This window comes from Protopterus annectens, chromosome 10.part0 (genome assembly GCF_019279795.1).
Source record: "Protopterus annectens isolate FY-2018-M chromosome 10.part0, PAN1.0, whole genome shotgun sequence".
Lineage (NCBI taxonomy): Eukaryota > Metazoa > Chordata > Ceratodontiformes > Protopteridae > Protopterus > Protopterus annectens.
Window position 1 is genome coordinate 1,839,768,022 of NC_056744.1, and position 72,089 is coordinate 1,839,840,110.

At 41.7% G+C, this 72,089-nt stretch overlaps 1 non-coding gene across 1 annotated transcript; it reads left to right on the plus strand.

Annotated features, from left to right (window-relative positions):
* Nucleotides 1-29,045: 29,045 nt before the first annotated feature.
* On the plus strand, nt 29,046-29,118 carry TRNAR-CCU. The gene has a single exon. It is a non-coding gene; the product is annotated as a tRNA-Arg (tRNA).
* The last annotated feature ends 42,971 nt before the right edge of the window (nt 29,119-72,089 follow it).

Sequence of the window (72,089 nt, forward strand, 5' to 3'; positions counted from 1 at the left end):
CCTATACATTTTTAAGCATTATTTTATCCATGAATGTGGGATACTATCAAATGCTTTTTTGTAGTCAGTCCATGCCATACTTAGATTCTTCACCATTTTACAGTTATCCACTATGAGTTTATTTATAGGTTCATAGGTTCATAGGTAGATACTAGGCTATCTGCCCTAGGGCATTTACAAGCCTAGCCCGAGTGTATTTGGCTTTCGCCTCCCTATTAGATTAGCCTACTGTGCCTCTGTATAGTAGGTCACAGAAGGTAGCCCTTTAAGATTAGTTTACTGTTCCTCTGTCAAGCAGGGACACAGAAGAGATCCCAGGGGTGAATTTGCGATTTCCCATCCACGCATCCAGATTTCGCTTGAAGAGGGTCAGCGAGGGGCTATGTCTAACATGAATTGGTATACTATTCCAGAGTGAGGGGAGCTTCTGGGAAATGAATCTGTCCCTCCAGCATGTCCTAGTTACTTTTGTGCTGAGGTTTAAGTCCCTGGAGCATGTAGCTCTAAGGGATTTGGATTTTTTGAGGTGGAGCATGTCCATTAATTCTGGGTTAGACATGGCTTTGTGCGTCAGGCATAGATCGCCTCTGAGTAGGCGGTAAGAAACTAAGTAGAGCTGGAGTTTCTTTAGTCGAGCTGCATAGGACATCTGTTTGTAGCCCATGATCCTCTTGGTGAGGTACTTTTGGGGTCTCTCCAGTTGCTGCAGGTGTTGGGTAAGGTACATCCCAAAAGGGGCATTGTATTCAATTATGGGCCTGATGAGTGACGAGTAGAGGAGCACAATGACCTTTCTTGATCTAGATGCGAACCCTTTCATGATAAGATGGGCTATATAGAAGGTCTTTCTAACCACTTTGGCAACGTGATTATCAAAGGAGAGATTACTATCTATGTTGGTCCCCAAATCTCTAATTACTTCTTCCGGACTTAATGGATTACCACCTATGTGGTAATTTGTGGGCACTTTGTTTTTCCCAAAGGGGATGACTATGCACTTTTTAGTATTTAGCTTGAGGCCGTGGTTCTGGCACCAAGCATACGTCTCCGTGAGACCCTTTTGGAGGATGCTTGTGTCAGCTGGAGAGTCGATTATGGCTCCCAGTTTGCAGTCATCTGCGAACTTTGTCAGCCATAGTCCCCCTGTGTTAGCCTGAACCTCTGAGAAGTATATACCGAATAAGAGAGGTCCCAGAACTGAGACTTGTGGGATGCCACTTGTAACTGGTTTGGATTCAGACGTGGCACCTGCAATTCTGACCATGTGGGTTCTATCCCTGAGCCAGTTTGCAACCCATCTTGTGATATAGGGGTTGATATTTAAGCTGGTAAGCTTATTTATGATGCCCGAGTGGGGTATTGTGTCGAAGGCTTTTGTGAGGTCCAGGTAGGCTGTGTGGACTACCTTGCCCTCATGTATGGCTTTGGTAACTGTTTCAAAGAAATCAACTAGGTTTAAGAGGACATATCTGCCCTTAACAAAGCCAAATTCGGTAGGGTCCAATGTCTGGAGGCTCCCAATGTCTTTGTTTATGAGTTCCATGATAATATGCTCCATAGCTTTACAGACCAGACTAGTCAGGCTTATGGGGTGATAGTTTCCAGGGTCCATTGTGGCGCCACCTTTGTGGAGTGGGACCACTGTAGCTGTACGCCATTCTTTGGGTACATATCCTGTAGTAAGGCTAAGTTTGAACAGTGACTTAATGTGAGGGTTCAGTTCTTCTTGGAGCTCGTGTAAGACACAGCCTGGGACACCGTCTGGTCCCATAGATGCTGTGTTTTTTGCTTTGGAGAGGGCAGCTTTCACCTGTGCATCTGTGATGTCCGGGAGGTTACATTCAGTTGGGATAGGCATTTTGCTCCTTTGAGCGGGAAGGGGGTGGAGAAGTTAGCACCGAATCTGTCTGCCAGGATGTTGGCTATGTCTGTAGGTTTGGTATATTTTGTACCATTATGCAACAATTCAGAGCATATCTGGGAGTTTCCACCCATATTCCTGACATAACTAAAGAACTTGTGATTATCTTTAGTGTTTAGGGCAATTTTTATTTCGAAACTGGCCTTTGATAATTTTATGCGGGATCGTAGTTTCTTGCTAATACTGATCAGAGATGCCTTCCCTTTTTGGGATTTTGCTCCGTCATGTAGTAGCTTCCTCCTTCTGTTGTATAGCTTATTTATGGCTGGGGTCCACCAGACAGGTCTCCTGTTTTTGGAGGAGTGAGTCTTGGTTTTATTTGAGATAGCACGATCCATGCATTCCTGCAGGTGCTCATAGAATGCAATTGTAAAGGATTCTGCAGATTGGGCTGTATTATCCTCTGGCCTGCTGGCTTTGAAGGATTCCACCTCAGTCTTGAGAAGTGTGAAGTTAGCTTTTGAGAAATTCTTTACAGTGATTTCCTTGGCTGGGGGTGGGGATGCGATATGAATGTCCAGGGAAATTAGTTTATGGTCTGATCTTACCAATGAGGGGGTTTACCTCTGGTGTGGAGCATAGAGTCCCCATGTTGGTGATGACCAGGTCCAATATGTTGTTCCCTCTTGTGGGAGTGGTGACCAGTTGTTCCATCGCGTTAGAGTTTATAAATTCAAGGAATCCTTGGGTGAGGGTGTTTGGGCTTGAGTAGTTTTCCCAGTCAATGTTTGGGTAGTTGAAGTCACCCAAAAACATAGTGTCTGGAGAGACCTTCATATTCTCCAGTGTTCTCAGGAATGCCAAGTGGGGTTACTGTGAAAGGGAGGGTGATCTGTAGCAGGCTACAAACTGAAAGGCAGTTTTGCCCATTGTTAGTTGCACATGGATGGTTTCCAATGCTTTGTGCAGTGCCACTAACCTGAAGGTGTAGGTATCTTTGATGAATATAGATACTCCCCCTCCTTTGGTGCTTCGGTCCAAGTTTTGGGGCCGAAAAGCATGGTATGAGTTATAACCTGATAGTGCTGGGGTGCTCTCAGGAGCCTTGAACCAGGTTTCTGTTACTGCACAGACATCGATTTACTCCATACTGAGGAGAGCCTCGAGTGCGTGCATCTTGAGATTTAGACTTCTGGCATTGAGTAGCATTACCTTTAGTTTTTTTATCCTTGGGTTGTCTATGGAGGTGGGTTTGTCCTTTGAGCCTTGCCTAAAAAAGGCACTATGGGGGTAGCAAGAGCCTTGGCCAGTATATGAAAGCCTAAGGGTGACAGGTGCAAGCTGTCCCTAGTGAAGCAACATGGCTTGTCGAGCATGTCATCCCAGGCTGACAGACACTGGATCCCCTTTGAATGACACCAATACCTTAGCCAATTGTTGAAACTGATCATTTTGTCTTTATACTGTGGCATCATTCTTGGTGAGGGTAAGATGCTACTCAAGGTCAGGGTCATACCAGCCTGGGCTACATGATCAGAGAGCTCCTCTATGTCTCTTTTCATGTAGTCCAGGGAGGTACGTCTCAGGTCATTCACACCAGCATGGACAATGACGGAGTCATATTTGTACTTGCTTTGGAGTGACTTGAGTGCTTGCGTTATGTGGCAGATCCTGGCACCCGACAGGCAGCTTACAGGAACCTTCTCCTTGTTCAGTCTGGTGAGCGGGAGGTCAGTGTGCCGGACAATAGAGACCCCCTATAACGAGTGTATTTGGTGTGTTGTTTAGCCTTAAGGGCTGTGACTGTGAGGCACACTGACTTTGTGAGATATGTGATTCGTGGGTATTGTTGAGGGGTGGCTGTTGCTTGGATATCTGCTTTGGAGGTCTTTGCTGCTTAGGCAGATTTTTTATTTAGAGCCTCCGAGTATGTTTTTGTGTGTTTACGTGTTGGGTATGCAGATGCAATTAGGTCTGTGTAAGACTGGATTTATGGTGTGGGTGGTTACCTTTTCCTCCTGACTGACTGCCAGTCCTGAGTTGAGAGAGCTCTGCCTCCAGTTTGGCTGTGTAACTGCATTTCTCACATGCATTAGAGTTTGTTGGAAGGAGGAGAGGGTTGTCTGTGTACATAAGGCAATTGTAACATTGCCTCAAAATTCCCAGATTCACCAGCTGGACTGGAGAGTAACCTTGAAACTGACCCTTGGACATACCAGATTAGTATAGGGAACTTTTTTTTTACTGATCAGATTAGTAAAGGGAACTGATTTTACACTTGATCAGGAAGGACCAGTCGGGAGTCTAATACTTATGAGAAGTCAAGGAGCATGTAGTGCTTTAGTTAGTTAGTGTTTCCTTATAAGAACTGAGCAAGTGCAGGGCTTTAGAAAGAGAATAGAGTGATTACTTTGAGAGTTTGAACAGTTCTAGGGGAAAAAGTGAAGAGCAGACTTTGTGGAGCCGGAATAGTTTAAACCTGTTTAGGCGGCGCTGCCCGACGCTGCTCAGTGCGCAAAACCGCGCAAAAAGAGAGTTGTAGGGTTTTAAGAAAGAGAGATCAAGGAGTTTAGAATTGACCCAAAATGGCCAGTAAAACTATAGCTTCTAGGCAGTAACCACTCCTACAGGGACAGGCAGGCTGTTAAAAACAAATGATCTTTTGTTCCATATGACTTTCTTTTATTACGCTTTTTTCTGTTGTCATAATTGAGTTTTCTTCTAAATGACTATGAACTCTGTTGGCATAAATTCCAGTGTATAGTTTATACATCATTGGAAGGTAAGTTATTGGACTATAGTTTTTTTTCGGATTGCTTGCAGGGTCACTCTTAAGGAGGAGTATAATTTTTCCTGTTGTTAACCAGGTTGGCATCTGTTTGGGATGCGCATATAAATAGTTCTTACTCATGGCTAAATCTTCATGTAAAGATGTTAATACTTTTAGCCAGAATTTCGGCACTGCATCTGGGCCTGGGGTTTTCCATTTAGAAGCTTTTCTTAACTTTGTTTCAATCTCTCTGGCTGTTACTTCATACCATTTCTTATCCCGTACCTTTAAATTTCTTATTCTTTCTTTTACTTCTGTCCATTCAGCATCTTTGTTATGTTCCATGGGATCTTCATAGAGATTTTTCCAAAATGTGTCTATTTCTTCTTTTTGGTGGTGCTTCTATTCCTTTGCCTTCTTTCCCAGTTTTCTATAAAACCTTTTTTGGGTCATCAGTAAATTGCTTATTTTGTACTTTTCCTTTATATTTATTTGCAGATCTTCTATTTTTTTCTGCCTGTGCTAATATCTTTAACTTATTATTTGTAATAGTGTAGGTAGATCCTCAGCTGGTCTGATACTGGGCATTGCTTTTATCATGTCTCTCTTTCTGAGTATTTTTGTCGATCTGTTCCCTCTTATGTACTCTTCAGCAGTGACACTTCTTGTCTTAACTGCTTTATAGTTTTCTCTATTCGATACTTCCATGATGGTATTTGATTTCTCCCCTTCCTTTCCCTTACTGGCCTGTTTTTTGATAAGATATATTCTATTTACTTCTGTTATATCACATGAATTTCTATTAACAGTCCTAATGACTGTGTTCATTTGTTTTGTCACACTTCTAACATTTTGTGCCTTATTGACTTTTGTAGTCTATTTTTTTCATTGATCTTAATATGTCTGTCTATCTCTATTAAATCAAGCACCTCTTCCCTCAGGTCATTTTCTTCTAAACTGAGGGAACATTTTTTTTTTGCTTTCCATTTCCTGTGGGCATTCTATGGAAACTTCCAGAAAACCTTCCTGTGTTGTATTCTCTTCAACTTCACCCTATATCATCCTTTGCTGTTTCATATGGGAACTCACTGGCCTATCATGCCACAACATTGACTGCGTCAGAGTTGCCACAGTTTCCTGTTCCTTCCCTTGTGCAACTCCAACTGAACGTTTGCCCTGGTTTCCTATTGAAAGCTCCAAAGTATCTTCATATGGCAACTGATCTGATGTTTCCTGCTCTACTGGTTTGTCCTTAATTTGGGGATCCATTGCTCTATCCTACTGTGATGTTATCAGGGTTAGACTTTCAGCACTAAAACCTTCAGTTTGCAGGTAGTCCATAACCTCAGCTTCGATTTCTTTAACTTTTCCATTGCTAATCCTGGTTTCTGCTTTCCTTCTTTGTTTTCTTATTTTTGTTTTGTAAAATTTCCATATCCAGATGCCTTTGCCTCTATTTCTCTTCAAATACCTTTGGTGCTGCTCTTTTTGTATTGATTAGTTTTGCTTTCTCCTTTGGCTAAATATTACACCATATTAAATCTCTTTTTCTTTCCCATGTCCATATTTCTTCTTCAGATGTTTCCTGCTCCTCCTGTTTCTCCTTACTTGTGGGACTCATTGCTCCATCGTGCTGTGACATAATCTGTGTTAGACTTTCTACACTATATCCTTCACTTTGCAGGTATTCCATAACTTCAGCGTCTATTTTTTAACTTCTGCTTTACTAATATTCTGTTCTGTGTTCCGGCTTTGTGATCTTATTTTTTGTATTGAGAAATGTTCCATATCTGGGTGTCTTTGCTTGTATCTCTCTTCTAATATCTTTGGGCTGCTTTTTTGTGTTGATTAATTTGGCTTTCTCCTTTGCATAAATATTGCACCACATCAGATATCTCTTTCTTTCCCATGTCCATGTTTCTTTTTTATACCTCTCACAAATCTCTGGATTTTGTTCTTTACATGTTTGCATTTCCTCAGTTGCTTCTTTTTCCAAATGGCCCAAGGCTTCTTGGTCTATACAATGTTTTTCATGAAGCTGTTGTATTAATGAACACAAATTTGCATTTGAAGCTTTTGACAGTCTTTTTTTTGTCCAAGTATTTTTCTTTTCTGTAATTTCTCTCTTAATCTTTTTGTATATAGTTTTTCTGGAAATTCTGGGGTTTTGCATAATAGTAACAATAAATAATCTCTTTCTTATCCTAAATAATCCCGTCTATCATATTTATGGCTCTTTTGTGGTCTATCAGTATTTGTGATTTTTGAGGACTACTACTTCCTTCTGCAACATGGGGGCCATCCTCCCCCTGAGCCTGGCCTAACCCCATTGTAGGTATATTTCTGTGTCTTGAGGATTCCACACTGTCATTTTTTCCAGTTCTGACACCAGTGTGCCTACCATGATTGGATACATTTTTATTCTGGGACTTGTACACTCAACTGTCTTTTTATTTTTAACCTGCTTCATTACATGTCCTCACAGATCTCTCCTGGTCTTAAATAAACCTCTGCTTTTGTCAGTGATTCTACTATGATTCCTCAAAGTGTAAAAAAGTCTTAAGCATAAGATATAGATTTCAGCATGAATCCCATTGCCTTCACTATGTATAGGTCATGCTCAAGGAAATCAGAAATTTGTGGAAAAATATAACAGGAAAAAACAGGCATTTTTTAAGGAAGGCAGCACATCATCCTACACTCTTCACATCCCCTTATGTAAGTATCTTCACTCTGTGATCACAGCAAACTTGGAGAAAGAGTAATCGTTATTCAATCAAGTAAACAATGAAGATATGTCACATGTACAGAAGACAAACTTACTTGTCTAATAGATTTAACACACCACTGCAATGGTTACTGAGTAAATAACTGCAGAGGAAGCAACAATGTGAACAAACAGAGCTCCAGCAAGTCAAGATCGAGCAAGCAGAGCTGGAAGAAGTCATAGTAAGTATTCAGGCAGGCCTTACATTTTATAGCCAGACATGTTATGTGTCATGATGATGAATACTTTACCGGCATGGAGTAGACATCATCTCAGCTTTCACCATAGCTTAAAGGATGTGGCCCTTGGGGGGGTGCTGCACATCACCCAGCTAGCTAGCTTCATAACCTTCAGACTGTATCTGGAGTACCTCCTAATTTAGTCTCATAACCAGTTTGTCATTGTCAAACTAAAAAACTTCAAAGACCAATTCATGTTAGGTTCAAGCAAGGCACCCTTTATTACTTGCAGCAAGGAGAAAAAGCATGTAGGCACAAGGTTTGTCTGAATGATTAATGATTAGTAGGTTATACTTATACAGTTCTCTTCCTGTCACATAGAAAATGTTACATTCTATTGCTGACGTAGTTAGACACAGCTTTCTGTATGTTCTACAGAAAATATTGTTAGACTTATTGCTGACCAAGTTAAAATATTTGTCATTCTGCAAAACATTTTGAGAAAAACAACCTTGCCTTGGGTTTATGTCAGTCCATTTCAGCATTTCAATTCTTCTATTGTACTGTTCTAATACATGTGTTACATTTTACCTAGATTCAAGGTACGTTTCTAGCTTTAGTACAAGTAATGCTGACTATGGTTTAAACTTTCAAGCATGTATTGTTTTCTTTATCAATAGCCTCTAACAGCTGCATGTTTTCTCATGGCACAAGCAGAAATGAATATCCCTTTCTTAATTTTCATGACACTAGCAGAAATGAATTACTTCTTATTATATTCATGACATTAGCAGAAATAGAATGCTTCTTGTTAAGTTTTTAATGGCTGTGCAGATTCATGCAGTGTGAACAGAATAAATGTATTAACCCTTTTAGATCGCGAATGCACTAAGCATGCATATTACTATTACCTATTACATATTTTTCTAACAGTCATGTGGTATCTAAACAACCAACAGGGCACATGGCCATGCCCTCCTATGCAGAGAAGTGATGTGTATGTAGCAGTGGACTATGGACACAGGGGTATCACGGTCTCAGCAGTTCACATCCCAAGTGAGATGACTAAGTTGCCAGACTCATTGACTCCTCTAATCCTATCCTGAAGGTGTAGAACCATGGGCTGAGTCTATTTTTTTGTGATTTTTGCTTCCCCCCACCTGCTGACCATCAGGCCCCATCTCTGTGTATTAGCACACTAATTCATTTCACAGGATGAAAGTCAACCAAAAGAGGTCTTCATGAAAGCAGCGATTGGAGGTGGCGGGTGCATTCAAGATATTTTTGTTTTTCTCTTCAGACCTATTGTGCATATAACTGACAAAGGAGTGGGAAGTGGTGTGCAATAGGCTGTCTGCAGAAGATGGCTTCTCAATTCTCCATGGGCCATGTCCTCTAAGCAGCTCTGCTCCTCCCTTCATGGCTTGAGCAATAGTCTTCTCTGTCTCCGTCGCTGAAATGTCACCACAGTGAGTTCCTCTAAGAGCAGAGAGGGGAGTGAGCCACACCCCTTCACTACCCCCATCCTTGCTTGAGTCTGTCAGTGCCAGGGCAGCTGACTGAACATGGCCATCTGGGACATAGTCAAGGCTCTATTCTACTGTGTCATCAGCAGACCGTCATACCCCAGCTCTGATCCCAATACACTTTTCATCAGGAGTCTCATAGGTGACTCAGGCTGACAGGGAACGCTCCACCAAGCAGATACACTTTTGTCATCATCATCATCATCACCATCATCATCATCATCATCACCATCATCATCATCACCATCATCACCATCATCATCACCACCATCATCACCATCATCATCATCACCATCATCGCTATCATCATCACCATCATCACCACCATCACCATCACCATCATCATCATCACCATCATCACCATCATCATCACCATCATCATCATCACCATCATCACCATCACCATCATCGCTATCATCTCCGTCAACCTCCTTTTTCCCATTTTCTGCATGGATTTGGGGTGTAGTATCAACTGTCGCCATCTCTCTCAGTTCAATGCCACTCTCCTACTTTCTTTGACAGTCATGCCTGATTGTTGCCCATCTTCTCTCACACAATCCATCCACCTCTTTGTGTACTTCCTCATTTCCTCTTACCTTCTTCCTGTCTGTCTCAAATCTTCTTCACCAGATTGTCTTCTACTTTTCTGCACATGTGCCTGAACCACTGTAGTCTGTTCTTTTTGACCTTCTGTATAATTGGAGCTACTTTGGCTTCTGCTCTTATGTCCTCCTTTCGTCATCTGTCCCACAGTGTGCATCCTGCCACCTTTCTCAGGCACCTTATCTCCATCACCTCTAGCTTCCTCATCTCCTCTGCCTTTACTGTCCAGGTTTCTGTACCATACAGGAGTACTGGTTTCTTCACTGTCTTGTACACCTTACTTTTCAGCTTCTTTGGCATTCTTTTGCCATACACTACACCTGACACTCTAAACCAATTGGCTGTAGCCCCTCTGAATCGATCTTTGACCTCTTCATTTAGACTTCCTTCTCCTCAACTACTTCTCCCAGATACTTGGAGTTATTAACCTGTTCCACTACTTTACCTTCTATCTCATGTTTTAGCTTCTTCTGATTTCCTCAGGTTTGCAGCTATTACAACTGTCTTATCTGTACACTGGAACGGCATGTTGGCAGTCAGATAAATGTCAAACCAGGATATACATTTTAGTAAGCACTTTCATCCACATTTTTCCCAGACTTCTTTAGAATGATACACTCAACTACGCATTTCTTATTATACATGTTTCCCTGGTCAGATGCCAATGTGAAAATTAATCACTGACGTTTTACAAATGGTTTTGCCCATCCTTTAAAATACATTTAATAGAGACTGACTCATTTAGACCAGATATTTTATCAGAATTAAAATACATTTGCCAATATAATTTTCTTTTCAACAGCAAATTACTCCCTTAACATAATTTTTCGCTATTTAAACAATAACAAATATAAATTTATTAAAATTTTGAGAGACCACAGATTGCCTTGCCAGCACATTTTTTTGTATCCTTTCTCCAAATAAGTAAAGTTGCCTTTGCTTCTTTGGGTGATTTTAAAGTATTTAGCTATGCAGATATAATTATTACTGACTATTACTATGACTATTAGTGACTATAACTCACTATTACTATGACTATTACTGACTATTACTATGACTATTAGTGACTATTACTATGACTGTTACTATTACTGACTATTACCATGACTTACTATTACTATGACTATTAGTGACTATTACTATGACTATTACTGACTATTACTATTACTATGACTATTAGTGACTATTACTATTACTATGACTATTAGTGACTATTACTATGACTGTTACTATTACTGACTATTACCATGACTTACTATTACTATGACTATTAGTGACTATTACTATGACTATTACTGACTATTACTATTACTATGACTATTAGTGACTATTACTATTACTATGACTAATAGTGACTATTACTATGACTGTTACTATTACTGACTATTACCATGACTTACTATTACTATGACTATTAGTGACTATTACTATGACTATTACTGACTATTACTATTACTATGACTATTAGTGACTATTACTATGACTGTTACTATTACTGACTATTACCATGACTTACTATTACTATGACTATTACTGACTGTTACTATGACTAATACTGACTATTACTATGACTATTATTGAACCACTAATGTTTAATTTAGTATTTTTGTTGACATCTAGCTTTGGAGCGCAATTCTGACACAATTTTCTGGATAACTATCTTATCTGTACTCAGTTTGATCCCATGTACCTTCAGTTTTGCACTTCATTCACTTACTCTTTGCTGAAGATCTTGTTCAGAGTCTGCCTCTAATGCCACATCATCTGCATATGGCAGCTTTGTTGATCTCTTCCCTCCTATCTGTTTCCTTATGTCACCAGTATGAACAGCAGTGGGCTCAGATGTGACTCCTGAGACACACCCACTCCCACTGAGAACCCATCAGGGAGTCCAAACACTGTTCATACTTGTGTCATTGGGTCCTTTTACATAGCCTACATGAATTCTACCTATGTTTGCAGGACTTTGAACCACGACAGGACCATTCAAATCAGCTTTCTTGGCACCCTTTAATATGCTTTCTCCAGGTCTTGGAATTCCCATTTGGAATCTTTCCTCATCTTATCTTCTTCCCAAGTAGCTTTTTCACTGTGAACATCAGGTCTGCTGTGTTGCATCCTCATCTGACTCTGAACTGCTCATCTCCCATCTTGTTTCTTCTACTTTGTATATTTGCTTATTGGTCACTGTTTCCAGAACTTTCATGCAGTGTGACAAGACTGTAATACCTCTATACTGCCAACAGCTGTGAATGTCCCTTTTTTCATGTTCTCTAGTATTCAAATGCTTATTCTCCATTCATCTGAGATAAGCCTTTCTCTTCATACTGATATGAGTTCCCTCAGGAGCCATTTCTTCCTTAACTCAGCCAACATCTTGATCATATCTGTTGTCACCTCATGTCAACCTGCTGCTTTCCCTCACTTCATTTTCCTTAACACTGTTTTAACTTCGTCTACGGTGGATTCGTTCAGTTCTTCTTTTTTTCCTGTAGGATGTGTCTGCGACGGTACAACATCTGTGGGTTTTCTTCATTCAGAAGCTGATGGGCATAATCCTTCCATAGGTTCATACATTCATAGAGTAGTACTAGGCTAACTGCCTTTGCAAGCCATTTTAAGCATAGCCAGTTATCCCTTGTGAGACTCAAACACTGCACTTTGTGTTTGTAAGGCAAACACCTTAACCATTAGGCCCTCCCATTTGCCTTTGATGTCTTATGGACTCTTGAAGTTGTTGCTGGTATCACTTGTAAAAGGTGATATCACCAAAAAAAAAGCAGCCACACCAGACCGGTATCACCAGGGCAATAACAGGCTCACGATAAGGCACTGAGTATGGTTTATTAACGTGCAAAAACTTCAGCAACAAGCACAACACACATTTTCATCTTAGAGAGCGACTTCATCAGATAAAACACATCGCAAGTTTACACAGTTTAAATACCCACCCTAAATGAATTCAATCAAACAATTATGTTGTCACATATAAATTGATAACTTAAATACCATCCTTAAAATTTTTAAACACATAAAATTATTTAAAATATTTATAAATACATGTATACATATATTTCAACACCCATAATCAAATATGAATAAAAACAATAATTTTCCATAATAATTAATTTTTACTAAGCCCTTGATTAAATAAGTCGGGCTTTTAGCTTAAGATAGGGCACTATAGAAATGGATTCATTTAACCCGGGCACTTTGGTAGCTTCCAATAGGATCTGACAGTATGTTTCCCTATGGGCTAACCTCGCCTCCCAAGGTCCACCCCTAATATCCCTTGGAACAGTCTCAATTACAAAAAACAAAAATTTTGCACCTTCACATACAGTGGTGTGTTTATACAGTGCATTAGTAATTTTAAATTTGGCAATGTCATAAATATGCTCGTATATACGCCTTTTAAATTGTCGTTCAGTTTTTCCGACGTAAAACGCCGGACAATTTTGACATATAGCCAAATATACTAATCCACTGGACATACAATTATAATAACCCATAGCCTTGATGTCCCTACATCGACTCTCCAAATATAAATGACTGTCCTGTATTACATATTTACAGGAGGAACAACACCCACACTTGTATGTACCTATTTTTGTTCTTGATGTCTGCAAAGGGCACTCCTGTTGTTCCAATCCACATTTTCAGAAAAGAGGAATTCTTAAGGGGCAGTATGTCCATGTTTCTCGAATGACATCAGGATTTTAGTTTAGAATGTGATATGTTAAGATCTTTATTTTTGGAAAGGGGATATCTTATACAAATGGTAATGGCTGTACAAGAAGAGGTTATTGCAGCCCGTGATACTAGGTTTTGCCCAATTTTAGGAAAAAAGTTCACAGGAAATTAAGGAGGTTCCCCTACGGGTAAAGTAGAAAAGTTTTTTGGTAATTTTACCTTTATTACAGATTTCAGTGGTAATGCAACCCACCTTAGAAATATTGTTGAGAAGGAGTGGTACATGTTTCAGGAGTTAACTGATCTGGATACCTTTAAAGATAGGCAGATAAAAACTATATTTAGGAGGGGACAAAACATGAAAAGATTGTTGGAACAACAGGAGTGCCCTTTGCAGACATCAAGAACAAAAATAGGTACATACAAGTGTGGGTGTTGTTCCTCCTGTAAATATGTAATACAGGACAGTCATTTATATTTGGAGAGTCGATGTAGGGACATCAAGGCTATGGGTTATTATAATTGTATGTCCAGTGGATTAGTATATTTGGCTATATGTCAAAATTGTCCGGTGTTTTACGTCGGAAAAACTGAACGACAATTTAAAAGGCATATATACGAGCATATTTATGACATTGCCAAATTTAAAATTACTAATGTACTGTATAAACACACCACTGTATGTGAAGGTGCAAAATTTTTGTTTTTTGTAATTGAGACTGTTCCAAGGGATATTAGGGGTGGACCTTGGGAGGCGAGGTTAGCCCATAGGGAAACATACTGGCAGATCCTATTGGAAGCTACCAAAGCACCCGGGTTAAATGAATCCATTTCTATAGTGCCCTATCTTAAGCTAAAAGCCCGACTTATTTAATCAAGGGCTTAGTAAAAATTAATTATTATGGAAAATTATTGTTTTTATTCATATTTGATTATGGGTGTTGAAATATATGTATACATGTATTTATAAATATTTTAAATAATTTTATGTGTTTAAAAATTTTAAGGATGGTATTTAAGTTATCAATTTATATGTGACAACATAATTGTTTGATTGAATTCATTTAGGGTGGGTATTTAAACTGTGTAAACTTGCGATGTGTTTTATCTGATGAAGTCGCTCTCTAAGATGAAAACGTGTGTTGTGCTTGTTGCTGAAGTTTTTGCACGTTAATAAACCATACTCAGTGCCTTATCATGAGCCTGTTATTGCCCTGGTGATACCGGTCTGGTGTGGCTGCTTTTTTTTGGTGATATCAGTTTATTTGCAGCATTTATTGTGAGACTTGTAAAAGGTGCCTGACAATCTTGTTTATCGTTCTGCTTTTAACTTAGAACTTGATAGACTTTCTTTATGCCATCTGCTGAATCATTTTCCAGAAGCTAATAGAATGCCTCTGATGCCTTGCTCTTTGCTATTGCAACTGTTATCTTAACTTTTTTGTTAGGAAACCAATATTTCTTCTTAGCCTGGTGTGCCTTTTCTATCTCCTACCTTTTCCTGCACTCATTCTTTCTTTTGATGACTTCCTGAACTTCTGCATTGCACTACCAGCTTTCCTTGTGCACCTCATTTCTATACCTGCCTCAGCTGCATGTCTGTTCTAGACTCCCTTATGCACCTCATTTCTATACCTGCCTCAGGTGCATGTCTGTTCTAGACTCCCTTATGCACCTCATTTCTATACCTGCCTCAGGTGCATGTCTGTTCTAGACTCCCTTATGCACCTCATTTCTATACCTGCCTCAGGTGCATGTCTGTTCTAGACTCCCTTATGCACCTCATTTCTATACCTGCCTCAGCTGCATATCTGTTCTAGACTCCCTTATGCACCTCATTTCTATACCTGCCTCAGGTGCATATCTGTTCTAGACTCCCTTATGCACCTCATTTCTATACCTGCCTCAGGTGCATGTCTGTTCTAGACTCCCTTATGCACCTCATTTCTATACCTGCCTCAGGTGTATGCCTGTTCTAGACTCCCTTATGCACCTCATTTCTATACCTGCCTCAGGTGCATGTCTGTTCTAGACTCCCGTATGCACCTCATTTCTATACCTGCCTCAGGTGCATGTCTGTTCTAGACTCCCTTATGCGCCTCATTTCTATGCCTGCCTCAGGTGCATGTCTGTTCTAGACTCCCTTATGCACCTCATTTCTATACCTGCCTCAGGTGCATGTCTGTTCTAGACTCCCTTATGCACCTCATTTCTATACCTGCCTCAGGTGCATGTCTGTTCTAGACTCCCTTATGCACCTCATTTCTATACCTGCCTCAGCTGCATATCTGTTCTAGACTCCCTTATGCACCTCATTTCTATGCCTGCCTCAGGTGCATGTCTGTTCTAGACTCCCTTATGCACCTCATTTCTATACCTGCCTCAGGTGCATGTCTGTTCTAGACTCCCTTATGCACCTCATTTCTATACCTGCCTCAGGTGCATGTCTGTTCTAGACTCCCTTATGCACCTCATTTCTATACCTGCCTCAGGTGCATGTCTGTTCTAGACTCCTCACACTTGTGTTTTGAGCTGCTGCCATCATTCTTCACCTCCGCCTATTTCCTCTTCTTCCTCAGGTGATAGAGCCCTGAGTATTTCTGTAAACTCTTGTACTTTATCTCCAGTCAACTTCCAGGTCTTTAGCCTGGTCTTTGTACAACCTAGAACCTTCTCTGACCACTGCTTGTAGCTGATTGTGGCAATTAGTAGTTTCTGCTGTGTGCTGACTGTTTCACTGGGGATGGCTTTGCAATCACTGATTCTACCCCAATGCCATTTCCTTTCTAGGAGGAAATCTATCTGAGTTACATGTTGGTCACTTGTGTATGTTATCTTCTGAGATCTTGAGACTTTCTTGCTGAATCACATGTTGGCCACCATCAACCCATTTGCCAGACAAAAGTTTAGAATGACCTCTCATTCTCTATTCTTGTTGGCCCACCCATCTGGACCCAGGCAGTCCACATATCTTGTTTTGTCATTCCCGATATTTGCATTCAGGTCCCCCATTGTCAACACCAACTCATGCTGTCCTGTTTTATCTGGTAGGTCCTGCAACTTTTCCCAGCTGTGGGGCATAAGCTGAGATTATAAATACTGCCCTATCCTTATACTGGAGTCTGATTGCCATGAGTCTGTCACTAATTCAGATGTCACCCCTCACTGCCTTCTGAAAATTCTCTCTCAGCACAATTCCAACACCATTTCTAGCCAGTCCTCTACCTGGGTAGTAGACTCAGGATCCCAAGTCAAGTGGCTTTGCTGCACTGCCCTTCCATCTTGTCTCATGGATACAAAGAATGTCCAGCCTCCTCATTACCATCATGGCATCTACTTCCAAACTGCATCTTGACAATGAACCTATACAGAGTGTATAAATCACTAGTTAATGTTTGGCAGGTTGACTGGTGTAACACTCAGCTTTCACTCAACAGAGATTGGTTTTATGTCCAGCTTTCACTCCACAGAGCTATCCCACTAACCCAGCCTAGGTAAATGGACACCAGCCAACCAGCAGTTTATTGACCCTGGGCTGCTGAGCTTTATAGCAGGCACACACTAGCCAATAGGGCAAATAAACCCTTCACACTTTTAGCATAGTTCTCTGGCATAGGTCAGAGTAGGCTGGGTCCTCAACTCACTTTCCATCCGCAAATGCCCATGCCCATTTTTGGTGACTTCAGCCAACACAACCAAATCATCTACAGACAAGTTTTATACCTGGATGTTTGCAGCTGTAACAGCGCAGGTGATACCTGGATGTTTGCAGCTGTAACAGCGCAGGTGATACCTGGATGTATACAGATGTAACAGTACAGGTGATACCTGGATGTTTGCAGCTGTAACAGCACAGGTGATACCTGGATGTGTATAGCTGTAACAGGGCAGGTGATACCTGGATGTTTGCAGCTGTAACAGCGCAGGTGATACCTGGATGTATACAGATGTAAGCGCGCAGGTGATACCTGGATGTTTGCAACTGTAACAGCACAGGTGATACCTGGATGTGTACAGCTGTAACAGGGCAGGTGATACCTAGATGTCTGCATCTGTAACAGAGTAGGTGATACCTGGATGTATACAGATGTAACAGTGCAGGTGATACCTGGATGTTTGCAACTGTAACAATGCAGGTGATACCTGGATATATAGAAGAAAAGCAGACTGTAGGTGAACTAATGCAGTCTTTATGGCACTGGTGGTCCAGAAAGGTAAAGTAGGCAAATCCACATAAAGTCTGCATCCTGGATACTGTAACAGTACCAAGTCTGACACAGTTTGCAGGCCTTAATAGATATCTCTATTTACTTTAGATGTCCATTTCCTAAAACTCTCAGCCGAATAAATCCAATGCTTGCATGTATATATACAGACTGGAATGAAACTACTTCCTTTTTAACTGAGCCATCAGTAACGAGGTATGCTTTGTTCCATCTCATGCTGACGCATTTTGAAAACTGTGACTTAAAAGCTTAGCTACATTACTATTTAGAAAAGGTTTCATTCATCAGTGTACAGTTCAGTTAGTGAGACTGGATACAAAAATGAGTTGTAAGCTCTATCCCCCAAGCCCCCATAGAATTCCCACTTTGTTTTATTTTAAAATCTGAACCTGTCTGTGGGTTGGAGTGAGTGTGTTTTCTGTGGTGTAGCCATTTCAAAACATCCATCACACTGACTATATAGCACTTGTTTTATGATCTGTCCACACATGTCCCACAAGCCTTACCTAAGTGATTAATATGGATTTTTAACCATTAAATTATCCATAACTTCTTCTAATTATTTTAGTAGTTTTTAACACAGTTTAAAATGTACATCACTGACCCTGGCCAGGGGAGGGTTAAATGTTCCCTGTAAAATTCCATTGTCTGCCTGGTACACTGACGTAGATGTGAATTTAAACAAAAGATCTTTTCCACACCAATCAATGGTGGTAGACATTGTGTACATGGTTTTCAACACTGCACATCTCTCCATCTATTTGCCTAGTTCACGTTCTTCTTACCCTCGATAGCCTTGCACCACATACCATTTTTATGCAACTTGCATGTCTTTCCTTGTTCTTTTCAATACCATCTTTGGTTTCCTTCCACATCTTGAAAGAAATATATTGGGTGAATTTCTGATGTTCTTATTGCCATGTGGGTGGCACAGTGGAACAATGGTTAGGCTCTGTGAGGTGGAACAGTAGAACAGTGGTTAGGCTCTGTGGGGTGGTACAGTGGAACAGTGGTTAGGCTCTGTGGGGTGGCACAGTAGAACAGTGGTTAGGCTCTGTGGGGTGGCACAGTAGAACAATGGTTAGGCTCTGTGGGGTGGCACAGTGGAACAGTGGTTAGGCTCTGTGGGGTGGCACAGTGGAACAGTGGTTAGGCTCTGTGGGGTGGCATAGTGGAACAGTGGTTAGGATTCACTGTTTCAAAGCTCTTGGTTCTCTAGCTTAATTCTTGACTGGGGTGTCTTACATTTGGCTTCTGAATATCCTCCCTGCATCTGCATGGGCTTTCACCAGGTGCTCTGGTTTCCTCTCACATCTGAAAGACATGTTGATGGTGAATTGGCATTCTTCCAGATTGTCTGTAGATATGCATGTTGTGTGAGAATGAATGAGTGTCTGCATCCTGAGCCGGATGGATGCATGTTGTGTGAGAATGAATGAATGTCTGCATCCTGAGCCGGATGGATGCATGTTGTGTGAGAATGAATGAGTGTCTGCATCCTGAGCTGGATGGATGCATGTTGTGTGAGAATGAATGAGTGTCTGCATTCTGAGCTGGATGGATGCATGTTGTGTGCGAATGAATGAGTGTCTGCATCCTGAGCCGGATGGATGCATGTTGTGTGAGAATGAATGAGTGTCTGCATCCTGAGCCGGATGGATGCATGTTGTGTGAGAATGAATGAGTGTCTGCATCCTGAGCCGGATGGATGCATGTTGTGTGAGAATGAATGAGTATCTGCATCTTGAGCCGGATGGATGCATGTTGTTTGAGAATGACGAGTGTCTGCATCCTGAACTGGATGGATGCATGTTGTGTGAGAATAAATGAGTGTCTGCATCCTGAGCTGGATGGATGCATGTTGTGTGAGAATGAATGAGTGTCTGCATCCTGAGCCGGATGGCATATTGTTCAGGACTACTTTCAGATACTGGAATCAAATTAGATTATATTGAAAAAGAACTGCGCAGACTGGATCCAAAAAAAGCACAGGGAGGAGACGGAATTAGTAATAATGACCTGAGAACACTTCAGCAAGAACTTACAGTACTGTTATATCTATTATTTACTAGGTCATATGAATATGGACAGATTCCACAAGATTGAAGACATATGCTTATTAAACCTGTCTTTAAGGGAACGGGGAGTAGGACAAACCCAGAGTCATATAGACCCTTAAGTCTACTTTCATGTTGTGGAAAAATAATGGAGAAGGTAATATTGGATAAGTTATTGTCAGAACTGGATAGGTTGGGACTTGAAGCCATATATCAGCATGCATATGTTGAAAATAGATCTATTGCCATCTGTAACATGATGTTATGTAACAGTATAATAACAGCTATGAATGAAAAATTGTGCTGTGATGTGATTTATATGGATTTAACTTCGGCATTTGACAGGGTCATACACACAGCACTGATCAATAAATTAGTACAACTAGGTATTGATGTATTGTTGATAAGATGGATAGCCACATGGCTTACAAATAGGACATGGCAAGTATCACACACCAACTGGACAGGTGGAATCCTTGGTTAAAGTCAAGGTGTCCTACAGGGTTCTGTCCTAGGCCCTTACTTGTTTAGATCATATCTTTCAGAGCTAGCTTTTTCATTTGAGGTGTTCTACAGTCTATATGCAGATGACCTGAAACTGGGTAAACTGATTACATGTGTTACAGATCAGGCACGTCTGCAATAAATTGACCATTTTACACAGAAGAATAATATGCTGATAAATACATCAAAAACTAAACATGATATTTGTGAGACATAAATTGAAAGGTGAATATTTAATACAGCACACAGCGATTGAAACTGTAGACTCATTGAAGGATCTGGGTATATGGGTATTACCAACTTTGAGTTTTTCTAATTATGTCAACCAAATGTTTAATAATAGCTATAGAGCTATAGGTTGTATAAAAAGATTTATAAAGTCTAGGAAATCAGAAATGATAAAGTCATTGTTTGTTAGTTACGTTAGACTCAAACTTGAGTATGGAATAACAATATGGAAACCTTCTAAGAAAACAAGCATGAATAAACTGGAAAGAGTACAACAGAAATATACCAAGAGCATCCATGGATGTGAAAATTTAAGTTATTATGAAAGACTAAAATATCTGAACATGTACAGCATCTCAAAATGATTTCAGTGTTTATCGATATCATTTTTATTTGTAGGAATATGTTTACTTTCCAGTGTGGTACTCTTCCCAGCATGTTAGCTAACCAGTCAGACTGTGACTTCCTCTTCAGTTTAATCTAAAAATCTATATATTGTTTCTTTTATACCTTGTTGCATCTGGTCTGGGTTATAGCTGATAAAGGTCAATTAGTTAGTTCACTTACATAGCCAATAAACGAGTGAGTGAAGGAATTAATGAATAAACAAATGAGTGTAGATAGATTTTATAGACACACACACACACACACACACACACACACACACACACACATATATATATATATATATATATATATATACATACATACACGCACGCATGCACACACACACACACACACACACACTCACACACACACACACACACACACACACACACACACACACACACACACACACACACACACACACACACACACACACACACACACACACACACACACATACATGTACGTATATGTATATATGCATGTATTATTACCATCAAATTGACAAAACCAGTTGAAGATGACTGGTTGAAAGAAAACTTTCCACTTTCCTGCAAAGAGTGTCAAAATTCCAGAAATTGTGATTTACCACTGCAAACGTATGTCAACAGATCATGCATTCAGAAATCACAGTCACTGCCTTTTCTTAGGTATGTGACTGAGAATCTGCTGCAGTTGTAACAGCATTTATAATAATGATCTGTCTATGAGTACAGCCACATTATTTAATAACATCATCTGCGCGGTCTCCCTTCACCTCCAAAGACCAGCAGTAAGAGATACAATGCTAACTGTGTGTACTGCTAATGAAAGGTGAGGGGCGGACAGCTCTGGTAACTGAAGATCTCTTTGTAGTCATGGGAATGGGTACAATGTGAGGCAGGAACAGTGCAGGCTTCCAGGCGAAAGGTGAGAGCCGAAAGCTCAGGGTCCCAAAGTCCTCTGTCTACACTCAGAGACAGGTACAATGCAGGTCAGGCACATTGCAGGCATTCCCACATTGTGATATATTTAGTGCTGATGAAATGTTAGGGATTAACATTCCTGGGGACCAAAGCTGTGAGATTACTCACAAGGCCAAGTAAATTGGGGGATAGGGACAGTACTGTGACATACCTAAGTCTTGGTGTAAGGTGATGGGATGAGAACAGTGGGATGAGTGCCAACAGTATTGTGGTAAACACACATAGTACTTACTCACCTACTACAGCTTTAATGCATATGACAAGTCATAGAATACAGACCGTAAGCCAGAAAAACTGAAGGAACCTTTCCCTTTCATAAATGTGTGTGGGACTGCTTTACTTAGTCACGGAGTTGCACTGTGGATTATCTCATGAATAACCATTCTGTTACTACTGGCAATAATCCCTGCATATAGAAATTAGATATGATCAAATTCACCTGATGTTATTGAATTGAATCCCTCTGGTATTAACACAGAGTAGAAACCCTTTCAGGCTTAATAAAGGGCTACTGTACATATTGTGCGTACTTTGCATACTTCCGCTACATTGCAATTGCATCCCTTTGTGAGTGCAGAGACATTACTTAATGCTGACTTCCACATTTGCCATATCACAGCAAAAAAAAAAATCTGTCATGTTGAAGGTTTACCCTTTGCCGCTGGATTAATTTAAATATAGCATGATGGTGATACATATTTTCAGGGAGACCTCTTTGTAATGGTGGAAAATTCCAAGGCTGCAGAAAGGAAGAGAGATGCAGAAAGGTCAGACACTAGTCTGTTCATTGGCTTCCAGAGCAAATATGTCCGGCTGCTGTGCAGAGAGATCATGTGATCTGTCAGACATCTGACTTCAACCCAGACAGGAGTGCATTATACACTTATGTGCTGATGTTCATTCTCAGTGCTATCTTTTAATTTCTTATAAATATTTTAAAGATATATTCTACTGTAAGACTTCTTAAATCAACCAGTAAAAGAAAATGTGTGAGGAACTGAAGAAAGAAATTGCATTGTATCATAGTAATAAAGAAGCAAGTTTTAAAGTTAAAATTGTTTTGACAAACTCGAGGAAAAATTGGCAGACATAACTCTTGGTGACACTCAGGCAGTTCAAAGCATGCACCCCCTTCCTCTAACATCAGACCCTTACTGCATACCTGCAGAAACTATTAACCTGCAGGCTGAGGGAAGTGTGTTAAGGTAGCTGTAGTCAGCTGCGGATCTGGATTCTGTGATGGTACTCATGAAAATGTAAAATATTTTCAAGAGTTTCTGTCTTGAGCTGAGGTATGCTGTTCCAACACAGTGCTTCCTTAATGGATTTGTAACAGGGAATCAGATGTAGATTGCAGCTATTCCAGCAGTGCACTCAGTAAAGGTAAAATGCAAATCCCTTCATTGTGCTGTTAACACTCTGAGATATTGTCCTGGGATAAAAATGACTCTGCAAAGCGTCTGTTACCCTTTTTGCTCTTAGGTATACTTTTATAATATGGGCACTTGTTACATGTATTTGATTTTTTGAATATCTTGACTAATAAGTACTCACTATGTAAATGAGGCATTAGTTTAACAAAAAAAATCTCAAAGCAGCAATAATCCAGTCAGCTGAAAATAAAGCAAAGATCAGAAACAGCAAACATAATAATACATGTAATTATTTAGAGCATTTATTGTGAGATCCAAACCTACCACACCATAAATGTATTTATTTATTGGCATATGATTACTGGGAAAGTCCGAATGGGTAGGTACAGTGGATATAAAAAGTGTACCCACCCCTGTTAAAATGCCAGGTTTTTGTGACCTAAAAATATGAGACCAGAAGAAATGATTTCAAAACGTTTCCCTCCCTTAGTGTGACCTATAACCTGTACAATTCAATTGAAAAACAAACAAATTTGTTAGGAGAAAAATATAAACAATAAAAAACGTACAATAAGCTGGTTGCATAAGTGTGCATACCCTTAAACTATTACTTTGTTGTGTGCACACCCTTAAACTAATCATTTGTTGAAGCACTTTTTGATTTAATTGCAGCATTCAGTCTTCTTGGGTACACACCTGCCTTCAATTAAAGAGACTCTGATTAACCCCAAATAAAGTTCAGCTGTCCTAGTAGGATTTTCCTGACATTTACTCAGTTGCCTGCTACAGCAAAAGCCATGGTTCACAGAAAGCTTACAAAGCATCAAATGGATCTCACTGCTGAAAGGTATAAGTTAGGATAAGTGTACAAAAGAATTTCCACAGCATTGGATATACCATGGAACACAGTGAAGACAGTCAGCAAAAAGTGGAGAAAATATGGGACAACAGTGATGTTGCAAAGAACTGGACGTCCCTCCAAAATTAATGAAAAGACAAGAAGAAAACTGGTCAGGGAGGCTGCCAGGATATCTACATCAACACTGAAGGAGCTGCAGGAATTTCTGGCAAGTACTGGTTGTGTACTACATGTGACAACAATCTTCCATATTCTCCGTATGTCTGAGCTATGGGGTAGGGTTGCAAGATGGAAGCCTTTTCTTACACAGAAAAACATCCAGACCCAGCTAAAATTTGCAAAAAATACATCAAGTCTTCCAAAAGCATATGAAAAATGTGTTATAGTCTGATGAGACCAAAGTTGAACTTTTTGGCCACAATTCCAAAAGGTACGTTTGGCGCAAAAACAACACCTCGCATCACCAAAAGAACACCATCTCCACGGTGAAGCATGGTGGTAACAGTATCATGTTTTAGGGTTGATTTTCTTCAGCTGGAACTAGGGCTTTAGTCAAGGTGGAGGGAATTATGAACACTTCCAAATACCAGTCACTTTTGGCCCAAAACCTTCAGGCATCTGCTAGAAAGCTGAAGATGAAGAGTAATTTCACTTTTCAACATGACAATGGCCTCAAGCATACATCCAAATCCACAAAAGAATGACTTCACCAGAAGAAAATTAAAGTTTTGGAATGGCCCAGCCAGAGCCCAGATCTAAATCCAATAGAAAATCTGTGGGTGACTTGAAGAGGGCTGTGCATAAGAGATGCTTTTGCATTCTGACAGATTTGGAGCACTTTTGCAAGGAATAGTGGGCAAATATTGCCAAGTCAAGATGTGCCATGCTGATAAACGCCTACCCAAGAAGACTGAATGCTGTAATTAAATCAAAAGGCGCTTCAACAAAGTATTAGTTTAAGGGTGTGCACACTTAAGCAACCAGCTTATTGTACGTTTTTTTATTTTTTATATTTTATTCCCTAACAGATTTGTTTGTTTTTCAATTGAATTCTACAGGTTACAGGTCACATTAAAGGTGGGAAAAGTTTTGAAATGATTTATTATGGTCTCATTTTCTTATATTACAAAAACGTAGCATTTTAACAGGGGTGTGTACATGTTTTATATCCAGTGTAGGTGTTTATTTTCAGTGGAGGCCTGGAGAGGAAAGCCCCAAAGTATTACAAAACCATTTTAAGAACAATGATTTTTATAATTTTCAAAAATAATAGAAAAACATCTACAGTTTAAATAATTGTAAACAAATTAGACATAATGTGAAAGCATTACTTAAAAATAGTTACAATTTAAATGACAGTTGCTTAATATTTAGAGAAATTGTTGCCATTTGAGTGAAATTAAAGGTATGTTAGTATAATATAAAGAGGAATTGTAATATGAAGTGACAGGAAAAAAACAGGGTTATGACAAATTTAGAGAGAGTCAGGAGAGAGAAATTAATTGAAGTTAGGAAGTAAGTGAAGAAGGGAAAGTAAGGAGGTGTAAGGTATGAACAGGTACTTGTTCACATTTAGGGATATGGTTTAACCTGGGGTTGAGCAAGAATTCAACCAGTTTTAGTTAGGAAATATTTCAGAATGATTTTACAGGAGTAAAGGGATGTTATTGTCTTGATGGATACAGATAAGTAGTTCTAGGCCTCAGCAATATAGCATGAGTACAGACCACACCTGGTAGATTTAATAGAGTTGTGGACAGAGATAAGTTTTGTCATTGCATCGTAATGACTGAGTTGGAACATAGTTGTGTCGAATGTTTTTTAGTGCTGGACAGGCAGACAGATGCTAGATACGTTTATAGGTGGTAAGAAGCTGTATATGTTAGTTGATGAGGCAGTTCTAACCAATTTTGGCTTTTCATTGTTATACAGTGGTGGGTTCTGAAAGGCGTATTTGTTGCAAATTTAGCCACTTTATTATAGCATTGTTCAACTTTTGCTTTTTGCGATGCCTGGAAGTTAATAAAGATGGGAACACTATAAAGTAGTGAGGGGAAGAGGTAAGTAGTGGCAAGTGTAGTTTTAATTGTATTAGTGAGAACCTTTTTGTCTCTGTAAAGAATCCCTAGGTTTTGATGATTTTTTTAATGCAATTTTGTAAATGCAGGTCAAATTTAAGGTTATCATCCACTATCACCCCTAATAATTTGCTGTAAGAAGTTACTTCAATGGTTGTATTATTACTATGAGAGAGGATTTTAAATTTAGTTTTTATGAGAATGGTATTTGGGGAAAATAAGTTTTTTTTGTTTGTTGTTTTTGGGTTGCTCATGAGTTGGGAGTTACAAAGCCATGTTTCAGTGGCTGTTAAAGCTTCCTGTGTAATTCTTTGGCAGTGTGCCAGGTTGTCTGATATGCAAATGTATTGTATTAGGGTGGCCTGTGGTGTGGATGTGTGAATAACATTGGTGGGAATGTTAAAGAGGAGGGGACCAAGGACAGAGCATTGTGGTACACCGGTGGTGACGGGGAGGTATGCAGAGGCTGCAGAGTGCCATTTTACTGATTGATACCTATTGGATAAGTAGGTTTTAAACCATGGAAATATGGGCTGAGATAGACCTAGTGAGAACATTTGAAGTAGAAGTTTGCTGTGACAATCTGTGTTGAAGGCTTTTGAGAACTCCAGAAATAAGGAGGACTAGATTGCAGTTATCTCTAGGGTTATTGGCAGTATCTATAAAGGTTAGAAGTGCAGTGTTAGTACTGTGGGAGGGGTGGAAGCTTTGTTGTATACAGGATATGAGTTCTTCCTTCAGCTGATAGTTTAGTAATTGTTTTTGAATACATTTTTAAGTACTTTGGAGAGAGGGGGGATAAGATTGCTGTAGGTATAAAGTTAGTAATGTCTTTGAATTTCCTCATTTGTGCAGAGGGATGATGTGTGACTTTTTCCAGAGAGAGAGAAGGAACCTGGGGTTCCTGGATTGACCTATTTATAAGGATTGACACAGGATAGGCAATTCTATCGGCTGCTGTGTTAAGGTACTTGCTTGAAAGGTCATTAGCTGAAGTGGAATATGGTTTGAATTTAAGAGTAGTTTTAGATAAGATGTGGGCAAATGTTTAAAAGTGAAAGTGGATGTTGGGAAATCCTTGGTCATGGATGCTATACTAGCTGTGAAATAAAAGTTGACTTCTATTGCAGTTGTAGGATATTCCAGTTAATAGATAATAAGGCAGTAATGAATATTTCTGAATTTAAGCTGGACAGGTTGTGCGTTGTTTTATAAACATGCTGTTTAAGTAGATGTGTGAAATGTCTGGGTGTATAGCTTGGGAGATGATCACTCAGAGAGTCTGACATTGTACCTGTGCTGGTGAATTTGCCAGGGTCTGATATTAGGATGCAGTCTAATAAGGAGCTTGATGTCTTGCTATAATGTGTGGAGCTATTAATTAGTTGTGTGAAATCTTATAAGTTCATGCTGGATGTGTGGGAGCTAGAGGTACAACTGCAGGACAGAACAACCCACATACTACAAAACATTAAATGTAACCCTTTAATTGACTATGGCCCTAATCAAAATTCTAAGCCTAAATATTACCCTATCCCTAAACCCATAACCCTAACCCTAACTCGAACCTTAACCTTAATCCTAACTTTATCTCTAAACCTAACCACTCTAAACCTAAACATAATCTTAAGTGTAACCAAAAGCAGATCTGTAGCCCAAGTACTAACCCCAACTGAAACTCAAGCTCTAACATGAGTCATTGACTTACACAACTACCACAGTGACTGTACTGGACCAAATTGTATTTAATTCAATATAACATTGGCACAGCTTCAGTTCTCATTCAGTGCAACATTCAGACAGATCTGGTTCTTATCTGGTGAAACATTTGGACAAATAAAATTCAACCAAAAAGACTCTGCCAAAACATTCTTAAACAGTCAGTGAATATGTAACTTCATATCTCATAAATCAAACAGTACTTCTTGAGTGCTATAATGAGACAGGGCCATTACCAGCAGTATATCTTAATTACCGCACAATTTCACTAATTTATATATTTACTTTTTTATTGGCTGTTTGTTCTTTGGGCTAATTAACTGGTCCAGAGACCCTTTCAGTCATAATCTAGGTCCAAATGTAAAGACAATACAACAAAAACATAAATTTCACAGTAACAGCCATCCCACTCCAATCATTGAAGCCACAGCAGACTTTCACACTCACTCCAGTGCCAACATCTACAATTAAAAATACGCACCTGTAAGACAACATCCGCTAGCCCCGACCAACTTACATTTGAATACTTCAAACTCACTGCAGACAGCCTTGCATATGCTGACTCATTTCTAATAATCTACCCAATCCAAGAAAAAATATGTCTTCACCTTATGGAAAAAATCCTATCTAATACCCTTCCATAAAGGTGGATCATCAACTGAGTTCACAAACTATAGACCAATCAACATTCTCTCATCCTTATCCAAAATCTTGGAAATATGTATTGACTCTCAACTTTCTACATATATTACGTCTTATAATCTCTTCCTCTCTCCCTCACAGCATGGTTTCAGACCCAGTCACTGTACAACCAGTGCACTTCTAAGGTTCATGGATATAATAAATTCCAATAGAAATTCAGGTCTTCTAACCTCATCCCTATGTCTGGATCTGTCCAATGCATTTGGCACAGTCAGTCATCAAATTCTCCATATTAAACTCTCTTCCTATGGTCTATCACCCTCATGACTTGACTGGTTTCTTAGTTACCTCATAAACAGTTTCCAAGCAATGAAATAGCAAGGTGATTTCTCCACTTTCCTTTGCATAGCTGCTCGAGTCCCATAAGGCTGCATTCTAGGACTAGTGCTGTTTAACTTATTTATCAACAAACTAAACACAGCAGACAAAGAGGCCACCGTAGTACAATACGATGATGACTCCACTCTAGTATGTGCTACTAGGACACTCACCCAGAAATTCTTCTCCAGAAAAGCCAGAAAAGACAGAAACCTATGCGGAAGTGTACTACCCCAGTAGCCTAATGGATAAGGCATTGGCCTCCTCAGCCAGGGATTGTGGGTTCGAGTCCCATCTGGGGTGATATAATCTTTTGGCTAGGCTTAATTAGGCCCTTGGGCCGATAGCCTAATACCTACCTATGAACCTATGTACACAAAAGCCCTGTACTACCATATAAACATATGCATAGAAACAGCAGTACTAGCCTGAAATAACCCAGGTCAAACCGCAAAAACAAGCTACCCTGGTGGACCCCTGGTATTAATAGGTTGTACAATGAAAGAAAGAAAATGCTATCAATAAGTAAGCAGGAATGTACACAACATTGCAAAAAGTCCCTCATTAGTCTAAACAAGTGAATCAGGGAACTAGTCAAGCTTCTGAAAGCAAGCTTTGAGGTAAAAATAGCCTCCAAAGTTAAGGATAACCAAAAGGCATTTTTCAATTATGTCTGCAACACCCAATAATGTAGGGGAATTAGTTGTAGATGGCATAACCTATACTCAGCCAGAAGATATAGCAAATCTGCTGGATGACAAATTCATCTCAGATTTCTCTTCCCCATCTCCCCCAGTTCTTCCCCAAGAAATGCCCTCTTCTACTCCACCACCAATTATCACAAAAGAACAGGTTGTCACTGCACTCTCTAAAGCTAAAAACACAGCTTCAGTGGGGCCTGACAATACACCAGGTTGCCTCTTAAACAGCTCAAGGACTTATCAGGCATATTAGGATCTCTATTTAACCACAGCCTCCGGATTGGCTTTGTCCCGACAGAGTGGAAGACAGCAACAGTCATTCCTCTGCATAAAGTGGGACCAGCTACTGACCTGGGAAATTACAGATCCGTACGTTTGACCAGTCTTTCATGTAAGGTCATGGAAAGAATAATCATAGACCTAATAAATAATGGCATAGGAAACCTCCAAACATTGGACCCAACCCAATTCAGCTTTGTCAAGGGCAGGTCATACATACTGAATCTGGTGAATTTCTTTGAAAAAGTCACTAAGGCCATGGATGAGGGTAAAACAGTACATACCACCTACCTTGACCTGGCCAAGGCATTTGACACAATTCCTCTCTCAAGTATTGTAAATAAACTCACAAAACTGAGCATAAATCCCTATGCAATTAGATGGATAGCCAATTGGCTCATAGACAGAACACATGTGGTTAAAGTGGGTGAATCTGGATCCAGCAAGAGGCCAGTTACTAATAATGTGCTACAGGACTCAGTGATGGGCCCACTCCTGTTCAGAATATACTTCTCTGAAGTCAAGGCTAATGTGTAATGCCTCTGAGCGAAACATTTGCTGACTACTGCAAGCTGGGGGCAATCACTGAATCCCCCAGTGTTGTAAATATTCTGTAGGAGGGTCTAGATCAGACAAATGATTGGTGCCAGATTCATGGCCTAAAACTAAATGTGAAAAAATACATTCTCATACTCTTTGGGAAGTGAAATACCCCTGCAAATTACAACATCAATAGCACACCCCTAACAGTAGACTTAGAGGTGAGAGATCTAGGTACACAGATAGATAGTAGCCTGAACTTTGACCACCATGTGTCCTTCCATGTGGCACAACCTATGAGTAAAGGTAAGGCATTCAGATCCAAGGAAATAATAGCCCCACCATACTCGGCTCTCACGAGACCAGTAATTGAGTACAATGCGCCATTTGGCATGTACTTGACTAGGCACTTACAGAAGTCGGAGTGACCACAGAGGTTCCTCACAAAGAAACTACAAGGGTGTAAACAACATGTCCTATGCAGACAGACCAAAAGCCCTGTCCCTTTACTCTGCCTCTCACTGACTCTTAAGGGGTGACCTATGCCTGACTTACAAGGCACTCACAAATCCAGCCCTAATGAAGCTGCTACACATCTACAAGTCAAACAGCATGAGGGTCACCCAATTTAGGGATCTAAACTTAGTCATCGACTCAAATAAAACATACTGCAGAGACAGATACTGTATGTGTCTCAGAGATTGGTCCTTCCTTGGAACAGGCTTCCTATTCATGTTAAGCACAGCCCTTCCCTGGCCCTCTTCAAATGCAGTTTAGATCAATGTATGTGGAATCACAAATTCACACCTGGGTAGCACCTTTGTCCATTATGGACAGGGGCAATCTGTAACATACTGAAGGCATAGGCACAAGCCCATACCATCCTCTAGCCTCTAGGGGCCATATATTGGGTAAAATTTAGTTATATTGGCTAGGCTTGGAAGGGCTTTTAAGCTGTTAACCTAGGGAATCTCCTATTAACCTATGAACCTATTAACCATAGAAGCTTAGGTCCAGAATTCACAACTCCTCCTGAATAAAAAAAAAAACTAAGCTGCTGTTCATCCCAATTCTCTCTTCCACCCCCGCAGAAAAATACCTTTAATATACTGTCATCCAAGAAGACCAATATAGAACTGGTATCCCACACCAAACTGCTTGGTGTGATTACAGACAACCACCTAAAATATGACACACCAAAACTAGGCTGTCTTTACAGAGTAAAACACTGTCTGACTCTGCTAGATACAATGTTGCCACTTCTTTTCTACTCCCCCCACCCTATTATATGACTATCTTATCCCAAACAATCTCAACTCCTCTCTATCAGACAAAATTACAACAGTGCTACAATAAAGTAGCCAAATTCACAACCAGACAACAATATAGATCACATCAGCGCCTCTCTCTAAAACAACTAAACTGGCTGGAACTAAATAATTCTATATTGCACTCACAATTAATTACAACCTTAAACTAATGCACAACCCTGACAAATTCCCGCCTGCTCCCTCCATCATTTAACCTTAAACTACTAAGTGACTTCTGTGCTTCAATGACAAATCCTTACTCTCCATAACTAAATGTAAGAACAATGCAGGATAGTCCCTGTATTCATACAACATTGCTAATAGCTGTAATACCATCCCACTCCACTTAAGGGCAGTCTGCAACCTGAAAGGCTTTAAATGCCAACCGAAGCAACAGCTGATAGGTAAATGGCTGTGCAACTGCACCACCCCTGGGTAAACTGGTACTGATGCAGCTATATGAATTCATGTCATAACTCTCTGCTGCACAAAACGTAATGTACTATTATCACACCTATCCCCTCCTCTGTCATCTCATCGCCTTTATCGTCCTTGTGCCTCCTCCCCTCCTTCATTTCTTTGGGCTGCTCTAACTTTTTATCTTAAAAGATATTCATATACAACCCATGTGACCATTATTTGTAATTGAAACTATTTGTAAATATTGTAACCGATGTCAAGGATGTCTGAATGGAACTGTTGCTCATAAATGAACCTGACTGCAGATGATGAAATAATGCAAATTATGTCCATGATGTCTGTATAGGATCATAGCTGTTGGACATGCTACACTTAAAGAAATCCCAATCCCTCAGAGCCACATGCTCCAGGGGTCTAAACCTTGTCATCACAATAAACAAAACATGCTGGAGGGATAGGTTCCTGACCCAGAGACTCCCCAGACTCTGGAATAGATTGCCCATACATGTCAAGCAGAGTGCCTCTTTGGCCCTCTTCAAAAGGAACCTTGACGATTGGATGGGAGAAAGGAAATTCACCCCGGGGATCATGTCAGTCGCCCTGCTAGACAGGGGTCCAGGGAAGTAAATAGTGTGAGAAGAAATAGCCAGGGAATTGTTATGGCTAGGCTTGTATAGGCCCTAGGGCTGATAGCCTAGTACCAACCTATGAACCTATGAACCTATAGGATCATAGGAAGTTACTAGGCTATTGGCCCTGAGGCCCTTATAAGCCTAGCCAAAAGTTTAGCCCATGTTTAGACAAATCAGTCCCCGATGCCCCTGTCCAGCAGGGACATGGGTGGAATCTCAGGGATGTATCTTCTATTTCTCATCCAGTTATCCAGGTTGCACTTAAAAAGGGGTAAAGAGGTACTCTTTTTGACATGGAGAGGGAGTTTATTCCACAGATGGGGGAGTCTCTGGGACAGAAATCTGTCCTGCCAACAAGTCCTATTGATGTCATAGACCAGGTTGAGGCCGCATATGCGGGTTACTCGAGTGGAGCCTGACTTGCGGATATGCAGCAGTCCCATCAAGGCGGGGTCCAAGATTGTCTTGTATGCCAGACAGAGATGATCTCTGAGGAGTCTGTATGAAACAAAGTAGAGGGATAGGACCTTTAGCCTATCTGTGTATGGTAGATTTTTGATGCCCTGGATTCTCCTGATGAGGAACCTCTGTGGTCTTTCCAGCTGCGGCATGTGCTTTGCGAGGTACATGCTGAATGAGGCATTGCACTCAATAATAATGGGCCATATAAGGGAAGAATACAGAGATTTTATGACCTCCTTGTCCCTGGATGAGAGACCCTTATTTATGAGGTGGGCCACGTAGAAAGCTTTCCGTACAATGGAAGCAACATGGTGGTCAAAAGTCAGATTGCTATCAATCTGGTGCTCACATCCCTCGTGACTGACTGCAAGCTTAGGGCACTGTTATTAATGTGACAATTTGTGGAGATGTCACTCTCCCCAAAGGTGATGATGATGATGCATTTTTTTGTATTCAGCATGAGGCCATGTTTCTCGCACCATCATTTGTTTGGGTGAGACCCTCTTGGAGGATGTCCATGTCACTTGGGGAATTGATGGCAGCGCCCAGCTTGCAGTGATCTGCAAACTTGGTCAGCCGTAGCTCACTGGTTTTGGCCTGCACCTCAGAAAAGTATATCCCAAATAACAGAAGCCCCAAGACTGAACCCTAGGGTATGCCACTCGATACGGGTCTACTGCTTGAAGTGGCTTCCCCTATTTTTACTAGGTGGGTTCTATCAGTGAGCCAGTTAGCTACCCATCTGGTAACATACAGATTGATGCCTAGTTGACAGAGTTTATCTATTATGCCCAACTGGGGAATAGTGTCGAAGGCTTTGGCCAGGTCAAGGTCGGCAGTGTGCACTGTCTTCCCCTCATCCATGGCTTTGGTGACTGCCTGAAAAAAGTCGACCAAATTTAACAGACATGACCTCCCCTTAACAAAGCCAAACTGTGTGGGATTGAGTGTTTGGAGGTTGACAATGTCCTTGTTAATGAGGTCCATAATAATTTATTTTATTTATTTATGTATTTCCAGTTTGATGACCAGGGAGGTCCACTGGGCTCAAGGAGCCCATTTTCAGTGGTGGTCCAGGGAGAAAAGCTCCATAAAACGTAGTAGACATAGCAACAATTAAGCAATTAGTAAAAATGATATAGTAAAACATAAGCACAGCAAAATATCAACATAGTATAATATACAATGCATATAAAATAATCCGTTCCATGACCTTACAGATCAGGCCAGTTAAGCTGATGAGACTGTAATTTCCTGGATCAGTGGATGCTCCACCTTTGTGTAAAGGGATGACAGTAGCTGTCCTCCACTCAGCTGGGACAAAGCTGATATTTAGGCTTTGGTTGAATAGGGTGCCTAATGGTGCTGCAAGTTCCTGCCTGAGTTCATGTAGGATGCAGCCTGGGATGTTATCGGGTTCCATGGAGGCTGTATTTTTTTGCCTTTGAGACAGCAGTAATGACCTGATCCCTAGATATAAGGGGAAGGGGGCAGGTACTGGAAATGTCCTGATTTACTAATGGGGGGGGGCAGAGGGGTGAAATTTTTGCTGAATCTGTCAGCCACAAGTTTGCTATATCTACTGCATTTATATATGTGGTGTTCTTGACCATGAGTTCTGAACACATCTGGGTGCTTCCTTTAAGATTACGGACATATGTGAAGATGGCCTTATGATTGTCTCTAGTAGATGTGGCCAATTTGGACTTGAAGTTTTTTTTTTTGAGGATTTCACTAGTGCTCTTATTTGCTTGTTTAGGCTAAGGAGAGATTGCTTCCAACTGGGCACCTGCTCCTTCTTGGTCCTGGACAGCAACATTTTTCTTTTGTTATAGAATTTATTCATTGCAGATGTCCACCAGACAGGTTTACTCTTCCTTGAGGAAGATGATTTAGTCCTGTTAGGTATTCCTGATTCCATGCATCTATATAAATGTTCGTATAGTAATTTGGTGTAGTTTTGGATACTGGTGCCAATTTATAGAAGAGGAGGGGGCTGTGAAGCTGTTTATACCATCCCTTAGGAGGCTGTAATCAGCTTTGGAGAAGTTTTTTGTTTGACTCTAGCTAGCGGGGTGTTGGGGGAGATGGTGACTTCAAACGTGACCACTTTATGGTCAGATCTTACAAGGCAGGAGGATACTACAGGGATGCTGCAGTGGTTACTCATGTTGGTTAATACCAAGTCACAAGATATTATCAGCTCTTGTGGGTGTATTGATAGCTGTTCCAAAGCATTGCATTGAAAAATCGAGGAATCTCTGGGCATTTGTGTTCTGGCATGAGTAGTTCTTCCAGTCTATATTTGGGTAGTTAAAGTCACTCAGAATCAGGGTAAAGAGTTAAATCTTGATAGATTCGAAGTGGTCTAGATAGGTAGTTTGGGCATCCTGAGTCAGATCTGGGGGCTGGTAACTAGCTATTATTTGTATAGGGGTCTTGTCAATGGTTAACTGCATCTAGAGTGTCTCTGCATCATACTGTTTGACCAGCCTGGAGGTGTGTGTGTCTTTAATATATATTGAGACTCCACCTCCTTTGACTTTACTACCCACAGTTTGGGGTCTGAATGCATGGTAGGATGAGTAACTGGGTATAGCTGGGGTGCTCTCCGCAGCTTTGAACCAGGTTTCTGTGACTGCACAGATGTCAGCATTTTCCAGGGTTAAGAATGCTTGCAATGAGTACAGTTTCATGTTTAGACTCCTAGCGTCTGGCAGCATGACATTTAATCTGCGTTTTGTTGAAATGTTTATGTTGGTAATTTTAACCGCATTACTTTTTCTGAATAAAGGCACTATGGGGGAGGCAAGTGCCTTTGCCAGAGGCCTGAAGCCCAAGTGAGACAGATGCAGGCCATCTCTGACAAAGCATTGTGGTCTGTCGATTATATTTTCTCAGGCTGTCAGGTACTAGATCCTCCTGGAATGACACCAGAAACAAAGCCAATTGTTAAAGTCAATCATTTTCTGTTTGTATTGAGGCATTATTCTGGGTGATAGTAGAATGCTGCTTAAGGCTAGGGATATACCTGCCTGGGACACATATTCAGTGAGTTCAATCATATCTCTCTTCATATAGTCCAGGGAGGTATGTCTCAAGTCATTCACACCAACATGGACTATGGCATAGTCATGGACTGAGAGACCTGAGTGCACGTGTGATATGGTGGATTCTGGCCCCTGACAGACAACTAACCGTGACTTTCTCCTTATCCAGCCTGGTGAGAGGCACATCTGTGTGTCTCATAATGGAGTCTTCTATGACTAATATGTTGGGTTTATGTTTAAGCCTTAGTGGTTGTGAGACACAGGTGTGTGAACTATGCATGTTATGTGGTGTGGAGGGTTGTGTAGATTGCGTATGTTTTTGCCTCAGAAGTTTCCTTTGTTTGGGTATGTTTTTGTTGAGGACTTCCACATATGTAGGTATGTGTTGTGTAGGTGAGTGATGTTTGAGGTGTAGTGATTGTATTGACAACCTTCTCAGTGCCAGATATACTGACTTATGAGGGATAGAACATGGACTCTAGGTTCCTAATGTAATTGCATGTCTCACAAATTGTGTTCCTGGGTGGTAGTAGTAGGTGGTTGTCTGTGTACATAAGGCAGTTGCTACACTGTCTCAGGATGCCAATATCAGCCAGACTGGTAGGAGAAATTGTAAGAAATTAATTGTCCATCTATATTTTTCAGAATCCGAGAGAGAAGGCCAGGGAGAGCTAAGGGGTAAGCCTAAAACTCAAGTGCTTAAACCAAAACTAAGAGGCTTAGAATAACACAGTTTAATCAGGCTATAAACAAACAGTAACAAATGAAGCAGAAAAGATGCAATTGAACACTTTAGAGAACAAGCTGCAGCAAGTAGTAGAAAAAGCAAGATGTAGTAATAGAACAGGAGGAGAAAACAAATATGGTAAAAAAGCTGATTGTTTTTTTGTTGTTTATTAGTAAAGTGGAAATGGAGAGAGGAGGAAAAGAAGACAATTCAAGGTTAAGGAACTAAGGGGGTTGACCTTCCCAAATGATTTCTGTATTAGGTAGAATGAGCTAATGAGATGGGATTGGGAGGAGTGTCCCTTATCAAATTTACAGTAGGGGCGGGCAACAGCAAAACCGACAAACTAGCAAATATATAAATGGAGACACAGAAAAGTAAATGCAGTAAACTAGTACAGAACTGTTACACAAAAACAATGCAGTACTGATAAGCAAACGAATACAACTAGTGCAGTTCTGATAAGAAACACTGAACAGTTAGATAAAGTGCAACAAATATACTTATGTAGCTCTGTAATTCAGATTGTTTAAGAAGTGTTCTCAGTCAGGCACAAATGGAGCTCTAGCAAGAGAATGGAACTTTTCTCTCCTGGCCTCTGCTGAAAAAGGGCAATGCTCTGTCAGACTTTCCTGGTAAACAAATGCCAATAAATAATAAATAGGCATGAGAAAGGAAAAATAGTACTGGTTAAATATAACCTACAAGCAATATAAACACTATAAGAATAGATTGCACTCAATGTGCAGAGATGACTCAAATTTACAAAGCAATCAAAATGTATTCATCACTAAAAATGAGGCATTGACAGTGACAAAAGACAGACAGACAAAACTGGAGATGATAAAAGGAAAACAGATGTTTAATGGCAAAGATTAGAAAGTGGAAACACAGGAGAGATAGGAAGGCCGGGGTTCAGAAATTAACTGTACAGTGCATTAGGAAAAAGTCACGCTGAGCTACCATCGGGGGACAAAGTGAGCATATCACAGGCATCTGCTTCATGAACACTGCAAGAGTTCTTTGATGTTATTTTGCAGCATGTGAAGGTGCATATGTGGTTCCCAAAGACCATACAGAACAGAAACAATACTATGCAAGTGGCCTTCAAAATAGCCCATTTCCTTGAGGGACATGGGGACATTGTCTGCACCCACTTTGCCGTATCCACTTAGACATTGCTACGTATATTGGAAGAGTTTCCACTCTGTCAACATCAGGTGTTGTGTATACAGTGCCTTGTGTATTATATACAATGGGTTTGCATGTCACCCGGGCAGTTCCCATCATTTCTAAATCTGGAAAACATCAGGCCAATACCAGCGAACTGTGTGGAGACATTTCCTATAGGGATATTTTATTGGTGTGGCTAGGCATGCCATGGAGTCATGGCTGATGATACCGATGCACATTCCACCATAGGAATATTTTATTGGTGTGGCTAGGTGTGCCATGGAGTCATGGCTGATGATACTGATGCACATTTTCCACAGGGATATTTTATTGGTGGGGCTAGGGATGCCGTGGAGTCATGGCTGATGATACTGATGCACATTCCACCACAGGGATATTTTATTGTACGCACAGCGTAAGGCAGAAAATAACTTCGCCCTTTTTGAGCGACTACTCTACTTTTGCCCACAACCTGTAAAAACAAAACAGGTCATTATCTGGTCATTTTAGTATAGACTTTAAAGTAAAGTATTATTTAAGGGTCCTCAGCACTAGCACAAATCTCCCTAGGCTTACCCAAACAAAAAAATCCAAGCTTGTTTGCATATACTCCACTTAAACTACAGAACACACTCTAAAACTAAGGCAAACTGCTATAAAATTGTAAAATCAAGCTCCCAAAGCATAGGCATTGAACCTGGTGTTTGTTTAGATGAGATTACTCACCTGCAAATTAATTATTCAGGAGTTACATCTTGAAACCTGGGCTCTAGTGGCTTAGTGTAAACCCCACTCCGCGAGCACTTGCTTCGCTCGTGCTCGCTCCCCGCCCTGCCCCCTATTCTCACCCGCCCCCAGTACTCGTACTTTTATAACCTCAAACCACTCCCCCTACTGTCCACTAACTTCCTGTACCTCACTACTGCCCTCTAAGATCAAACGGAATATGACACCACCCAGGAAGTTTATCATACTAACTCTTTTTCCCCTCCTACTTGTCCCTTACCTAGCTACCCTATATGAAACCTGGTCTTACATAGGCTTCCACCACCCAGGCTACCAAACCAACCCCTCACCCATAATTAACAACAGAGGCCATGACTCAACTCCCTACTCACCCACCTTGTTAGAACTCGAACGCTATGTAATTATCAAACCTACCAATATTAGGCCAAATGATAAACATTACTACAAACTTCTACTCAAAGCCCTCAAATTCATTACCACTCTGAATCACAGACTAGCCACAGATGGTGATATCCACCCCAACCCTGGCCCTTCCCCTCCACTCAATTCTAATTCCACCCTATCCTCCCTTCCACTTCTCAATCTAAACTCTAGACCCTTTAACTCTCTTCTGACCTGTCATCTAAACATCAGAAGTGTAAACAATAAGATTCACAACCTACATGCCCTTTTAGCTACTTGTTTCCCAGACCTACTATGTCTCACAGAAACCTGGCTTAAACCAAGTACGAAAGACACACAGATAATCCCACCAGGGTATGATATACTAAGAGCAGACCGAATAACTCGTAAAGGTGGCGGTGTAGCCATACTCTACAAAAATACATTACAAATCTCCCTTGCCTCTCCACAACCCCTCCTAACAAACAATGCCGAAATTCTACTTGCAAAACTTCAACCAAACAAACATAAAAGCATAAATATAGCATGTATTTACATCCCCCCAGGCAACAATAATAACAAAACCTTAGAGGACTTTCTCCACTGGTTAACTCAAACTCACCCCAGGAATCCATAGTGTTAGGTGACTTCAACATCGATTGGAATTCCTTCTCATCTAGCTCCCCATCTAGCAGCATAAATCTACATGGCTTTTCTCAGCTCATATCCACTCCTACCAGACTAGGTAAACCCCAAAACAAAGACAGCATCCTGGACTGGATCCTTACTAATAAAGATCCTGACCAGTACTCAGCAGGTACTCACCCAGAGGACATGAGTGATCACTTACTCACCTATGTTATCAAATTCAAAAAAACAACCCCCCTTCTTACAACCATAAAAAATCAGGAACAATAATAAATTCAACGCCTCCATTTTTCAAACTGAACTTAAAGCCCACAACTGGACAATACTAAAGTCTCTTCCTCTTGAAGAGGCAGTTATCTACTTCAACACCACCTTCCTCAAGATTCTAGATTCCCATGCTCCAATACGGTCCATTAGAACTAAAACCAAAACCGCACCATGGCTCTCTAAGGAAACAAAATCTAAAATCCTATCTAGAAACAAGATGTGGGTCACATGGCGTACCTCTAAAGACCCACACTCCCACCAAACCTTCCGGCAACTTAGAAATGAAACTAAAAGAATGATCTTAAATGATAAAAAAAACTTCTTCCTCCACCTCCAACACAAACACCTTAATAATCCACAAAAATTCTGGGCAGGCTTAAGCAAGCTCCTGCACCCAGACCAGGCAACCACCCCCACTCCAACAACTTGCAAACAACAGTGCCCTGTAAACATTGCTAACACATTCAATAGTTTCTTCACAGAAACTATACAATCCCTGGCCACACAATTCAAACAACCAGCCCACTCCACTACCCATGCCAACAGAATACTACAACTACATCAGATCATCTATTTACCTTCGATCCAGTACCCATATCCTTTATAACATCTCTTCTTAAAAAACTAAAACCCACTAAGCTAGCAGCTGACCTTCTCCCAGCTGAGTTTCTGCAAAAAGCAGCTGAGGCCATTTCCTATCCCGTCTCCATAATCATAAACCGTACCTTGTCAGAAGCCTTCATCCCCTCCATATGGAAAATGTCCCACATTATTCCTCTCCATAAAGGTGGTAGCTCACTAGAGCTAACCAACTACAGACCTATAGCTATACTCTCACCCCTGGCCAAAATTATGGAAAAGTGTGTCCACAAACAACTGATGGAACACCTCACCAAAAATAAAATTCTAGCCAACTCCCAACATGGCTTCAGGCCAAATCACAGTACCACATCAGCCCTACTATCCTTTTCTAATACCATCAATAACTTCAGAAACAATAATAAACTATCATCTGCTCTTTTCTTAGACCTCTCCAAGGCCTTTGATATGGTGAACCACATTCAACTCCTCCATACATTAAAAACTATCACTCAGCAATTCCACGCTGAAATGGTTCCAATCCTACCTGTCCAATAGGCAACAGGCTGTTCTATGGCAGGACAAATTATCTACATGCCTACCTGTTACACTTGGAGTTCCCCAAGGATCTATTCTTGGCCCTCTTCTCTTCACCATCTTTGTTAATGACCTGCCCACAATCACCCCCATGCCACATGCATTCAATATGCAGATGATTCGACTATCATCAGCACTGCCTCCAACCTGGCAGACCTCACTGCTTCAACCCAAGACACCTTCAACCTAATAGAAAAATGGTTCTCAAGTCGACAACTAGTTCTCAACCCCAACAAAACAAAACTACTTACTTTCTCACCCACTAACAAGACTCTTCCCCCCACCTTCTCTATTACATCCTTCAATGGAATCACTATATCACCAGAAGCTCACACAAAGCTATTAGGTGTTACCATTGATAACTCCCTTAAATTCGACACCCATTTCAATCTTACCATCAAAACCATCAATAAAAAGCTTGGCTCTCTCTATAAAATAAAACACTTTCTCACTCCTCACGCTAAAATTACAATTGCCAGCACACACCTACTATCAACTCTTTTCTATGCCTCCCCCCTCTTTACAAACCTAAACAAGACAACCCTTAACAAACTTGCTTCTTGTTACAATCACATAGCTAGATTTGCCACAAATTCCACCTTTAGAACGCACCACTGCACTAACTTGAAGCAACTATGGTGGTTAGAGTTTTCCAGCCAACTCCATTTCAACCAACACAAAACGGCTCACCAGATACTGTATCACCCAGAGAAAACACCAGCTCTGAAAAACATCATTCACCCCTATATTAACCTGCAATCTTTACGCTCCTCCAATAAGATCTTAGCTCAAACTACCAAAGCCAATAATTCTGCTGGGGATTCTCTATTCTCAAACTTTGTAGGTAAAATGTGGAACTCCCTACCGATCATGCTCACCTCAGAACCCTCACTCCTACAATTCAAAAAAAAGCTTAAACCCCATCTCAATACTATCTGGCAATGTCCCTGTTCCAAACCTGATTTACCACTATCATTTACCCTTCTCTTACCTCACTATCCTTAACCACTTTTTAACAAGGCGCCTCGCCTTTGTAACTGACCTATGTTTTTTTTTATATGCTGCTGTTGTTTTTTTTCCCAAGATGTGATGTATCTTTATATTGTATTTAGAACTCAACTATCTTCCTTTTTTTGCATTAACAATGTTCATATGTCTGTTATGTACTTGGAGCTTTTCTCCCCGGGCCTCCGCTGAAAATGGACATGTATCCAGTCGGACTCTCCCGGTTAACAAATGTAAAATAAAATAATAAATAAATATTGGTGTGGCTAAGCATGCTGTGGAGTCATGGCTGATGATACTGATGCACATTTCCCATAGGGATATTTTATTGGTGTGGCTAGGCGTGCCGTGGAGTCATGGCATGATGATACTGATGCACATTTCACATAGGGATATTTTATTGGTGTGGCTAGGCGTGCCGTGGAGTCATGGCTGATGATACTGATGCACATTCCACCATAGGAATATTTTATTGGTGTGGCTAGGTGTGCCATTGAGTCATGGCTGATGATACTGATGCACATTTTCCACAGGGATATTTTATTGGTGTGGCTAGGCATGCCATGGAGTCATGGCTGATGATACCGATGCACATTCCACCATAGGAATATTTTATTGGTGTGGCTAGGTGTGCCATGGAGTCATGGCTGATGATACTGATGCACATTTTCCACAGGGATATTTTATTGGTGGGGCTAGGGATGCCGTGGAGTCATGGCTGATGATACTGATGCACATTCCACCACAGGGATATTTTATTGGTGTGGCTAAGCATGCTGTGGAGTCATGGCTGATGATACTGATGCACATTTCCCATAGGGATATTTTATTGGTGTGGCTAGGCGTGCCGTGGAGTCATGGCATGATGATACTGATGCACATTTCACATAGGGATATTTTATTGGTGTGGCTAGGCATGCCGTGGAGTCATGGCTGATGATACTGACACACATTCCACATTGCATGGCTCAGATGCAATACAATAGTACCGTGTTACAGACCTGCAACTTCATTGAGCATTTGTGTGCAGTGATGAAGGTTGACTTGCACTGCCTACATTTCTATGGTGCATGGTGATGTTCATGAAACTTACTGAAGTCAATTCCTGATTGTACAATTCTGCACGACATGGTGGTATGCAGACAACTGGAGCAGGGGATTGTCATCTGAGGAACAGATGGATGGACAGATGCACACACATGCCGGTAGTAAAAGAAGTCACAGTTAAAGAGAAGTCAGAGGAACCAGTTGCAGGAGAAGACCATACCAGGCAGAGATGGGAGGAATACACTGTGGCATTAGCAAAGAAGCAGCATCTCCTGCACAATCATGGGTCAGAACAGCTGCGACAAAGATTAGAAACAATGGCTGCAATATTACACCCGGGCTATGCTGTACAGTGCAATGACTGGCCATGCTGTACATCAGACATTACCTTCCCATGGAATACAGTAGTGAGGACAGGGCACAATTATCATTCTATGCACAAGTGGGGAGGGTCACAATGGCAGACCACCCATGGAGGCCATGATGGCACCCATGTGACTGTCTCTCATGCCAATCAGTTTAGCAGTTCCCTCCCATATGTGTCTATGCAGGCAATGCTGTACACCGATTACCTCTGCTATAGTGGTGATGACATCTGCTGTGCTTGGATGACAGCCTTGTACATTCATTGAGTAATGTCAATGAATGAGCGGGAGCCATGATATTGATGGCCAGTGGCCCACAACTCCCAATACCTGTCCCGTGAATCTCTGTAAGTGCCATTACCCACTGCTGGTGCACAGACAGGGCACACGTTTTCTTCCTGATAGGTGTGCTGGGCCTGACCTGTCCTTCCATGGGTTCCAGAAAGGTGGGGATGGATTTCACAGGAACTGAGCTATCTCACTGGAGGTGGATGGTGTTGTGTCCTGCACAGCCACTGTTGCCAACAGGGCACTGTGCCCTTAGATTGTGCAAATATATGGCTGCCATCATCATTATCAGTACTGGATGCAGTGCTAACTGATGCAGTGCTAACATGAGGCAGGCATGCCTGATGCAGCACTAACATGAGGCAGGCATGCCTGATGCAGTGCTAACATGAGGCAGGCATGCCTGATGCAGCGCTAACATGAGGCAGGCATGCCTGATGCAGCACTAACATGAGGCAGGCATGCCTGATGCAGTGCTAACATGAGGCAGGCATGCCTGATGCAGCGCTAACATGAGGCAGGCATGCCTGATGCAGCGCTAACATGAGGCAGGCATGCCTGATGCAGCGCTAACATGAGGCAGGCATGCCTGATGCAGCGCTAACATGAAGCAGGCATGCCTGATGCAGCGCTAACATGAGGCAGGCATGCCTGATGCAGCACTAACATGAGGCAGGCATGCCTGATGCAGCGCTAACATGAGGCAGGCATGCCTGATGCAGCGCTAACATGAGGCAGGCATGCCTGATGCAGCGCTAACATGAGGCAGGCATGCCTGATGCAGCGCTAACATGAGGCAGGCATGCCTGATGCAGCGCTAACATGAGGCAGGCATGCCTGATGCAGCGCTAACATGAGGCAGGCATGCCTGATGCAGCGCTAACATGAGGCAGGCATGCCTGATGCAGCGCTAACATGAGGCAGGCATGCCTGATGCAGCGCTAACATGAGGCAGGCATGCCTGATGCAGCGCTAACATGAGGCAGGCATGCCTGATGCAGCGCTAACATGAGGCAGGCATGCCTGATGCAGCGCTAACATGAGGCAGGCATGCCTGATGCAGCGCTAACATGAGGCAGGCATGCCTGATGCAGCGCTAACATGAGGCAGGCATGCCTGATGCAGCGCTAACATGAGGCAGGCATGCCTGATGCAGCGCTAACATGAGGCAGGCATGCCTGATGCAGCGTTAACATGAGGCAGGCATGCCTGATGCAGCACTAACATGAGGCAGGCATGCCTGATGCAGCGCTAACATGAGGCAGGCATGCCTGATGCAGGGCTAACATGAGGCAGGCATGCCTGATGCAGCGCTAACATGAGGCAGGCATGCCTGATGCAGGGCTAACATGAGGCAGGCATGCCTGATGCAGCACTAACATGAGGCAGGCATGCCTGATGCAGCGCTAACATGAGGCAGGCATGCCTGATGCAGCGCTAACATGAGGCAGGCATGCCTGATGCAGCGCTAACATGAGGCAGGCATGCCTGATGCAGCTAACATGAGGCAGGCATGCCTGATGCAGCGCTAACATGAGGCAGGCATGCCTGATGCAGCGCTAACATGAGGCAGGCATGCCTGATGCAGCACTAACATGAGGCAGGCATGCCTGATGCAGCGCTAACATGAGGCAGGCATGCCTGATGCAGCACTAACATGAGGCAGGCATGCCTGATGCAGCACTAACATGAGGCAGGCATGCCTGATGCAGCGCTAACATGAGGCAGGCATGCCTGATGCAGCACTAACATGAGGCAGGCATGCCTGATGCAGCGCTAACATGAGGCAGGCATGCCTGATGCAGCACTAACATGAAGCAGGCATGCCTGATGTAGGGCTAACATGAGGCAGGCATGCCTGATGTAGGGCTAACATGAGGCAGGCATGCCTGATGCAGTGCTAATGTGAGGCAGACATACCTGCTCTATAACAAAGGATCTCATAACAATAGGACATTTAGGTTTTCCTAAACAAAATCCAACAACACAAATGCTTATTAAAAAAAAATCGATAAAAATATGAATGAACATTTAATCCTACTTGTTTCCAAACATTCAATAAATATATATGTTATATTATTAATCCTTACCCCATAATATTTCTTATTTTTAAAACACTAGAGATGCTAACATTTCCATTAATACCTGGATAACGTGTAGCATCCAGCTGCAACTGACATCTTAACTCACAGAAATCTAGGAAAATGTCAAGCATTTTTCCTTGTGCATCTTTGATTAATTGTTGTAAAACAAAAAAACTTAAAATTATGACTAGGGAATCCCTTTTTGTGTCTACTAAGTGCATTAGTCATTTTACATTTTTTTCATGTCCATAAGATGCTCATACATCCTGTCCCTTAAGCATCTACTGGTTTTCCCTATATAAAATGTGGTGCATCCCTGACACTTGGCCATATAAACCACATTAGTACTATTACAAGTATGGTGTCCTTTAATATAAATTCCTTTTCCATTTAGGAAATGAAACACCTCTCCTGTCTCCAAAATATAGGGGCAATATGGGTATGTACAAGGAAAAATGCTTTACATTTTCCTGGATTTATTTCGAAGCCCCCGGGTCAGTGGAAAATACTGCCCGAACCACAGAATCCTTTACAAACGCATTCTATGAGCACCTACAGGAATGCATGGATCATGCTATCCCAAATAAAACCAAGACTCACCCCTCCAAAAGCAGGAGACCTGTCTAGTGGACCCCGGCCATAAATAAACTATACAACAGAAGGAGAAAGCTACTACATGATAGAGCAAAATCCCAAAAAGGGAAGGCATCTCTGATCAGTACTAGCAAGAAACTATGATCACACATAAAATCATCAAAGGCCAGCTTCGAAAGAAGAATTTCCCAAGATGCTAAAGATAATCACAAGGCCTTCTTTAGTTATGTCAGGAATCTGGGTGGCAACTCCCAGATATGCTCTGAGTTAGTGCAAAATGGCAAAAAATACACTGAACCCACAGACATTGCCAACATCCTGGCAGACAGGTTCAGTGCAAACTTCTCCCCCCCTTCCCCCCAAAAGAGCAAATGTCTATCCCAACAGAATGTAGCCTCCCAGACATCACAGATGCACAGGTGAGAGCTGCCCTCTCCAAAGCAAAAAACACAGCATCAGTGGGACCAGACGGTGTCCCAGGCTGCGTCTTACATGAGCTCCAAAAGAACTGAACCCTCACATAAAGTCACTGTTCAAACTCAGCCTTACTACAGGATATGTACCCAAAGAATGGCGTACAGCAACAGTGGTCCCGCTCCACAAAGTTGGTGCTACAACAGACCCTGGGAACTATCACCCTTTAAGCCTGACTAATCTGGTCTGCAAAGCTATGGAGAGTATCATCATGGAACTCATAAACAAAGACATTGGGAACCTCCAGACACTGGACCCTACCCAATTCGGCTTTGTGAAGGGCAGATCTTGCTTCTTAAACCTAGTTGACATCTTTGAAATAGTTACCAAGGCCATAGATGAGGGGAAGGTAGTCCACACAGCCTATCTGGACCTCACAAAAGCCTTCGACACAATACCCCACTCAGACATCATAAATAAGCTTACCAGCTTAAATATCAACCCCTATGTCACAAGTTGGGTTGCAAACTGGCTCAGAGATAGAACCCACATGGTCAGAATTGCAGGTGCCATGTCAGACTCTAAACCAGTTACAAGTGGCGTCCCACAAGGCTCAGTCCTGGTACCTGTCTTGTTTGGTATATACTTCTCTGAGGTACAGGCTAACACAGGAGGACTATGGCTGACCAAGTTTGCAGATGACTGCAAACTGGGAGCCATAATCAACTCTCCGGCTGACACAAGCATCCTCCAAAAGGGTCTCACAGAGATGGATACCTGGTGCCAGAGCCACGGCCTCAAGCTAAATGCCAAAAAGTGCATAGTCATCCCCTTTGGGAAAAACAAAGTGCCCACAAATTACCACATAGGTGGTAATCCATTAAGTACGGAAGAAGTAATTAGGGATTTGGGGACCCAAGTAGATAGTAATCTCTCCTTTGACAATCATATTGCCAAAGTGGTTAGAAAGACCTTCTATATAGCCCACCTTATCACGAAAGGGTTCACATCTAGATCAAGAGAGGTCATTGTGCCCCTCTACTCATCACTCATCAGGCCCATAATTGAATACAATGCCCCATTTAGGATGTACCTTACCTGACACCTGCAGCAACTGGAAAGACCCCAAAAGTAAAGAGGATTGTGGGCCTGAAACAGATGCCCTATGCAGTTCGGCTAAAGAAACTCCAGCTCTACTCAGTTGCTTACCGCCTACTCAGAGGCGATCTCTGCCTGACGTATAATGCCATGTCTAACCCAGAATTAATGGATATTCTCCACCTCAGGAAATCCAAATCCCTTAGAGCTACACGCTCCAGGGACTTAAACCTCAGCACAGCAATAAATAGGACATGCTGGAGGGACAGATTCATATCCCAGAGGCTCCTCTCACTCTGGAACAGAATCCCAATTCATGTTAAGCAGAGCCCCTCACTACTGACCCTCTTCAAGATAAATATTGACGAGTGGATAGGAGATCATAAGTTTACCCCTGGAATCTCTTCTGTGTCCCTGCTAGACAGAGGCACAGTAAACTAACCTTAAAGGGCTATCTTCTGTGACCTACTATTACAGAGGCACAGTTAACTAATCTAAAAGGGAGGCAAAAGCCAAACACACTCTGGCTAGGCTTATAAATGCCCTAGGGCAGATAGCCTAGTGTCTACCTATGAACCTATAACTGTTAAAACGTTGCCAGGTGCCTCATAAAGCCACCCAGTTTCCCCAGTCTCACTATATGGAGGTATTTGAAAAGTGACTGCCGTTCATTAGCCCTGTTGAGTAAGAATAATAAAGCCTTGACTTTAGCCTAGAATATTCTAATATGATTAATGGACCTGTACTCTGGAGGAGGTAATGCGGAGGTGAGATAAGAAACCTGTGGTAATTGTTGCAACATTCATATTGAAGAGTGGGATTGTAGTTGGTCCCCTTATTAGGCTGGACAACTGAGCCTATGGGCTTGTTCTATGCTCAGGAGATGCACATACTTGGAAGCCAGCATCTACATTCCCTTTCAAGGCAATACTAGAAATAACAACTATAGCCAGGGGGTTGTTAGTTATGAATCACTCTCATCAGAATGGCAACTTCCTTTACATCCAACTGTTGCTTAATTCAGAGTGAATGCGTCTATGGGCTCTTAACCAGGTCACAGAATTAATGAATAGGCTGTAGGTCCCTCACCAGGGTCTGACTATGAATGTGCCAGCTCATGTATCATAACAGAACACATGGACCATAGGGTGTAGGTCCCTCACCAGGGTCTGGGAATGAATGTGCCAACTCATGCATCATAGCAGAACATGTCGACCATAGGGTGCAGGTCCCTCACTAGTGTCTGGGGATGAATGTGCCAGCTCATGCATCATAAAAGAACACATGGCCCATAGGGTGTAGGTCCCTCACTTGGGTCTAGGGATGAATGTGCCAGCTCATGGATAATAACAGAACACATGGATCATAAGGTGTAGGTCCCTCACCAGGGTCTGAGGATGAATGTGCCAGCTCATGCATCATAGCAGAACATGTGGACCATAGGGTGTAGATCCCTCAACTGAGTCTGGGGATGAGTGTGTCACCTCATGCATCATAGCAGAACATGTGGACCATAGGGTGTAGATCCCTCAACTGGGTGTGAGGATGAATGTGTCAGCTCATGCATCATAACAGAACACAAGGACCATAGGGTACAGGTGCCTCACCAGTGTCTGGGGATGAATGTGCCAGCTCCTGCATCATAACAGAACACATGGACCATAGTGTGTAAATCCCTCACCAGGGTCTTGGGATGAATGTGCCAGGTCATGCATCATAAAAGAACACATTGACCATAGGGTGTAGGTCCCAGGGTCTGGGGATGAATGTGCCAGCTCATACATCATAACAGAACACATGTACCATCGGGTGTAGGTCTCTCACCAGGGTCTGGAGATGAATATTCCAGCTCATGCATCATAACAGAACACATCACCACAGGGTGTAGATCCCTCACCTGGGTCTGGAGATGAATGTGCCAGCTCATGCATCATAACAGAACACATGGACTACAGGGTGTAGGTCCCTCACCAAGGTCTGGGGATGAATGTGCCAGCTCATGCAACATAACAGAACACATGGACCATAGGGTGTAGATCCCTCACCAGGGCCAGGGAATGAATGTGCCAGCTCATGCATCATAAAAGAACACATGGACCATAGGGTGTAGGTCCCAGGGTCTGGGGATGAATGTGCCAGCTCATGCATTATAACAGAATACATGGCCCATATGGTGTAGGTCCCTTACCAGGGTCTGGGGAGGAATATGCTAGCTCCTGAATCATAACAGGACATGTGGCCCATAGGGTGTAGGTCCCTCACCAAGGTCTGAGGATGAATGTGCCAGCTCATGCATCATAGCAGAACACAACTGGACCACAGGGTGTAGGTCTTTCACCATAGTCTGGGGATGACTGTGCCAGCTCATGCATCATAACAGAACACATGGACCATAGAGTTTAAGTCCCTCACCAGGGTCTGGGGATGAATGTGCTAACTCATACATCATAAAAGAACACATGGACCATAGGGCGTAGGTTCCTCACCAGGGTCCGGGGATGAATGTGCCAGCTCATGCATCATAGCAGAACACGTGGACGATAGGATGTAGGTCCCTCATTAGGGTCTGGGGATGAATGTGCCAGCTTATGCATCATAACAGAACACCTGATCCAGAGGGTGTAGGTCCCTCACCAGTGTCTGGGTATGAATGTGCCAGCTCCTGCATCATAACAGAACATGTGGACCATAGAGTGTAGGTCCCTCACCAGGGTCTGAGGATGAATGTGCCAGGTCATGCATCATAGCAGAACATAATTGGACCACAGAGTGTAGGTCTCTCACCATCGTCTGGGGATGAATGTGCCAGCTCATGCATCATAACAGAACATGTAGACCATAGGGTGTAAGTCCCTCACCAGGGTCTGGGGATGAATGTGCTAACTCATACATCATAAAAGAACACATGGACCACAGGGTGTAGGTCCCTCTCCAGGGTCTGTGGATGAATGTGCCTGCTCATGAATCATAACTGAACACATGGACCATAAGGTGTAGGTCCCTCATCTGGGTCTGGGGATGAATGTGCCACCCCTACATCAAAACAGGACATGTGGCCCATAGGGTGTAGGTGCCACATGAGGGTCTGGGGTGAATGCGACAGCTCCTGAATCATAACAAGACATGGGGTCCAAAGGGTGTAAGTCCCTCACCATGGTCTGCGGATGAATGTGCCTGCTCATGAATCATAACAGAACACATGGACCATAAGGTGTAGGTCCCTCACCTGGGTCTGGGGATGAATGTGCCACCCCCTACATCAAAACAGGACATGTGGCCCATAGGGTGTAGGTGCCACATGAGGGTCTGGGGTGAATGTGACAGCTCCTGAATCATAACAGGACATGGGGCCCATAGGGTGTAAGTCCCTCACCAGGATCTGAGGAAGAATATGCCAGCTCCTGCATCATAATAGAACACATGGACCATAGGGTATAGGTCCCAGGGTCTGGGCATGAATGTGCCAGCTCATGCATCATAACATAACACATGAACTATAGGGTGTAGTTCCCTCACCATGGTCTGGGGATGGATGTGCCAGCTAATGCATCATAGCAGAACACATGGACTACAGGGTGTAAGTCCCTCACCAGGGTCTGAGGATGAATGCGCCAGCTCATGCATCATAACAGAACACATGGTCCACAGGGTGTAGGTCTCTCACCAGGGTCTGAGGATGAATGTGCCAGCTCATGCACCATAACAGAACATGTGGTGCATAGGGTGTAGGTCCCTCACCAGGGTCTAGGAATGAATGTGCTAACTCATGCATCATAACAGGACATGTGGCGCACAGGGTGTAGGTCCCTTACCAGGGTCTAGGGATGAATGTGCATGCTTATGCATCATAACATAACATGTTGACCATAGGATATAGGTCCCTCACCAGTGTCTGGGGGTGAATGTGCCAGTTCATGCATCATAACAGAACATATGGACCATAGGGTGTAGGTCCCAGGGTCTGGGGCTGAATGTGCCAGTTCATGCATCATAACAGAACACATGTTCCATAGGGTGTAGGTCCCTCACCAGTATCTGGGGATGAATGCACTAACTCTTGCATCATAACAGAACATGTGGACCATATGGTGTAGGTCCCTCACCAGGGTTTAGGAATGAATGTGCTAACTCATGCATCATAACAGGACATGTGGCGCATAGGGTGTAGGTCCCTCACCAGTATCTGGGGATGAATGCACTAACTCTTGCATCATAACAGAACATGTGGACCATATGGTGTAGGTCCCTCACCAGGGTCTAGGAATGAATGTGCTAACTCATGCATCATAACAGGACATGTGGCGCATAGGGTGTAGGTCCCTTACCAGAGTCTAGGGATGAATGTGCCTGCTTATGCATCATAACATAACACATTGACCATAGGGTATAGGTCCTTCACCAGTGTCTGGGGGTGAATATGACAGTTCATGCATCATAACAGAACATATGGACCATATAGTGTGGGTCCCTGGGTCTGGGGATGAATGTGCCAGCTCATGCATCATAACAGAACATTTGGCCCATACGGTGTAGGTTCTAGGGTCTGAGGATGAATGTTCCAGCTCATGCATCATAACAGGACACATGGATCATAGGGTGTAGGTCCCTCACTAGGGTCTAGGGATGAATGTGCCTGCTTATGCATCATAACATAACATGTTGACCATAGGGTATAGGTCCCTCACCAGTGTCTTGGGGTGAATGTGCCAGCTCATGCATCATAACAGAACATATGGACCACAGGGTGTAGGTCCCAGGGTCTGGGTTTGCATGTGCCAGCTTATGCATCATAACAGAACACATGTTCCATAGGGTGTAGGTTCCTCACCAGTGTCTGGGTATGAATGTGTCAGCTCATGTATCACAACAGAACAAATGGAACATAGGGTGTAGGTCCCTCACTAGGGTCTAGGGATGAATGTGCTAACTCATGCATCATAACAGGGCATGTGGTGCATAGGGTGTAGGTCCCTCACCAGGGTCTAGGGATGAATGTGCCTGCTTATGCATCATAACATAACACGTTGACCATAGGGTATAGGTCCCTCACCAGTGTCTGGGGGTGAATGTGCCAGTTCTTGCATCATAACAGAACATATGGACCATAGGGTGTGGGTCCCAGGGTGTGGGGATGAATGTGCCAGCTCATGCATCATAACAGAACACGTGGCCCATACGGTGTAGGTCCCAGGGTCTGAGGTTGAATGTGCCGGGATATACATCATAACTGAACTCCTGGACCAATTTGGTATACAGGAGGAGTATTACAATAGTCAGGATGTTGAGGGACAAACTATAACTTTAATTATTACAATAGTCAGGATGTTGAGGGACAAACTATAACTTTAATTTACTTTTCATTTTTTATTTATATATTTTTCAACCTTTTAAATGATGATATACTGCGGTGGTGGTGCTGCGGTAGCGTTGTCACCTCACAGTAAGACATCCTGTTCGATTCTCAGCTAGAGCGTCTTCTGTGTGGAGACATGCGTGAATGGGCATACCTTCATTGAAGGTTGTGCGTCAGGGCCGGCAACTTGGCATGTAAAAATCTACTGCCAATCATTAGCGGACCGGAGTTCCGCTGTGGCGACCCCTAACCGGGAAAAGCTGAAAGACACAACAACAACATTTGTGGCTTATTTATAACTTATAAAATGCATTCCAAGCACATGAAGGAATGTTTCACCTTAATCCACATGAATACCCATAACTAGCACATATCCTTTAATTTTAGCATTCAGCCATTAATATTTGTTGCTAGAAGGAAGGCAGTTGCAAGCAATAAAAATCTCTTTATGATTATGTAATTTGCGACAAATACTGAGTGTCCAGTTTCATTTTGTGTGTCTTGTTTTACTTCAGTGTATGTATGTATGTATGTATGTATATATATATATATATATATATATATATATATATATATATATATATATATATATATATATATATATATATATATATAGGTTCATAGGTTCATAGGTTCATACTAGGCTATCTGCCCGAGGGCATTTATAAGCCTAGCCCATAGTTTTGTGGCTTACGCCACCCCTTTAGTTTGGAGAAACTATGCCCATTATTTTGCTGTGCCTCTGTCGTGCAGTGACACTGAGGTAACCCCTGGGGTGTATCTGCGATCTCCCATCCATTGGTTAAGATTCCTCTTGAACAAGGCCAGCGAGGTGCTCTGCCTCACATAAACCGGGATTTTGTTCCACAGCATAGGGAGTCTTTGGGTGATGAATCTATCCCTCCAGCACGTCCTATTAATAACGGTTTCGAGGTTTAAGTCTCCCGCCCTTGTGGCTCTGAGGGATCTAGATTTTTTGAGATGAAGCATGTTCATCAAATCTGGGTTTGACATGGCCTTGTATGTCAGGCATAGGTCACCTCTGAGCAAGCGGTAAGCAACTGAATATAACTGGAGTTCTTTCAGTCGGGCAGCATAAGACAGATTTTTGAGACCCTTTATCCTTTTGGTGAGGAACTTTTGTGGCCTCTCCAGCTGCTGCAAGTGTCGGGTCAGATACATTCCGAATGGGGCATTGTACTCGATCATTGGTCTGATGAGTGATGAGTATAGGGAGACTATGACTTCCCTTGATCTAGATGTGAATCCCTTCATGATAAGGTGGGCAATTTAGAAGGTCTTCCTAACTACTTTAGCAATATGAGTGTCGAATGAAATATATATATATATATATATATATATATAGGTGTGTGTGTATATGGGTCTACTTCACTTCACTGAAAGCTCATTTCACTGAAGCTAATTTGACTGGGCACACTTGACTGAAAACTCACTTCACTGAAAACTAATTTGACTGAAACTCATTTCTCTGAAAGGTATATTCCCTTTTCCCCATTGCAGTGCGATCCTGGAGTTAGTATATATAGGAAGGGGGTTGTGGGGGTATAGTCCCCCACATAATTTGGGTATATATTTTCTTCTAAAAAGAGTTATTCATTGGAGTTGTAAGTATCCATGTATATGGTTATAATGTATAAAATAGGTGGGGGGCTATTGAAGGGGTCCCTTCTTCCTCTATTCTTATACCTACAGAAATATCCACCTCTTCCTCAATTAGTTCCTCCCTTTCTTCTTATAACAAACCTATCACCTGTTGTTCCTATCTACTACATCATCTTTACCTTAATCTAATTTCTTCTACTCAGACTTCTATTTATTCATACTATCACTCACTCGCCTTGTTAATCACTCATTTACCCCCATTGTTCCTCAGTCTCTCTTATTTCCTGCCACTATAAATATATATATATATTTAATTATTTATTGACATTTGATTATTTATTGACATTTTATTACTGGGAAAGTCCAACTTGGTAGGAGCTCATGGTTTGTTGTAAGAGAAATGCGATACTTGTTGGAAAGATATTAAAGCAATACCACCACCTTTCCTTTTTATATGATCATTACAGATAATATTATAGCCAGGAGGTGTAATTTCAGTGTAATTTATGCTGGTTTTGTTTCCAAATTTCAGTTACAACAAGAATATCAGGCTTATGTTGGGTAATCCAGGCATGTAATTCAGCAGTTTTATTTCTTATGCTTTTAACATTTATAGCAGCAAAAGTTAAATTACAGGTGGGGCCGGGATTAGGGTGAATATCTCTTCCTAGAAGTATTTTAGTATACTGAGGAATTATTGCTACTTGATTTTGGAGAGGATTTTCTACTTAATTTTGTTTTGGTTTGAGTTAAAATAGAGTTAATCAGTCTATATTTGGAGTAAAAGATATGGGTGTCATTAACTAATTTTAGTGAGATGTGTGAAGAATGTAGGAAGAAAGTATGAATAGGCAGTTGGGACAGAGTTGGAGAGATGTTGAGAGCTGTCATAGAGTCCTGGTAGGATGACAGATGGTCCAGTAGGAAGAGAAGACTAGAGGCTAAGCTGAAGAGTAGCATTATTAAGTGAAAGGATCTGTACATTACTGCTGGTAGGCAGAGGGGAAGTAGAGATCAAGAAGGAAAAAAGAAGTCAAACTGTAGAAGGATATTTAGTGGTGAAAGCTGATAGAAGGTAGGGTGGGGAAGACGTATCTTCTATGAAGGAAGAGAGTTAGGTTGATCTAGTATCTTCACTGGAATGCAAAGAAAATAGGGGGGTTTAAAAGACAAGAGTATGAGAATGTAGTTAAAATCTGAAATAATGAGGGGTTATTTGGGAAAGTTGAAGATGCAATGTAAAATAGATAGTGCAAAGCAGCATGGGAAGGAGAAAGGTAGTTGGAAGTTGTGCTAAAAGATTAAATGGAAGTTGGGAATTACGTGAAAAGAAACAGGAGTGTTTGCATGATAGTAGTAAGGTTGTTTGGGGATGGTTAAGGAATAAGAGTCACAAGTGAAATGTGTATGTGGGAAATATAATAGTAGGTAAGGGGGGTGGGTGAGAATTGGTGGTAGGAGAGGGAATAAAAGTGAAGCTGAGCATAGTAGGCTTCCACCCTCAGGTCAGATTATAACAGAGGTCAGGTTATAGCAAATACAAAGCAATTCACAGGTCCAAAGTAGAACAGGTTTTCTTTCATTTCCTGAATGCTAAAACCTGGTAGCTAGGGAGAGTAAGTAAAGGGCATATACAGTGTAATCTATTGGTCAAGAGAAAGGACAGTGGCCAACTTAGTAAGTGGGTCTTAAGAGTGCAGGGACTACTCTTTTGGAAGGGGGTCATTAAAGTGAATTTCCAACACAGAGCAGGCACATATTTGACTAGTTAAAGTTAACACACAGCAAGGTTATTCAAGTTAAACTTTCTTACATTGAACAATGCAAAATTCTCAGTGAAAATTTTTGGAGTTGGCCCTTGTGGCAGAGCTCCTGTATTATTATGGCCAGATGTAGTAATATTAGGCTATTGTACAATGGAAAAATTATCAGTGAAAACTTTTGGGAGCTGGGACTTTTGGCAGAGCTCCTGTACTATTGTGGTCAGATGTAATGACCAGAGGCTACTGTACAATGACAAAATTCTCAGTGAAAACGTTTGGGAGTTGGGCCTTGTGGAAGAGCTCCTGCACTATTTTGGTCAGATGTAGTGTCCAGGGGCTATTATACAGTGACAAAATTCTCAGTGAAAACATTTGGGAGTTGGAACTTGTGGCAGAACTCCTGTACTATTGGGGTCATACGTATTGACCCCAGGCTATTGTACAATGACAAAATTCTCGGTGAAAATTTTTGGGAGTTGGGCCTTGTGGCAGAGCTCCTGCACTATTGTGGTCAGATGTCGTGTCCAGGGGCTATTGTACAATGACAACATTCTCAGTGAAAACGTTTGGGAGTTGGGCCTTATGGCAGAGCTCCTGCAGTATCAAGGTCAGATGTAGTGAGCACAGGCTCTGCACTGTGAAGGATGATGGTGGGTTAGAGGAAGAGGTGACCATGTCATTTTGTCCTTTACAACTTCCCTACATTCTGCATTTTATACTTCCTAACTTACCTCATCTCCTTCTCTCTTTACCAACTCCTTTCATTCACTACGCAGAACATTTCAACCAAACATCTTTAACACCTCTTTGTACTCATTTGACTCCTTTCATTCCACTCCCATAAAGCATCAATCCCTTATCCCATCCCTCTTAATTCTCTATAAATCGCATGGTCTTTTATTTCAAACCACTAGTCATCTTAAAAATATCCATACTACCTTACTGCCCAAATCTTTTCTGTTATTCAAAAATGTTTTTACTTCTCACACTAACACCACTACTTTTCCTGCTATCCAACTTTACATGCTATTCCACATGTCTCTCTCTGGATTCACTTTAGAAGCTTGAATTCCCAAAAACTCGAACTTCATATGGTCGAGACCATAAGTTCAATTTTTGGAAACTCAAACTCCTAAAATGAAACGTAAAAAAAACCCCAAAAAAAGTCAAACATCTGTTTTGCAGGGGTGCGGAGCCCCCTTGCACCCCCATGTGGGGAGCTGTGCCCCCCACACCCCCCTACTTAAATATACCAATGCTGAGATCGCAGTACAGTGAGGAAAAGGGAAATCTCCCAATTCGCACAGTATGCGGAAGCACAAAATGGGAGATTTCCCATTTCCTGTCAACATCGCAAAAAAAATGAAAATATTACCTACACAGGGGGTCCTTCCCTCTGTGTGTAAGTAATGTTTCAAGGTAAGTAAAGTGTTACTTTTTAACACTTTAAACATTCGAGCTACTGAACGTTCGAGCATATGGTCTCGACCATATGCAATTCGAGCTTTCAGTAATTCGAGCATGTAAAGTACTCCCCTCTCTCCTATCATACTTTCTGTAATGCTAATCTCTATACGGGCTACCCTTATATAATTTCTATGACTTCTATCCTAATTACCATAACCCTCACACTTCTCTTCAAATACAGAATTCTGTAGAGCTTCTCCTTTCCTCAGAGACAAAAATAAAAGCCTAACACTAATATACCCAAACTTGCATTATTTTACTCCTTCACTCCTACAGTCTCTCTCTCTCTCTGTCAATATCCACCCCAGTCCTGCACCTGTCACCCCTGTATCCCCTCATTTTTCTTCCACCATACCTGTGCTTTCAAAACAACTGAAAATCTACTCCTTAAATATTTATAGATTGACATTAAAGTAACTGAATTTCATTCCTGAATAACTCTTCATTCTCCAAATATTGCAATTCTTACAGAAACATGGTGTAAGCCATACATAAAAGATGCTGAGATCCTCATCAGTCATTCTTGCTTCTAAATTCCTCACAAGTCAGCTCATTAGTTCTACCTTTAAAACTAATGATTGTTCATCGGCCGAATCCTACACTAAGGCACTGTACGAGCACATCCACTCATGCATGAGTCATGCCATCCCGATTGGAACCAAGACACTCTCCTCCAAAAAGGAAGCCAATCTGGTGGTCCCCTGTCATAAACAAACTATATAACAGAAGGAAGAAACTGTTGCAGAAAAGAGGAAAATCCCAGGATGCAAAAAACTCCCTTACCAGCCTCAGTAAGAAGCTGAGGTCCCTCATAAAATCCTCCAAAGCTAGTTACGAAAATAAAATTGTCAAAGATTCCAAAGACAACCACAAGGCATTCTATAGTTATATCAAGAATCTAAATGGCAATGCTCAGATCTGCTCTGAGCTACAACAGAATGGCATTAAATATACTGATCCCAAGGATATTGCCAATATCCTGGCAGATCAATTCAGTGCCAACTTCACCTCCCTCTCACCCCCTAAAGGGCCCATCTCAATACGAAAGATTGACATATTCTGGTAATCGTGGCCACACAGGTAAAAAAATGTACTCTCCAAAGCTAAGAATACAGCATCCATGGGACCCGATGATATCCCAGGCCGTGAACTACATGAACTACAAAATGAACTGGCACCTCACCTAAGTGTCATGTTTAATCATAGCCTCACCTCAGGCTTTGTGCCCACTGAGTGGCACACAGCTACAGTTATCCCACTCCACAAGGGAGGATCCACTTTGTATCCTGGGAACTACCATCTCATCAGTCTGACAAGCCTGATCTGCAAGGCCATGGAACGTATTATCATGGAACCTATAAACAAAGACATTGGCAACCTTCAAACACTGGACCCCACCCAGTTTGGGTTTGTGAAGGGCCGATCGTATCTTCTGAACCTGATTGACTTCTTTGACTCAGCCTCCAGAGCCGTGGACGAGGGTAATGCAGTCTACACAGCCTATCTGGACCTCACCAAGGCCTACGACACCATCCCCCACTCTGGAATCATAGACAAACTTACTAAGCTGGGCATAAATCCCTATGTCACTTGATGGATTGCCAATTGGCTTACTGACAGAACCCAGACTGTAAAAGTAGCTGACTACAAATCCAGCTCCAGACAAGTGACAAGTGGAGTACCTCAGGGTTCAGTCCTGGGACCACTCTTGTTTGGCATCTACTACTCTGGCTAACAAAGCAAACTGGGAGCCATTATTGAATCCCCAAATGATGTGGATATTCCACAAAAGGGCCTTACAGAAACAGACGGTTGGTGCCAGAGCCATGGGCTCAAGCTCAATGCCAAGACGTGTATACTTATCCCCTTTGGGAAAAAACATGTACCAATGAATTACCACATAGGTGGCAGTACACTAAACACCAAAAGTGTGATAAGAGACTTAGGAACACAGGTGGACAGTGGTCTCACCTTTGATAACCACATCGCCACAACAGTCAGGAAATCCTTCTATGTGGTACACCTCATCACTAAGGGCTTTTCATCCAGAAAAAAGGAGGTCATTGTCCCACTGTACTCATCCCTCATTAGACCCATCATAGAGTACAACTACCCATTTGGTATGCACCTCACAAGACATCTGCAACAACTGGAAAGGCTGCAGAAACACCCCACTAAAAGAATCACAGGCCTAAAGTAGATGCACTATGCTGACCGACTAAAAAAACTCCAGCTATACTCTGCTGCATATCATCTACTCAGAGGCAATACAAGGCCATGTCAAACCCAGAGCTATTGGACATGCTACACTTAAAAAAATCAACAAACCAAACGAAACAAAACTGAAGACTCCAAAAATCCAAAAAGAAAGCACAGATAGTTTCACCAGAAAAAGTAATCAAAAATTCACCAAGAGATTCACAACGCAATGCAAAAATATATTTGTATAGTCGTCCTGCTAGACAGAGGTCTAGGGAATAAATAGTGTGGGAAGAAATAGCCAGGGAATTGTTATGGTGAGGCTTGTACAGGCCCTAGGGCCGATAGCCTAGTACCAACCTATGAACCTATGAACAATCACAAAGTATTATATATCATTGCCCTGTACAGAGGGTGGCCACGGTGGTGCAGTGTTTAGTGTTGTTGCCTTACAGCAAGAGGTTCTCCAGTTCGATCATTGGCTGGGGTCCCTTCTGTGCGGAGTTTACCTGTCCTCCCTGTGGTTGCGTGGATTTCCTCCGGGTGCTCCGGTTTCCTCCCACATCCCAAAGACATGCTGTAGGTGGATTGGACACTCTAAATTGGCCCTAGGCATGAGTGCATGTGTGCTTTCTGTGGAAGGTTGGATGCCGGGGGGGGGGGGGCAACTCGACACTGTAAAAAAACACCACTGCCAATCATGAGCGGACAGGTGATCCACTGTGGTGACCCCTAACTGGAAAAAGCTGAAAGAAGAAGAAGAAGTCCTGTACATTCCACAAAAAATAATATCATTAATCTAGAAGACAGCTGTCACTGGATAGCTATCTCTATATCATATGAAACAGCTCTTTTTAGTGATGTGAACATTGACTAGCAAGCACTTACTACTGACTGCCCCTCCAGTAGCATTACTCTTTATGGATTTTCTCAGTTAATTACCCCCACCCCCCACCACTTGCCTCAACCCTGCCTCAAACACTGGCTCCATCCTAGCCTGGACCTTCTAGTCCTCAGTATTACATTTCATCATGTACTCTCCTGGACTCCCTTAGTGACCATCTTCCCATTACTGTTAATAGAGCAGTTACACGCCATGCTCAAAATTTCCTTTTTAAAGAAAGGTGTAACCTTACAGATTTCAACTCAGAAAAATCAACATTTTACAATCCATTAACTTGTCCATCCTTTACTCTTCGCCATTAGATGAAACAGTCTTTAAAATTTAATGCTACCTGTCTTCACATTTTCAACATAGATTTTGCCCTGATCGTAGTATCACAACTGCCCTAGTACAGCCTTCACAGACTCTATCTTTAAAGCCTGAGATAATAATATGCTTGTTCTTTCTTTCTAAACCCCACAGAAACATTTAATACATTTTTTCACTCCACATGCCTTTAAAAATGTGAGCTCTTTGTCTGTAACTACACTTAACTGGTTCTCTACCTACCTTTCTAACCAGATACACTCTGTTATTCCTCCCTTCTCCCAGTTAACACTGCTGTACCTCAAGGCTCCATCCTTTGGTCTCCTTGCTTAATATATTTATCAACAGTCTGCACCTTTCCCCCAAAGAAGCCACACTTATACGATATGCAGATGACTGCATGCTGATCTACCCCTAAAATAACCCCTCTCATCTGGAAACCATTACTCAAAGTGCTTTCTGCTCTGTCAAAAACTGCCTCAAAAATACTAACTTGTCTTAAACTCTAAAAAAAAAAAAAAAAAAACTTCTATTTTTTTTCCTAAATGTTTTATACCCCTTAAAGACACCTTTCACATTTCTTCTCTCAATAACACTAAGACTGACATTCAATCTCATACCAAGCTATTTGGTATTATAAACAATGATCAAATGAAATTTGACCTCCATATTCAAAACCACTTAAAAACTACCCATCAGAAACTAGGTTTTCTGTACAGATCAAAAATATTCCTCATCAATAATCCCAGGGTAACATGTTGCAGAACCTAACTCTTTCTATCCCAATGTTATGCCTTCTTCACTCTTACCAACACACAGGCCTGTCTTCAAACTAAAATGGAGGTTTGCTACAATACAGTAGCTACATTTGCTGCCAATCTGCCCTTCACATCACATCATTGTATTGTACCCTCCCACCTTACCTTTATTTATTTCCTTCTAGCCCACAAATTTATAGTTAAACCATCATCCTGCCCAACATTCAGCACCTTTCTTAATTCTTGCAAGCTTAATTGTCTACTACAATCATCTGAAAAACATCTGCTTGACATCTAAAAACCAAAAACAAATCCACAGGTCAGGCCCTTTACTCAGTCTTAGCACCAAAGACTTGGAATTCTCTCCTCCTGGACATCAGCCCACTGTTCAAACGCTCTTTAAAATCATTCCTCCTTAGCTCTCACTTATGCTCCTGTCTCTCAGCTCACTAACTATTCCCACAAGCACCCCTTCCCCGCTCTTTACTTACATTATTTCATCTCTTTCTGTATCCTTTAACTTTGTGACTTCTCCTACACTTCCCTTTGCCTGACTTCTTCAATCTTTCCCTTTTATCGCAAAGACTATTCTCACTTTTATCTCCTTCTTGAAATATTAACTTCATGCTGCTTCTTTATTCAATTATTTTATCACGATTGCACTTTACTCTCGATCCTAGTCGTATTTTCTCCTAACACCCTAGTCTCTTCCCGAGTCTGCCTTCCATTATTACTCGTTTTCCACTTCTGATGGTTTTCAACCAGTTCCCCTGTGGGTTGTTCCTTTATTGGAACTCTTTATTGTTCTGTTTATAGACATGGTACTGTTCTATAATATTAATTTAATCTGTATACATGTTGTATTTTTTATAATTTCAGTGTTCAAATGTAACTAAACTAGATGTTTAACTTCTGTGGAGCTTTCTCCCCAGGTTTCTATTGAAAATAGGCTTTGTTCCCAGTCAGACCTTCCCGATAATCAAATGTCAAAAAATAAGTAAATTGACATCAGAACCAAAGGCCACCACATCTGTGAAGTACATGTTTCTGTTTTTGGACTTACAGAGGCTGATGTAGCCAAAAGCTAGCAGCGCTAGCAATAAAGGTTTTAGAATTTTTTTTTTATTTTAAAAAAAAAATCAAATTTCTTTTAAGGACAGTTGCTACTTTTGGCTTTCTGAGGAGCTGGCTAACTGTTCTAAAACAAAAATGCACTTTATATGAATAGACAGTTAAACCATAGTCCCTATGCAGTAGCTGTTTCTTCATTTAGAAAAACATGCCGATGGACAGCCAAATTCCATTGTACGACCTTATGGCAAGCTTCGTGGGGTAAACCCGCAGTCTGACTGAATAATGGCACACAGTGTCATAGGAGTTTAGATCATTTCACAACAAAATATCTTGGCATTCAACTAAAAGCAGTAATACTGTGTTACCAAACCACAGTTCATAGCAACTGTGAATTCTTTGCTACACTCCATTGAGAATGACTTGCTTTTTATGTGACTTATAAATAATCTGTCTGTGACTTTTCATGAAACTCTTCTTTATGGAAACTAAAAACAGTATAGAATGTCAGATAAGAACCGTCTTCCTACTTCTGGCAGTGTACATCTACATGCGATCTTGAATAGTACTGGGTTTTATTTGGTTATAACATTTCTAGCCACAAATTGTAGGATTTCACACTTGTTTTCATATATTTTCTCAAGAAGACAAGTTACATTAACAAAAAAGCAAGTTACATTATACCTATTTTAGAATGAACACCATGAAAATATGGAATATAACACAGGCAGACTGTCGGAAGCTGTGATAAATTATTATTAACACAAGACTTGTTTACTTATTTGTTGATTGTGTGGGTGGACTGTCAAAAAAATCCCCTTTTAGACATGATCCAGATGAAAAAGTGTATGGAAACCACATGCAGTAATTAAAATATAATGCGTAAGTTTGAGCAGGTGGCTTCGGCAGAGGAAAATAAGAAGTGGAATTATTGCGTACTCCATATTAATGCGAACCAAGAGAATAAAACGATTCTATGAGTGTTGATCACATGCAATCAATGCAGGGTTTGTGCAGTAATTTATATGAAGGAGGACATGTGTAGAACAAAGCGTCCTTATAACCACATCAAGGAAAACATTAACCACTGTCTTTAAAATACAGGTGTTTCTATGAAGATGCTTAAATGATTAAGCAAATTCTTTCTAAAACTTAAATGCTTTTCATAATTTCTGACCAATTGGGGAGAGGCACATTCCTCAAAGCAGAATATTTTTTTAATCCTCCTTTTCAGGTAGAAAGAATGAATAAGGGTCACAGAAGGAACAACACACCACAACCTGCAATGTATGTATGTATGTATGTATGTATGTATGTATGTATGTATGTATGTGTGTATGTATGTATGTATGTATGTATGTATGTATGTATGTATATATGTGTATATGTATGTATGTATGTATGTATGTATGTATGTATGTATGTATGTATGTATGTATGTATGTATGTATGTATGTATATATGTATATATGTGTATATGTATGTATGTATGTATGTATGTATATATGTATATATGTGTATATGTATGTATGTATGTATGTATATATGTATGTATATATGTATGTATGTATGTATGTATGTATGTATCTATGTATTTATGTATGTATGTATGTATGTATATATGTATGTATGTATGTATGTATGTATGTATGTATATATGTATGTATATATGTATGTATGTATGTATGTATGTATGTATGTATCTATGTATTTATGTATGTATGTATGTATGTATATATGTATGTATATATGTATGTATGTATGTATGTATGTATGTATGTATGTATGTATGTATATATGTATGTATGTATGTGCACGACACTCATCTGGCCCTGATTTTCAGGATGTCCTTGATTTTGCCATCTTTCATAATTTTTTTGATTTTCTGATAAATCACTAAGGAGTTCAGTCAGCCATGAAGGGCAGACAGACAGATTCATGATTCTTTTCCTTCAACAAATGAATATTAATGCAAAATACATTCTCATTAACTAAGTGAATCAGAATAATATATAATAATTGCCCCTGAGTTTGGGCCTTTGTCTCTCATTATTTTTGGCTTTGTCACTGGTGCTTGAGCAAAGAGTTGAAAGCAGTGTTTGTCCATATTTTCAGTTATCTGGCATGGGTGGCAGTAGTTAAGATACAAACATCTAAAAGTCAGGATGAAAGTAGTATCCAAAATGGAAAAGTACAGTTGTGTAAAATCTTACCATAACAGTAGATGTCCTTCTCTTCACTGTTGCAGTATTCTTTATAGAAGGGATGTCCCGCCCAGGGCAGCCCGATGGTCTGTCAGTATGAAAAAGTCTAAAAAAGACTTTGCACGTGCCATAGAACACATTCATGCTCCCCACACAGAACGTAGGGCATAAAAGGGACATAGAGATGCAACTACTTAGAAATGAATTGCCCCAGAAAAGAACAGTCACCATAGGACAATGGAGTCCATGCACATCCAGAAGGAAAAAAGGTAGAACAAACAAGAGGGGGTTGGAGGAATGGAGCGAATACTGCAACAGTGAAGAGAAGAGCATGTACTGCTATGGTAAGATTTTGCACAACTGTACTATGTCCTTCTATACTACTGTTGCAGTGTTCTTCACAGAAAGAAGAGTAAAAAAGCTCAAGAAACAGAACAGGAGATGGACAGCTGAGAATATCCCTCAAGAAACCCACATAAAATGGTTTCAGCAAAACCTCCTCTAGCTATAGAAGCAATAACCTTACTAAAGGTACACAGTGAAGACCAAGTGGCAGCTTCAAGGATGGAACTATTGCCCAAGTCCTTGAAGAAGGCACCAGAAGAAGCAACAGCACTAGTGGAATGAGCTCTAACAGAGGTAGACGGAGATTTGCCATGAAAAGAATAACAAAAGGAAATGGCCTTGGACATCCAGGAGATGGTTTGCTTAGAAATAGCCAACCCCAATGTCCAGGGATGAAAGGAAACAAATAGGTGATCAGGCTTACAAATAGTCCTAGTTTTATCCAAATAGTATCTGAGTTGTCTGTGCAAATCCAAGGTATGCAGGACCCTCTCACTACCAGACTGAGGAGAAAGGAAAAAGAATGTGAGTTTTACCAACTGATTCAAGGACAACTCATTTACTACCTTGGACATAAAAGAAGGGTTAGTATGAAGGGAAACCCTATCCTTGTGGAAAAACAAAAAGGAGGAACGGCCCTAAGGGCCTGAAGCTGAGAAATCATTCAAGCAGAAGTAAGAACCAGCAACAAAACAGTCTTCCAAGTACAATGTTACAAAGAAGCAGAATATGCAGGCTCAAAAGGTGCCTGAGACAATTTTTCTAAAACAAAATTAAGTTCTCATGGAGGAGGAATAGGTTTTCTTGGAGGCTTAATATGCAAGATGCCTTTAAGAAAGTGTTTGACCTTAAAACAAGAAGGCAAAGAAGGATTCAAGGGCAGACAAGCAGAAATGGCTGACAAATGTGCCTTCACAGAAGAATAGGCCAAGTCAGACTGGAGCAACTCATACAAATAAGAGAGGGCCCGAGGGACCCCACTGAAAAAGGGTTCTGGTTGCGAGCATAGCACCAGACTAAAAATTGTTTCCATTTGGACATATAGAATTTTCTGGTTGAGGGTTTCCTTGCCTCCTTTAAAACCCTGAGCATGTCCTCAGAAATGAGGTGCCTGAAAGGTATCAAAACCCTGTCACCCACAATGTCAGCTGTAGAGTGGACAGGTGAGGATGGATGAGAGACCCCTTGTTTTGTGTGAGGAGATCCAACCTGTGAGGTAGTTTGTGATGATTGCCCCTGGACAGATGCATTAAGAGGGGGAACCAGTGCTGTCTTGGCCAAAAAGGAGTTACTAGCAAAATCTTTGAGGAGTCCAGCTGAATGTTCTGCAGGCCTCTTGGAAGTAGAGGAAGAGGAGGGAAAGCATAAAGAAACATCCCCTTCCAAGAAAAGGACAGCGTGTCCGTCTTCCACACCAGATGGCATGGCACTTTGGAACAAGCTGTAAGTTCAGAGAGGAGACAAGATCTACCAGATGAATACCCCACCAATGGACAATGTCCAGAAACACATCTCTGTGAGGCATCTATTCATCAGGTTTCTTAGGAGCAGGAGGCTGAGAATTGGGAGGCTTGAAAGCAGCAATGAAAGGATCTAACAAGGCAGTCAACACAGGAAGAACTGCTGATGGTTTAGGAGCATCCACCTGAAGTAACACAGAAGGAACTGCCGATGGTTTAGGAGTATCCACCTGTAGTAACACAGGAGGAACTGCCAATGATTTAGGAGTATCCACCTGTAGTAACACAGGAGGAACTGCCGATGGTTTAGGAGTATCCACCTGTAGTAACACAGGAGGAACTGCCGATGGTTTAGGCATATCAACCTGTAGTAACACAGGAGGAACTGCCAATGGTTTAGGCATATCCACCTGAAGTAACACAGGAGGAACTGCCAATGGTTTAGGAGTATCCACCTGAAGTAACAAAGGAGGAACTGCCGATGGTTTAGGAGTATCCACCTGTAGTAACACAGGAAGAACTGCTGATGGTTTAGGAGTACCCACCTGTAGTAACACAGGAGGAACTGCCGATGGTTTAGGAGTATCCACCTGTAGTAACACAGGAGGAACTGCCAATGGTTTAGGAGTATCCACCTGTAGTAACACAGGAGGAACTGCCAATGGTTTAGGAGTATCCACCTGTAGTAACACAGGAGGAACTGCCGATGGTTTAGGAGTATCCACCTGTAGTAACACAGGAGGAACTGCCGATGGTTTAGGCATATCTACCTGTAGTAACACAGGAGGAACTGCCAATGGTTTAGGCATATCCACCTGAAGTAACAAAGGAGGAACTGCCAATGGTTTAGGAGTATCCACCTGATGTAACACAGGAAGAACTGCTGACAGTTTAGGAGTATCCACCTGTAGTAACACAGGAGGAACTGCTGATGGTTTAGGAGTATCCACCTGTAGTAACACAGGAAGAACTGCCGATGGTTTAGGAGTATATACCTGTAGTAACACAGGAGGAACTGCCAATGGTTTAGGAGTATCCACCTGTAGTAACACAGGAGGAACTGCCAATGGTTTAGGAGTATCCACCTGAAGTAACACAGGAGGAACTGCCGATGGTTTAGGAGTATCCACCTGTAGTAACACAGGAGGAACTGCCAATGGTTTAGGAGTATCCACCTGTAGTAACACAGGAGGAACTGCCAATGGTTTAGGAGTATCCACCTGAAGTAACACAGAAGGAACTGCCGATGGTTTAGGCATATCCACCTGTAGTAACACAGGAAGAACTGCCGATGGTTTAGGAGTATCCAACTGTAGTAACACAGGAGGAACTGCCAATGGTTTAGGAGTATCCACCTGTAGTAACACAGGAAGAACTGTCGATGGTTTAGGAGTATCCAACTGAAGTAACACAGGAGGAACTGCCGATGGTTTAGGAGTATCCACCTGTAGTAACACAGGAAGAACTGCCAATGGTTTAGGAGTATCCACCTGTAGTAACATATGAGGAACTGCCAATGGTTTAGGAGTATCCACCTGAAGTAACACAGGAGGAACTGCCGATGGTTTAGGAGTATCCACCTGAAGTAACACAGGAGGAACTGCCGATGGTTTAGGCATATCCACCTGTAGTAGCACAGGAAGAACTGCCGATGGTTTAGGAGTATCCACCTGTAGTAACACAGGAGGAACTGCCAATGGTTTAGGAGTATCCACCTGAAGTAACACAGGAAGAACTGCTGATGGTTTAGGAGTATCCACCTGTAGTAACACAGGAGGAACTGCCAATGGTTTAGGAGTATCCACCTGAAGTAACACAGAAGGAACTGCCGATGGTTTAGGCATATCCACCTGTAGTAACACAGGAAGAACTGCAGATGGTTTAGGAGTATCCACCTGTAGTAACACAGGAGGAACTGCCAATGGTTTAGGAGTATCCACCTGAAGTAACACAGGAAGAACTGCTGATAGTTTAGGAGTATCCACCTGTAGTAACACAGGAAGAACTGTTGATGGTTTAGGAGTATCCAACTGAAGTAACACAGGAGGAACTGCCGATGGTTTAGGAGTATCCACCTGTAGTAACACAGGAAGAACTGCCAATGGTTTAGGAGTATCCACCTGTAGTAACACAGGAGGAACTGCCAATGCTTTAGGAGTATCCACCTGAAGTAACACAGGAGGAACTGCCGATGGTTTAGGAGCATCCACCTGAAGTAACACAGGAGGAACTGACGATGGTTTAGGAGTATCCACCTGTAGTAACACAGGAGGAACTGCCAATGGTTTAGGAGTATCCACCTGAAGTAACACAGGAAGAACTGCCGATGGTTTAGGAGTATCCACCTGTAGTAACACGGGAGGAACTGCCAATGGTTTAGGAGTATCCACCTGTAGTAACACAGGAGGAACTGCCAATGGTTTAGGAGTATATACCTGTAGTAACACAGAAGGAACTACCGATAGTTTAGGAGTATCCACCTGTAGTAACACAGAAGGAACTGCTGATAGTTTAGGAGTATCCACCTGTAGTAACACAGGAGGAACTGCCGATGGTTTAGGAGTATATACCTGTAGTAACACAGAAGGAACTGCTGATAGTTTAGGAGAATCCACCTGTAGTAACACAGGAGGAACTGCCAATAGTTTAGGAGTATCCACCTGTAGTAACACATGAGGAACTGCCAATGGTTTAGGAATATATACCTGTAGTAACACAGAAGGAACTACCGATAGTTTAGGAGTATCCACCTGTAGTAACACAGAAGGAACTGCTGATAGTTTAGGAGTATCCACCTGTAGTAACACAGGAGGAACTGCTGATGGTTTAGTATCCACCTGTAGTAATACAGGAGGGACTACAGATGGTTTAGGGGTATCCACCTGCAGTAACACAGGATGCTGATGGTTTAGGAGTATCCACCTGTAGTAACACAGGAGGAACTGCAGATGGTTTAGGAGTATCCACCTGTAGTAACACAGGAGGAACTGCAGATTGTTTAGGAGTATCCACCTGTAGTAACACAGGAGGAACTGCCAATGGTTTAGGAGTATATACCTGTAGTAACACAGAAGGAACTACCGATAGTTTAGGAGTATCCACCTGTAGTAACACAGAAGGAACTGCTGATAGTTTAGGAGTATCCACCTGTAGAAACACAGGAGGAACTGCTGATGGTTTAGTATCCACCTGTAGTAACACAGGAGGGACTACAGATGGTTTAGGAGTATCCACCTGCAGTAACACAGGATGCTGATGGTTTAGGAGTATCCACCTGTAGTAACAGAGGAGGAACTGCAGATGGTTTAGGAGTATCTACCTGTAGTAACACAGGAGGAACTGCTGATGGTTTAGGAGTATTCACCTGCAGTAACACAGGAGGAACTGCCAATGGTTTAGGAGTATCAGCAACTGCTGATGGTTTAGGAGTATCCACCTGTAGTAACACAGGAGGAACTGCAGATGGTTTAGGAGTATCCGAGTGATGCCTCCAGGTGCATCTGCAGTTACCTCCTACTGCGCCTCTAGGCGTCAAATATTGCTTGTTCATATTTGCATTATGTTTACTGTTCTGATGTTAGTTAAGTTGCATGTTGTCACAGTTGCTGCTCATTGTGTTGTTTTACTGTGGTGATGTAAATTGAGTTGCTTGTTGTCACACCTGCTGCTCATTGTGTTATTTTACTGTTGTAATGTTAGTTATACTACTCTCTTGTCCTTCCTCTGCACCCCTTCATCCTTTAGCAGCCTCGCTATTGATGCTTCTCTTCTGTCTCCCAAGGTCTCTTCTCTAACCCCCTTTAAGGAGATTGTTGCTATTTTTTCTTTATCTTTTCCTGTTCTGTCTACCAACAGTCATCTCCCCACCAGTGAATTGCCCCATCCTTCCAGATTCTACTGGCATTACAGCCACAGTGTGGGCCAGAGTTGTCTGGTGAGAAGCCATCATACAGGTGCATGGGTATTTTTTTATTTTGTATATTACTTACCTCCAAGATGATGGACTCCCAGCAGGAGTATGATTGTGCATGCTCACACACACACACACACACACATACACACACACACACACACACACACACACACACACACACACACACACACACACACACACACACACACACACACACACACACACACACACACACACCAGCTTTACCTTACTGTATTGCTGTTGAAAGTGACCATCACTGACCTTTTCCTGCTGCTACATCATTTGATCTCCCAGGGGGGGGGCTGAACAATGAGCCAATGCACCCCCTCAGTGATTGGTAGGTAGATGTCAGTTGCTCAGTAGCTTCTTCCTGGCTGCTTCTTCTAGAACCCAGACTTGCTAGTCAGGCTTGGATCACTAGGGTTGGAGACAGAGCTTTATCATTTACAAAGATAGTACAAAGAGGTTCTTGTTTTAAC